General features: G+C 37.8%; 3 protein-coding genes across 12 annotated transcripts; all 3 read left to right on the forward strand.

The window, feature by feature from the left end:
- The first annotated feature begins 10,008 nt into the window (after positions 1–10,008).
- Positions 10,009–16,400, forward strand: LOC104238399 (uncharacterized). 4 transcript variants are annotated; one of them, XM_009792741.2, is made up of 11 exons: positions 10,012–10,352; positions 10,722–10,800; positions 11,046–11,128; positions 11,222–11,451; positions 12,027–12,144; positions 12,443–12,520; positions 12,643–12,731; positions 12,855–13,359; positions 13,520–13,647; positions 14,776–14,861; positions 15,988–16,400. In XM_009792741.2, the coding sequence occupies exons 3-10, from the start codon at positions 11,108–11,110 to the stop codon at positions 14,843–14,845; spliced, it is 1,239 nt and encodes a 412-aa protein (XP_009791043.1). In that variant the 5' UTR covers positions 10,012–10,352; positions 10,722–10,800; positions 11,046–11,107; the 3' UTR covers positions 14,846–14,861; positions 15,988–16,400. The 4 variants fall into 4 exon arrangements, with proteins under 4 accessions (XP_070024209.1, XP_009791043.1, XP_009791042.1 ...); XM_070168108.1 differs by having other exon boundaries at positions 10,009–10,800; positions 12,443–12,508; XM_009792740.2 differs by having other exon boundaries at positions 10,012–10,800.
- A 291-nt stretch (positions 16,401–16,691) lies between these two features.
- LOC104238401 (probable starch synthase 4, chloroplastic/amyloplastic) lies at positions 16,692–50,015 on the forward strand. Of its 6 annotated transcripts, XR_011405411.1 has the most exons (23): positions 16,692–16,892; positions 18,571–18,618; positions 18,729–18,753; positions 18,842–18,920; positions 19,008–19,136; positions 20,189–20,393; positions 20,821–20,955; positions 21,435–21,539; positions 21,747–21,845; positions 23,637–23,766; positions 24,190–24,240; positions 24,340–24,450; positions 24,784–24,893; positions 25,082–25,247; positions 25,851–25,937; positions 26,550–26,621; positions 28,269–28,382; positions 44,337–44,398; positions 44,517–44,613; positions 44,802–44,917; positions 45,596–45,662; positions 48,607–48,667; positions 49,158–49,209. XR_011405411.1 is itself a non-coding variant. In XM_009792746.2 (20 exons), the coding sequence occupies exons 1-20, from the start codon at positions 16,777–16,779 to the stop codon at positions 44,916–44,918; spliced, it is 2,058 nt and encodes a 685-aa protein (XP_009791048.1). In that variant the 5' UTR covers positions 16,692–16,776; the 3' UTR covers positions 44,919–45,168. The 6 variants fall into 6 exon arrangements, 2 of the variants coding, with proteins under 2 accessions (XP_009791048.1, XP_009791049.1); XR_011405413.1 differs by lacking the exons at positions 48,607–48,667; positions 49,158–49,209 and adding an exon at positions 49,918–50,015; XR_011405414.1 differs by lacking the exon at positions 48,607–48,667 and having other exon boundaries at positions 49,158–49,175.
- A 10,022-nt stretch (positions 50,016–60,037) lies between these two features.
- LOC104238402 (kinesin-like protein KIN-8B) lies at positions 60,038–67,773 on the forward strand. Of its 2 annotated transcripts, XM_009792748.2 has the most exons (16): positions 60,038–60,566; positions 60,673–60,744; positions 60,928–61,044; positions 61,173–61,261; positions 61,922–62,066; positions 62,153–62,248; positions 62,689–62,780; positions 63,129–63,230; positions 63,316–63,462; positions 63,537–63,687; positions 64,864–64,926; positions 65,006–65,242; positions 65,679–65,783; positions 65,864–65,977; positions 66,232–66,831; positions 67,276–67,773. In XM_009792748.2, the coding sequence occupies exons 1-16, from the start codon at positions 60,519–60,521 to the stop codon at positions 67,567–67,569; spliced, it is 2,472 nt and encodes an 823-aa protein (XP_009791050.1). In that variant the 5' UTR covers positions 60,038–60,518; the 3' UTR covers positions 67,570–67,773. The 2 variants fall into 2 exon arrangements, with proteins under 2 accessions (XP_009791050.1, XP_009791051.1); XM_009792749.2 differs by lacking the exons at positions 60,038–60,566; positions 60,673–60,744; positions 60,928–61,044 and having other exon boundaries at positions 61,172–61,257.
- The last annotated feature ends 4,034 nt before the right edge of the window (positions 67,774–71,807 follow it).

Genomic DNA, 71,807 nt, shown 5'->3' on the forward strand with positions numbered 1-71,807 from the left:
TTCGCTTGGAAACTAGGGTCAGGTTTAGTTTTCTTAAGTCGTTAATCTCTAGTTTTTCTTGAGTTCAGGGGTCCCGCCTGAAAAATAGGGTCAGTTTTAGTTTCCTTAAGTCGTTAATTTCTAGTTTTTCTTGAGTTCAGGAGTCCTGCCTCGAGAATAAGGTCAGTTTTTAGTTTTCTTAAGTTGTTAATCTTTTATTTTCCTTGAGTTCAGGGGTCTCGCCTGGAGAATATGGTCAATTCTTAATTTAGGTAAGCTCAATTTATTGTTTTCTTTAAGCTCAATCTCACAGGAGACGCACATCCTAGTCGAGTCTTTAATTTTACTCTAATCATTGTATCTTTCATCAATAGCATAGTTGATTTATAGTACTGCTAACAACTCACAAATCTTCCTAGTGCAAACTGGGGCAGAAAATTTTATTTGTTTTGATGTTTTGATTGCAGGCACCCACCTGGAGAATGATGGGCAATGTTTCAGAAATTGGTTTTAGGTTCAAATAAGAGAAATACCAGGAGACCGCCTGAGAAACGGGGTCAACTTTCAATTTTGTTCCAAATCAAGCAGGAGGATCCTACCTGAAGAATAGGGTCAACTTTCACTTTTCAAGTTCAAGTCAGAGGCAACAGGAGCCCGCCTGAAGAATAGGTTCAACTTTCTGTTTTCAAGTTCAAGTCGGAGAGGCATTAGGAGCCCGCCTGGAGAACAGAGTCAACTTTCAATTTCAAGTTAGAGAAGCTTCAAGAGAATCCCACCTAAAGAATAGGGTCAACTTTCAGTTCACAATTTCAAGTTAGAGAGGCATCAGGAGTCCGCTTGAAGAACAGAGTCAATTTTCAATTTTCGAGTTCAAGAAGCATCAGGAGAATCCCGCCTGAAGAACATGGTCAACTTTCGGTTTACAAGTTCAAGTCAGAGAGGCATCAGGAGCCCACCTGAAGAATAGAGTCAATGTTCAGGTTTCAATTTCAAGTTCAAGAGGCATCAGGAGAACCCCACCTGAAGAACAGGGTCAACTTTCAGTTTATAATTTCAAGTCAGAGAGGCACCAGGAGCCCGCCTGAAGAACAGGGTCAACTTTCAATTTCCAAGTTTAAGAGGCATCAGGACAATCCCACCTAAAGAACAGGGTCAATTTTTAGTTTCAAGTTTAAGTCAGAAGCAACAAGAACCTCCCTGAAGAATAGGGTCAACCTCCAGTCTTTAAGTCAAATCGAAAGTAGCACGAGCCGCCTGAAGGACAAGGTTTGCAAGCTCAAGTCTACTCCAAGTGTTTATTTCAAGTGCAAGCAACAGGGTGCCCGCCTGAAGAACAGGGTCAACTTCCAGTTTTCTTCAAATTCAAGTCAGTAGGATGCTCGCTTGAAGAACAGGGTGAATTTTCAGTTTCATGTTAAGGGATCAAGTGGAGATTCAAGGAAGATTTAAGACAAGAAGTAGATAGGATCTTGTATTTTAATTTTATACTTACTGTAATTTTCCCTTTTATTTTGATCTAATGGTAGGAACTGCGGACCGAAACCTCGACGGCACTTCAATCGGCTCTCCACCTCGGTACTCCATCGCTCTTCTCACTTCTGAACTATACGTGGCCTAATCCCTTTATAGCCAAGGGTCGGGTCAAAAAACTTGTCTCGTCGTTCTTTTTCTGAAAACTCTTCGTGTTTTCAGTCAAAGAGGGGTAGCTGTAGACATGTAATTTTTGACCCTCCCCAAGATTTTACATATTTTAGTGTTAAATATTTAGTTTAGGCCTAATATCGCTACTTTAACTAATTTTTATTTTTTTAACTTTATTTTGTCACAAAAATGAAAATTACAAAAAAATACTTACTTTTATTTAGGTAATTGATATTTTATCTTGTTACGTTTAGTTTATCTACCTTTCATAAAATTCAAAAATACAAAAAAAATAGTTCCACTTTATTTTCAGGAATATTAGTAGTTTGGTAGGAATATTATTTTAATTTTGCAATTATTTTAATCTAATTCCATTTTTATCTTTTATTATGATATTTAAAAAATACCAGAAATAGGTTTGTTTTATTTTAATTGTTATTTTACTTAAGTAGGATTAATTAGTAAATGGGCTGGGGTAGTATTTTTAGTCTTGTTCGATGAGAAAGAAGAAAATTTGGGCTCAAACAACCCATTTTTTAGGCCCAATTCGGACCTAGCCCATAATTCCTAAGCCCATACCCCCTAACCTAAAGACCCCTTCATCTCCACATTAAGAAAAAAATCCTAGAACCCCAAAAAATGAACCATCAGCCGAACCCAAAAAAATACCCCCCTTAACTTCATCTTCTTCACAACCTAACGTAAGCCATCAGCACACAGCAAACCTAAGATCCCATCAGTCGCAAACTCAAAAACTCTCTCTCTCATTTTCCTCTCAACAGTGAGAGACGATAGTATCTCCTTCCCCTTTAGCCTCGTCGCTCGAACTGGTTCCTCGCCGGAATTGATCACCGGCGAGTAGCAACACCACTAGCAGCAGCGAGTCCATAGAGTAGCGTCGCCGTTTGGATTTGTGCGTAAAAATAAGGTCAAAATCTGTCCAGGTCTGGATCTGACCGAAAAAGAGAAACCGGCAACCTCCATTAACGCTGACGAAATCGTGTTTTGTTTCTCGCCGCCGTAATCACCGTTTCCGACACCCTTACACAGTCCAAATGATTCTCCAAATAGCTGCTTCTGCTATTCTTTTTTATCAATTGGAGTCCGGTATTTTCCGCCCTTTTGTTTTGATTTCGAGATCTCGCTAGAGATGTCAGCGTTTGAGTTTGTTGCTTGAGGTCCTGTCTGAAGCCCTGTCTGGTAGTTCCGTCGAGGTTCGAGTGTCGTCCGACAAGATTTCGCTTCTTCGAGGTCCTGTATTGGTTTCTTGTTTGCCTTTGGATTCACCTACTGTAAAGCTCAAAAGTAAAATTCTTCCTAAGGTCCATCTCTATTCTTATTATAGTTACAAGTCATATTTTTGGTTGGTTGCTATAAATGATTATTTTGTATTGTCTGTTGGTTTGAAATGAAGTAATACAATGTTAATTATCCTATTGATTTGTGAATTCCTTGAATTTGATTCCAAGTCTTTTGCATAATGTGGCATTTTGAGGACTCAATAGCTTATGTAGTCAATCTTTTGGAGTATGTACTTGTAATCTAATTTATGCATGATTTTGGAATAGAATTTACTAGTTCTATTGCCTATAGGTTGGACTCGTCTTGAACCTCAAGTCTATAACATCTGAAAATGCTGTAGTGAATGGCCTAAAGATGAGCAAAATGGTATGTTGGGCTTAGTCACTGTTTTGGTAGGTGAATGATTAGATGATGTCCGACTTAAAGTTGCAGCTTTGTTTTTGTTATCTTTGTCCGTCTTTATGTCATTAAAATTACTAGCGAGACTTTTGGATCCATTTGCCTTTAGTATTAAAAAGGTATTATTCTGCTAAAGTTTGCTGGATTTAGATTATAGCTTAACTTTTAATCTTCATGATTTAATTATTATTCTAATTCTATAATGCATGCCTTACAATAGTCTCAAAGTTTAGGAAGAATGATGAACACCTAGTATACCTTTAAGCGCGCTTTTAATTTAGTATCGTGATTATGTATACGTTCGCATAATATAATTATGATTTTTCTAAACTTAAAACTAAGGTACACGTTCGCGTGACTTTGGCCAAATAATCTTAATAATAATAAAGTGTGATTAATTGTGGACATGTACGTGTGACATGATTCTTGACGCGCCAAACGAATTGAGTACACGTATGCGTGACTCGTTTCAGGTTAATTTCTTAATTGAAAGTGGTAAAGTGAAAATGCACATAGGTTCTATAATAAGTAATTAGACAATTTAATTGATCCAAGTATAGAGAGTCCGTGCTAGAACTACGGAACTCGGGAATAGAGTCACTTTCCTCGATTTGGGATTTAAAATAAACTGGTGACCTGGGACACTATAAATTATCCCAAGTGGCGACTCTGAATTTAATAAATAATCCCATTTCGATTATGTCACTTTAATTGGAAAAACTCCCTTATATCCCCATCCTCGGGAAAAAGGAGGTGTGACAGCTCTGGCGACTCTACTGGGGAAAAGAACCCAAAACTTCTGGTTCAGGGTTCAGAATTCGAGCTTGTTAATATGATCTATGCTTGGCTTTATTGTCTGTTGATATTATTGTATTTGTGGACCTAATGTGCTAAATGCCGCTTATTTTACTACTTTGATATTATTTGAAATGTATTAAACTGGCTTCTTATACCTCCCTTTTAAGTCTTCTAAAAATATGGTGCACACGTATGCGTGGCCCTTTTTTTGTTAGAAGTCATACCAAATAGAACGAGGCTTGAGTCAGCAACAAGTCCGGGTAGACTTTCGTGTTCCCGGTACGTTGCCCCCACCTCGGCTCGAGCTATCCGCTCGGGTAAGCCATGTCTAGAACACCCCCCCAGATTTCAACCTAGAATGACATAACCTCATGCCAAATTCCCAGTAGGAACGTTGTTTTCTTCATGTGCATTTAACTTTGGGGACTCAACACAAGGGTTGGGTCCGTCTAGGACATGTGTACCCAAAAATAAAAGACCATCCTGATGTATCTTATGTGCTACATGTTCCATTCTTCAAGGGTAAAAAGGATAATTTTGCAGACCAATGATGGTTGAGAGTAAATGAGAGAGAAAAGAGGATGAAGTGTGAAAATAAAGCAAGTAGGGCCCAGTTATGTTTTTCTTTCATATTTATTTTACGAAAAAGACAAAAAAATGAAAAATCCCAAAAAAGTTTTTGCACTTTCCCATCATTTTCCGGAAAAAAAAATCAAAAAAAAAGTGGAAAAGAAAATCCAAAAATAGTTTACATGTTTCATCATTTTTCAAAAAAAAAGACAAAAAATATGTTTTCTCCAAATCAGTTATTTTTTTATTCTCGCTCGTATCCAAACTTCCCGAACTACGCATACCTGATTCTCGTCTTTCGGGGCGTGATACGTAGTCAACCCACATAGGGTCCAGTCTTCTTAGTGAGTCTTAGGTTCTTGGCTTCGAGAGTCGTAGCCAAATCTTGCATCTTTAGCCACTTTTGGCCACATTGGCCTTTTTGCAAAATAGGGCTATTTTCGCAAAGTGGCTTGTTTAATATTGTTTGGAGAGACTTTAATCCAAAATTAGCTATCTCCTTATTTTAAGGTCCGTCCTTCTTGAATTTGCATATCTTGCCACTTTTAGGCTGCGTCGGCCGTTCTTGCAAAGTGGGGCCATTTTTGCAAAAGCGGTTGTTAACCCATGTCTTAGAGTCCTAAGTCCACAACAAAGTGTCCTCTCTGTTTAAGGTCCATTCTATTGAACTTGCACGCTTAGCCATTTTTTTGGCCACATAGGCCATTTCTACAAAATGGGTCATTTCTGCAAAGTAATTTTTTCATGTCTTAGAGGTCACTTTTGTTGAGTTTGCACTTCTAACCACCTTTTGGACGCATAAGCCATTTTGCAAAATAGCCTCAATCATATCTTGCATGTGTCCAATAGGAAGTCTTATTGTCTCACATAGTGTTCTAAGTCTTTAACTCTATTTGGTCTTATTTTTCTCATACAAATGTGGATCTACTTACCAGAGATTGAGTATGACAGACGCTCAAGGACCCTCTTTGTCAGAACCGTTGCATGCAGGATTTGCTTAAGGAGATTATATTTATTTATTTATTGAGTCTGTTTTTTGTTGTCTTGTACTTTATAGTCATGTTTAGTAGCATTGATTCTTTTAGTTGGTGTCAGAGTTTGTCGTAGTATAGTTGAGTTTTTCAAGTCTCTCCTTATCGTAAGACTTCCCCAGGGTTTATTGGTGGTACACCGACCCCTATGTTATTTTCTCCAAGACCTTCGTTATCATGAACATGTGCGTGTTGTGAGCTAGACATGTTTCGGCTTGAGAATAAAAAATTCTTGACAAGAAAAAGTGTAAAAACAACGTGTGTATTGAGAATCAGTAATGAAATAATCACTATTATCTTTAGCTCCAAGGTGGGCGCCAAATTGTGTACCTCGAAAATACGAGTAACAATTTAATTTGATTTGTGGTTTTAAAGATATGTGATTTAGTACTAATTAATAATCAAGAAATATAAAGTAGAAATGAAAGGAATAAGTGAACCAAACAAATGTTACTCAGCAGCGGTGACCTCGAGCTTAGTGACCTCGAGATGAACTAAGAGCAATAAAATAAGAACAATAAATGTAAAGGACAATGCTTATGAACAGTAAGAGAGAAAAGCAGGATAGTATATTCTTTGCCAATGATTAGATGGTCTTTACAAAATGATTGGGTCCCCTTTATATAGGAGGGGAGCCTTAAATAAGGTACATTTCTATTTACAGTAAGGAATCTTATTTGGATAGCTGTATAACCGCCTGGTACGGATTCGTACAAATCTATCCTAGAATTTATGCCGTGATTTTAGGGACGTGGTGAGAATCTTGTCCTTCTGTAACAAACTCATAACGGCTCTATCTCGAACTTGGCCATACTTGGATCCAATACCCTCGAACATTTAGGTCTTCGAGCCACTCATTCTGTCTTCGGTCTTTACCGAATTCAACCCTCGGTGCGGAGTCTCGAGCCTGCTAAATCGGGGGCACCTGATTTTGACCATATACAACATCCTACCCGTCCCTTAGCCCACATTACAACCATAAAAAAGTACTAATTGATTTTAGATCGAATGAGCCTACATTAGTAGAGATTTACATTATGGGCAAGCCTATGGTACCAATTGCATGCATGCGACTTCTTTGTGAGAGTGAGAGATTTTCTTTGATATATATGAGTCCTTAAATTATATTTGATCATGAGATTCGAATGTGTGGATTCAACTTACTCTCTTGTTCTTAGTTTGAGGGCACATGGTTTCATGAGGGATAGGTAACATTATTAGACTTCTCTCTATGATATTGGATGTTCAAGCTGAGTGCATTATGTTCTTAGTTTGAGGGCACATGGTTTCATGAGGGATAGGTAACATTATTAGACTTCTCTCTATGATATTGGGTGTTCAAGCCATGAGTGCATTATGACATTGAGTTGGTTTTTGAGGCTAGGATTGTTATGAACATGTTGTCTTTGTTTGAATATTTTTGAAGTCGGCATAAGAAAAAGGGAAGTGTATGTGATTGCATATGCTAAGGTTTAATTGTTGCTATCAACCATGGTCATTGGTGTAGTGTGCCTCAATTATGTAAAAAAAAAAGTGCTCAAGGATAGTATGATTTGTTAGTTGACTCGAAGACGGACAACGTTTAAGCGTGGGGTAGTGATGTTTGGCTATAATTACATATTTTCAGTGCATTACTTATCTTACATTTTGGTAATTTAATGCTAAATTATACTATATTTGTGCTTAATTGAGTTTATTTTATGTGTAGTTATATTGAAGACAAAATTTGAAGCAAAGTAAATATTTAATGTGTATTTTATGCACTATAACAAGGGGCCTTTGATTATTTGATGACAAAAAAAGAACAAATGAGGAAGAAAGAAGACAAATGAAACAAAATGCAAATAAGTGACAAAGAAGAAATAAAGAATTGAAAAGAAAGAATGCAAGATTTGAAAGTGGAACGAAGCTGTGAAATCGGAAAGAAGAAAGACAGAGCAACAGAATAAAAAATGTAAGAAAAAGTCAGGCGCAACAAGCAAACTAGAAGCGACAGAGTTGTGCGACGCGAGCAAGAAATAGAGCATGCGGCGCGAGCAGTTTAGCTCGCGATGGAGCTTGCGAGACACGGTCTATAGCGAGGGTGTTCCGGAATGTTAAAGCCTATTTTGTCTCCTATTTGATTTGGGACTTGGTTATTTCGTTTGGATCTTTACCCTATACATATAAATAGTCATTAAACACTATTTTAAGGGTGGGGACCAAATTTTAGACGGAGCGAGAGCACGGAGCTGCCGTGGAGGTCAAAATTCATCACATTCCATCTTTTCTTCCGCTAAACTTAGTAATTTTTATGTTTTTTTTGTATGATTTGTTGTTTTGCTACCATGCCTATGTGAAGCTAAACTTCACATTCTAGGGTTGTGGTTCTTTCATGACTATTGTTATTCAGATATTGATTTCGCCTTCTTGATTTATCATATTGGTTTATTTATTCAATCTTGCGCTTAATTATTTAATTGCTTGATCACCAATTGAATACTATCTACGAATCTAGAATTGAACTCGAAAGTGGGAATTCTAGATTGCATATAGGATTGAGTTGAGCAAGTTCTTGAACCTGGGCATCAGGGAATGAATTCGTGGTTAGGATATACCTAATTGCCTTGCTTGGTTGATTTACAGAAATTATAAATGCGTTCTTGTTGATTCTAACTCCATAGACATATAGGCGTTAGGTTAGCTTGAATAGGCGACTAAGAACTCGACAGATTCTTATGAGCAATATTAACCATGTTAACCCATAAACTAAATAAATTAGTTGGTCAATTTAATTGAAGAATATAATAGGAATGTTAGATAGCCTATAACCCTAGATCGTTTTCATCACATTGATAACATAAAAATCCGTTTTTCCCTTGTCCAGAGTTCACTATTTATTTTCCTTTATTTTGATTAGTTTAGAATCGAATATTTCTAGGTTTAATTCTTGTTTAGATAATTAGGATAGTCAAATTTAGTTAATAGTTAATCACAAGTTCTCGTGGGTTCGACATCCGAGTTTTAGTCACTTTATTACTTGACGACCGCGTATACTTGCGTGTGCGTTTGGCTGCAACAATCATCAGGAATCACCTCTTAAACATGTCACGAATATCGCCCACCGTGAACCAGCGTGGCCTCGCCCCCTCGTTGCGGGTATCGTCGATTGAATCCTCGTGCTGAGACTGATTTCCTTGGGCCTCAACATTGTGTGTGATGTTGACACTGTTATCTGCCATTTTTATGATTATTGCTACGAACAAATAATCAAATGAGTTAGTAATAGATGCAAGGATCAACTCAATTACACAACTGTCTAAGCCCCATGGTGGGCGTCAAACTATTTACCCGTAAAACGGTATAGTTGAATATATACGTGGTTTATAGGTAATTGAATTAATTTGATCCCAAGATGATGAATAAATTAGACAAAAATATAAGACTTAGCCTTGATGAAGTTGAGATAAAACAACAGAAAACGTGATTCCGAGAGCAGGGCTTCTGGGGACAATAATAACAATATAAATGAGCAAGAAGATAGAATTGTATTGAGCCTTGAACAGAGTATAGTATATGTTTGGCAGAAAATTCATGTCCTTTACAATTATAATAGAGCTCACTATTTATAGTTTCACCTAGGGAACACGGCCCTAGGTTCAAGTCCCTCTTTAATGATAATTATGAGGGCCATTGACGAATGTGTAACGGCAAGCAGTGAATGACACATTCTCTGTAACGGACCATATATTTAATGCCGTAGAATATTCTCCATTAAATGCTACCGGGTGGTAGGCATTAATCTCGCCTTTATGAATATCATTCTCTCCGATAACAAACGAGATCGTTGCCTTCAGACTTGACTGTCTTGTGTCTTCGTCTTCACGTGTCACTTTCTCATGCGATCATTTAATATGAACATATTTTACCCTATACACTTTTATCTTCATGTACATAACATTTTCAAGCATGATCTACTTGTCATTTTCAAATTTTGTTGGTGTACAAAATCATTATATTAAATATCTAATCTCTCGTAAAATTAATTGATATAAAATATGATTGTAAAAGCTGTTCTTTGTTGTCATGAAACCTTCAATAACAAAAATTGTCATACAACATGCTAAGTATCTCTACTCTTGTCAAATGTTAAGAGAGTAAACTTAGAATCTTATTTTCGATAATTTGCATGTAGGTTTGATGGAAGTGGTTTGCTCTCATTTCCTTTCTTTTAGGTCAAATTGACTTGGTCAAAAACTCTTTACAAGCGATTGGTAACGCAAAAATGAAAAAGAAAGCCAACGAATAAAGAATAAGTACATCCAAGCAACCCTTATTGCGAATCCCCTTATTGCATGCATTTTTCTCCTACCGTCCTGCGGAAAACCAACAAGTATGTTGAAACTGAACTCGGGTTCGGGCTATATACGCCCAGCGCATGATAGCATTTGGCCCCGTATGTTCTGGGTCCTTCCTCCAGCTCTCGTCTTTCTATATCATTCAGCGTCGCCCATTCACGACGAAGCCGGGTCGTTACCCTCAATCCCGTCGTGGCCGTTTTATCAGATCCAGAATCGTTTCGCTTTTGCTTCGCATTCACGCCCCTTTCGATAATTTTTCGTCGGATTTGACTCGATCTGCTTGGGTTTTCAGGTATAGCGGATCTATTTAGACAATACAATACTAAAATTTTACGATTTTTTTTGAGTTTTCAGTGAATAACTGCTTTGTTTCGGTATTCCAGATCGATTCAGGTACTATATTTTCAATGTTTGTGAACTTTGTAGGTTTTTTGGATATTAATTAGTGGCAATTAGGGTTTCCTATTCTAGATTAAAAATTAGTTTTTCTTTTAATTATCATTTAAGGTCCTTCAGGCTCCAGTGGATCAAGAGTCAAGAAATTGGAAGCATTTACGTGTTCGATTTCCAATAATCTTAATTAGTAGTAAATAGAACTGTTGTGGTTCGGTTGCAATCAAGTTTTATTTTTCTAAAAGTAATTTGTTGAGTGTGGACTCAGAAACTCTAAAAATTTGGGTGCCACGAATAATTCACTTACTCTATTGCGGAGAAGGAGAAGAAGAAGAGAAACAGTGAAGGTTTGAAACGTTCAAATTCTCTATCAGTTCAATTTTTATATATAATAAGGTCTGATTTGTTTCAATATCTGATCTTTGACAGATGTTGATTGTTTTTGTCTTCGCTGATTAACTTAATTTGGTGTGCACCAGTTTGGTGGAATTTTTCTTTTTAATGTGTTATGGTGGAAAATGTTATAGGTTTTCCATTGTGTGCTTATCAGTATATCACTGGTGGTCATAACTTCACCTCCTTCTCTGATCAGGGATCTGCTTTTTGGTCTTCTGGTGAGTTATTGAGAATTTGTTTGGCTGATCCAGAACAACTATGCACGGATATGAAAGAGACGTAAGCTATTACTATATCTTTTTTAAATCCTTGCTTTTGCTTTGAAATTTTCATCTTCTGCTTTGATATGACATCTTTATTGTGTTCATTCAGGAGTATGAGGAGTTGGATGAATATGAGGAGGAAGGTGAAGAGCAAGAAGAGGACGAGGAGGGCGAAGAGGAATATGAGGAGGAAGAGCCTCAGCAGCCTCCACAAGAGTTGTTGGAGTACCTGGAGCTGAGACAACGACTGAAAGAAGATATCAGGAAACAGAGGAAGAAGGAATTAGGTTCTGTCAATGGCCGTTCAACTGAAATTAAGAAGGCTTTGCCGAGGGACAAGTGAGTGCCACTAGTGTGTTTCAGATTTTGGACATCCTTGTTTGTTTGTGGATATGTTACTTTGTGCTGGATTTTGAATTTATTCATTCTGTGTAATGAATATATGCTCATTTAGTCTGTTGCATATTTCTAAATATTAGCTGTGTTCTGTCTCATGCATGGAATTGTGCTTTTCAAAACCACATATATCAAATACATTTAAAAAAAACCCACATATGTCAAATACATTTTCAAAAAACCCGCATATGTCAAATGGATCTTTTGGGTGTCTATTTATGCATCTTCTTTGGAATATATGTCTTGTCCTCCCGCCACTCTAGTTTCAGTTGAAATTGTTCACTACTGGAGATTGATAAATATGATTTTCTTCCAAAATTCTGATTTCTGCATTCTAAAAATTACTATAATTATAATATTTTCTGTGTTTTCAATCTTCAAGGCGTAGTTGCACGAAATGTATGTCTTACCCTTTATAAAGATTTATTGGTGTATGCATCTAGAATAAAGTTAATTGATTTCAGTTTTGAAGCTTATGCTGTTGGTCTTATTTCCTGTTTCTTTCTCGGCACTTTCAGTTATGGTTCCTTCTTTGGACCTTCTCAGCCTGTAATCCCTCAAAGAGTAATCCAAGAAAGCAAGTTGCTATTGGAGAATCCAAATTTGGCAGCAAAAGTCCTGAAATCAAACCATGCTGTATGTATCAATTTTAATTCATATGAAGTTGTCTGTGCCTCAGTATATTTTTGTAGTTCTATGATTAATGAAGGTTTGCAAATCATCATCACCTTATAAGTCTTCTCTAGTAGTGTACACAATAAGACAACAGCTTTAGCTTCCCTTTCCACATTATGAAAAATTAGTAATATCAATATTGCATGGTTAATTATTGTCATCTTCACTGGAGCCAATAGACATTGAATGGCATATATACCTTTCCATTGATGTCAGGGCCTACGTTATATCTGTTACAGAGCGTTTTCTGTTCTTGCAGAACGATAGGAGCTCTGCATCAGAACGCGCAGGATCAAAATCTGGTACTAGCAGCCATGCACCAAAGGTCACTAATGGGGTACTGAATTAATTAGTGGAAATTAATGTACTCCTCTTAATTGTGTTTTACTACTGATTATGTACTCTCTGTATTTTCTGATGCTTCTTTTAAACAATTTTTTGCCATATCAATTTCTGCAGTTGAAAACAAAGGTCCAGATGTTAAAAAGTACAAGAGATTACTCATTTCTATTATCTGATGATGCTGAACTTCCTGCCTCCATCAAAAGGTTCTGTACCTCATAAAGACTCTGCCCCTTATTATGGTGTGCTTCCTATCATAGCTAATCTGGTTGTTTATTTAGTGGTTAAGGGCGTACGCCATACTGTATTTATTGAGAAAACTTATCCAGGTTTTTTGGTGATGTTGAAGATGCACGATTATCTTTACCACCAAGCAGCAAGCAATCTCTAAGCAATACGCGGAGAAAGCTGCTCAATGATCGTGAAGTACGTAAACCTATACCAGGAAGCAGCCAAATGCAACCAAAACTGTTGACTCAGAAATCAGTTTCTGTTAGTAAACAATCTCAACTAGCATTGGATTTGAGGAAACAGCTTAGTAGCAGTAAAGGGAGTGGGCCTGATCGGCCTTTGCGGCCAAAAGTGGTGCCTCCCAAAGTTATAGGGGTTCCAAATGGCAAGAGGGTTTCGACACCAGGCGTCAAGAGCACTGTGCCTGCTTTGCATAAGCCAACCCCTTCAAAGTTGCAACCTTCCATTCCAAGGCAGTCCTTAGCACAGAAAAAGGAACTGCTACAATCTGGAAAGTCAAAGGGGATATCAAATCAAGCTGTGCCTTCATCCAAATCTAAGCGGATGATGCAGAAACAGGCAATGCCGTCATCCAAATCTCAGGTCTTACCTATGTTTTCTTTTTTATGTTATCCATTTTATCTTTTCCTTGGGTTACAGAGAATGAAGGCCTACTTTCCCTCCGTTTTGGTTTTGGGTTGGGGGGTTTTCCAGTAGTAGTGATGATGGAGGACCTGCTGATCCAAATTTGTGATTTTAACAGATAAAGCAACTGCCTCCTAAAAGTGCAATTCGTTCTTTGGAAGATAGGTGCCCAGCAAGAAAACCAATGAGACATGATGAAGAAGGTGATGGAGCAGAAGCTATTAGTATGATTAGGAGGATGTTTGGGTACTTATCATTCCTTCCTTATAAGTTTCTTTTAGTTGATTTTTTATCCTTTTGGGAAGGTTTGTTTGCAATATTTTTTTTGAAGCTCCAGCTTTAGAATTTCTGACATTGCTGGTTGCTTTAGAGTTGAGGGTTCGTGAGACCAGAAACTTTATAGTCTTGAAGGACTTTTTTTTTGTACAAGTGGATAAACTTCCTAGTGGAAACTGATCAGGTGAAATATTCACGTTCTCTAATCAGATTCTCTTGCGGTTGAGGAAACATACAAAAAAAAGTTGATTCAGATAAAACTTGTTCGATTGGTTCTTTATTTGATGTAGTTAAATTATATAAAATTGCACGGGAACCCTATTTGGTCGCCCCCATTTAACCTATACCTATTTTTTTAAAAACTTTTAACTTGTACTCACTTGTTGAAAAACTTCAGCTCCCCTTCTCCTCCTTCATTTTCTTTTTTCTTCTTCTACAATCTGATTCCATCGAATCCATACCTGCAACGGTTTTTACTTCTTAAACTCATCAAAGCCTTTGTTATTTTATGACCACTTGAATTTACGTGTTGTTTCAACTGCACATCTATTTAAATTATCAATGGATTGACTTAAGCACGGAAATATAATACATTTTCATACATTAATATAAAGAGTACGTAGCTTATTTTGTCGAAATATGAACTGGGGAGGAACTTTACAGTGTTTGCGTACTAGACTAGATATTGCAGGGCATACGTAAAGGTGAGGGAAAAAGAAAAACCAAAAAAAGGAAGGCAAATCCCTATGTGCAAAAACTTCAGCTCTAGAGCTGAAGTTTTTGTGTTGTAACTGGAAATTTCAGCTCTAGAGCTGAGCTGAACTTCAGGGCCGGCTACTAGAATGCTGAAGTTTTGCGTGATTGCTTTTGCTACTTCAGCCCCGTGTGCTGAAGTTATGTAAAAAAGCGGGTACGCTTGCAATTTTTTTTGCAAAGCGGGCACAAGTTAAAATGTGACACAAAAAGCGGGTATAGATGCAAATGCCCCGTTAAATTAAGATCTGTGATAAACGGCAAGATGTTGCTAGCTTTGATAATGCCTAATGTTGAATTTCATCTCGTTCTGTTGGCTTGAGAAAGTTTCTGTCTTTTTTGCAGGTATAATCCCAACAGGTATCAAGATGATGATGATACACTGATATGGAGGCTAATTTTGATGACATACTGAGGGAAGAAAAGCGAAGGTTGGTGAAATTGTCTCATATTTCTATACTTGGCATCTATACCTACTTCCAACATTTGTTAGTGCATGCTGAGCGCCTAATTCACTTGATCTGCTAGTGTAAGCAATCCACTTGATCTGTTAGTGCATGCTGAGCGCCTAATTCACTTGATCTGCTAGTGTAAGCAATCCCACTCCCTCTGCTACTCCCATCTTCCCTTCAAGGGAATAAGCATGCACTTAATTCATTTGGCTAGAAGTTCAAATTCAAGGCTTCTCCTAGTTAGGCATTTCTTTTTTGTCTTTCTTTTTTTTTTTCCTCTTATTTTGCATTTCATATAGAGGGTCTAACATGCAGGGCAATGGGCATGACCTCATCACCTAGTTTTGACTACATGGGTGAAGTTGAGTGGAATACTGTTCTTTTTGCATATCCATTTGTTTTACTGTGATGTGAAGACAGTAAAAGACTGGAGACAGAAAAAGATGTGGAATACTGTTCTGGCTTTAAAATGAGATTTTTTTTTTGAATTTTTCTATACAAACTTTTCAAAACTTAACCAATGCTTATGGCTAGGAGTGGCAAAATGGGCGGGTCAGGCCGGATATGGTTCGGGTCGAAGGCGAGTAATGAAAAACGGATAAATTATCCGACCCGATCCATATTTAATACGGATAAAAAGCGGGTTAACCGGCCATATTATCCATGACTTCTTGCATATGATCACTTTTAGGAGACTTCTTAGTCTCCCTAACTTGATGAACCCCCAATATAAGGTTTTACAAATGTAAAAGTTAGACCCATTGGTTATCCATTTTCTAAATGGGTAATATGGTTCTTATCCATATTTGACCCGTTTTTAAAAAGTTTATTATCCAACCCATTTTTAGTGGATAATATGGGTGGTTAACTGTTTTTTTAACCATTTTGCCACCCCTACTTATTACTGGTGCTATGATGGGAAGCAGCAATTTTCGAGACTAGATATTTAGGTTAATCAATGTCTGTTCGCAATTTTGTGTTCCTGTTAGTACTTAATTTTGTGTTCCACTTAATTTTTCTTGTCAAGATGAGTGCTTCAACGGTGTCTCCCCGCACAAGCAAGAGAAGGTGCTGAATGCTAACCTACTTTTAATTTGTTTTCCAGTGCAAAAATAGCAAGGAAAGAGGATGAGGAAGAACTTCGGAAGATAGAAGAAGAAGAAAGGAGGGAGCAGTTGAGAAAACAGGCAAAGAAGCGCAAGTTAAGTCATCATTGAAGGGAAAGATGGTTTTCCGTTGCTTGATAGATAGAAGAATTACAGAGGTTTTCATTTTTTGCTAGTTAGCCACAAAGTGAGGGGGCTTGTGGGGAATTTGTACATGAATATTGAGTCTCCGCTTAATTTACCAATTGATTTGTATCTATTGGTTGTATTGAGATTTGAGCGTTGCCGCTCATTGCCCAAGCAGTTGTAACATAATCTTTTTATCATTCTGCAGCTGCCATAATTTAATGCCCCTATTTGCTAAGCTAAATTTGAGAAAATTCTTGGGGTACATGGTAAACCTTTTGAATTAGTTGCTGTACATTATATTTTGCCGTAACTTCACTTGTGCTGATTTGGATTATTTGTTGTCAAATTGTCAAAATTTGAACGGTGATACAATGAATTTGTATGGACTAATGCTAATCCACTTGGACACCCAGTAATTTAATTTAGGAATTAGGACTTAGGAGTTGCCATCAAAATTTCGCAAGTGACAGTTATGGCGGGCGGTTTAAGCAGTTAAGAGAAGGACTTTTTGGTCATTTTAAACGTCATCTGCTATGTTGGAGCAAAATCACGTGACACTTCCACTCTACAAACTAGCAAAATCCCCGCTCCATTCCTTTTTATCCTAGCTATTCACGTCTCTCTCTGTCACAGTCGTACACAATCTTCGCTACTGGACAATGATCACGGAGATGCTTTCCAGTTTATCGATCGCTAAAACTCCTCCTCCTCCTCTTCTCATGTTCTCCCCGGCTAACGGCAAACCTTTCCGAGCTTCGGTTATCTGTTGCGTCGGGTAATATTCTTTACTAGTATAACTCATTTGGCTACCTTCTGATTCTATTTCTTCCTCTTAATTGTTGCCTCTTTAAGCCATCCATTTGCTTGCTTGTCTTCAAATTGCAAAATTTGCTATTCCTGATAGTTTATAACAGAGACTCTCTCTCTCTATATATATATATTTCCGCACTAGCTGGGAGGAGCACTTCATGGTAAGCCCTTTCCGGATATTGTCAAAGCAAATTGGATTTCAAAGAACTGCGAAGCATGTGGTTGAAACGGTCCAGAGTAGTATTCAGGATTTTAATACCATGGGTGCACAATTAACTTTAACATAGATGTTTGGTTCTATTATATAAAATTTTATGGTGACGGCAAGTTGACGAGCAAATTATATTAATACTATATTCGCAAAAAATATTATTCACTTTACAATTGTCCTCAACGAGTTTTTATACTTTGAAAAAGGTCAACAATAACATCATTACTTATAGTTTCAGATATCTCACGTGCTATATAACAAACTAAACAATCATTCAAAGAAGTTTTTAAAAGCAACACTTAATGTGATTTTGCTGCTTTGAATCCACAGATAGCCTTAGAGATGAGAGAGACGAGTCACGAGTACTTTGTTTTTAGGGATTTCAAAGTTTTTGTACTCAAAAGAATGATTAAGAGAAGAAAAATAAAAAGATGTAGGCAAAAGGGAATTTTAAAAAGAAGAAGTAGAAAAACGTATTTGCTTGTTAATTGGAAAGAAGGAAAAGGAGGGATCTGTTGTTAATTGAAAAGGGCATGGTGAATTTATTTATTAATTAATTATAAAAGGTATTAATCAAAAAGAATTGTAGACCTTGGGAACAAAAATGAGTTAAGAGGGGCACTTAGTCACCAATGCACTAAACGAATCAGTTGAGCATGAGTGACCACAAATATATTTACACACATAATTAAAAAAATTAGTACTTTATACATGACCTAGGGAGGGGAGCATGGGTTCATGTACCCACCCCCTCCACATAAATCCGCCCCTGTTGACTACAGATATATGATTGTAGGTAAATTGGGTCATGTTATTGGTAAAGGATTGGTGGGGAGCCATTTATTTGTCATGCAGGTAAACTGCTCTTGACAACTGTGCTTTGCTGGCCTAGTTATCCATGTTCAATGATAGATTGACTGAATATTAATTACTATGCTTTTTTAGTTCCACCACCTACTCCAAGCAAAGCCATCCCTTATGTTTATTTTGTTGTCAAAACATATGGTAGAGGGGTGTCAGAGATACATGGGTGGAGCGATTCAAGAGCTTCACGTTTGAGTGAATCCCATAAGCCAGTGATCATAAACTCAATTGTTGCAAACTGCTGGAGATCTTAAACATTCTAGAAATTGTGTTCTAATTAAATGCTGTGTAGGTGTTGCATGCCCTCATCTTTGTTCATCTTGCGCATAATGGGCAAAAGATAAGACGTGCCAATTACCCGATGTAATAACTCAACCTTTGTAGGTGGGAGGCCCTATATGGTGGCTTGCTCCCTGAGACTTTTTGAGTTGCCTTGGCGTTACGGAGTACCTCATTTAAATATTAAATCAAAAGGCGGGCAAAAGGACAGACTGTTCTTCCACTTCAAGACACCAACGTTTCTTCATTTAATGGGCTGAATTTTTTTTTTTTGTTTGACTTATTTCAGGAAAAATGCAGAGAGAAATGGCTCAACTAGTGGACCTTTCCAGCTGGAGTGAGCACTAATCCATCCTTCTCCCCTCGCATCTAAGTTAGCATTTCTGTGTGACGAAAGTTTTTCCCTTTAATGTAATTAACTAAATTACTACATTGTTTTCAACCTAGGTTGGGGAACCACAGTAGTGATGAGGTACTGCAGCGTTCTTACTTCCATTGCTTCAATCTTGCTTTACTACGTGTTTCCATCCATTGCAATATATTCATGTACTTTTTTATAGAATATTCCACAAATGAAGAGTGCTGAATTAGAAGAGAAAGGTAGTGACATTTGGCAACTTTTTAGAGAAGCTCAACAGAGTAAGTTATTGTTGATGTACTTTGTTTGTCCTAGTTTACTTAGACCTGTGTTAACACACCTTTTTTTACTGAATGGCTTCCATCTAGATATCTTGTACTTGAACAAACAACGCATCATGGCTATGGAAGAGCTTGATAGAGTAAAAAGAGAGAAAAGTTCATTGCTTGATCAGATCGAGCAACTAGAGAGAACAAAGCTGATTAATACAAGAAAAGGTAGTGGTACAATTCTTGCAATCTTCTTGTATCTTTTGCAGGACCAATCAGAGAGTTTCCTTCAATGTAAAATCCAAAGATATCCTACACGTGAACAGCCAAGAAACCCACAAAGGACGCCAAGGACATACCTAAAAATAAGATGAGCAATCTCAGTCAATGAGACCATACTATTAAAAAAGCACAATAATGCTACCAACTTAACCAATGACACATGCTGACACACAAAGTACTCAAAATAACCCCACCTAAGCGGCCAAAGAGACTATTTAGCGCATCAAAGGGATTACCACAAAACAAAAGGGCAAATTCAGTCAATCAACTACCCAAAATGTCAGCTCCGGTAGAACCATCAATTGACCAATGAGCTTATCTCCACAATTTTATGTTCAAGATTTAGCCTCAGATAGATGAACCAAAAAGAGCTTTTGAGCTCACACTTCTATATGGTAGTAAAATGGAAGACAAAACTCCCTCAACTTAACACCAAATGAGACTAAATATTCTAGTTTCCCACTCTTTAGGAAAAAGAAATTATACTTTTCCACTTCAGAAAATGTGTTGTTTAAGTATCAATATTGAGAATTTTAAGGTTAAGGTGAGCCAAGGATATAGAGGAAGAATATTTAGGTTAATCATGTTGAAAATGTATGAATTGTTGAAATACATTTTGGTCTCTTTTGATACTTCACAAGCGCTAGATTTAGGTTGGTCTAGGATATGTAATCTTATGTCATATCTCCCTAACTTTGAAAAGTTTGTGGCTTGTTATCCATTTCTCTTTTCAATACGAGACTAGTGTCTATAATAGTTTAAAAAAGAGGAATGTCCAAATGCCATTTAGGACATAGAAAGTGATTCCTGTTACATGCTCTAGATTGTAGAGATAATGGTCAGTCTCCGACTTATATGCATTTACTTAGCCGGTTTCTTGTTCTTTTGGTATCTTCTCGTTCTGTTCTATCCTAATATATTTTGACGATTCTTGTTACATGTTCTGGAGAGTGTGTATGTAATAAAACTAAGAGCTCATTGTTGGTTCCATGAAACAGATAAGTTCTCAATCTCTGCTGAGTTACTTCTAAGGATAGACTCTATGGTTCTTAGCAGTTTGATTGATAGCAAGGAGGCATCAGACTTTAGAAGGCTGGTCATGGATTCAAAAGTCAGTATAGTTGATTATTTCTCTGATATAATGCATAAACAGGATACCAGGCTTCTGGTAGAGCTGCGTCACTTCTCCGGGAAAAGTAGAACGTAAGTTTTCAATGATGTGTTTCTCCAATGTGGTGACTATTTTCTGAAGATATGACTTTAGAAGCAAAACATTGAGAAGTTTAATGGGTTCAGAAGTTTCTATTTTACAATTTTCACCAAAATACTTCATTGCTTGATTTCCTTTTTGGATTAGTTTAGTTCATGTAATCCATTTATTGTTAAAATTGTCTTAATCATAAAGGTGATACTGACCTGAAATTTTGGGTGATATGGATATAACGAAGATGTTGCAGGTGTGAATGAATTGGAACTTTTCTTCTGGTATATGGTTTGAATCAGCTTGTTCCCACCCCAATGCTGTCAGTTAGAGGTTTTACTATATACTGTAGGCTCCCAAGTAGTGTGCAGTAGTGCTATAATAACTGAGTTTTCTGGGCTTCATCTGTTCTTTTTATACTGATTTCAGGTCAGGCTACCACATAATCCACATTTGTACTGAAATGGCACCAGTGGTCTCAGTTGGATCTTTGGCACAATATGTAACCGGCTTATCTTGTGCCTTGCAAAGAAACGGAAATCTGGTTGAGATTATCTTACCCAAGTAATCAAGAATATTTATTTTCCACTCTCATTTTTGGTTGGCTTACGATGAAAGGTTGCACCTGGGACATCTTTATTTATGCTTTCTTGAACTATCATCTCAAGAGGGGCAATAAGAAACTATATAAATTCAGATATAGATAAAAAGAGATGGTATAAATACTCTATTTAAAGGAAATAATGATCTACTTTGGTTATCTTATTTTTTAGAAGGCAATTCTAACTAGTTCCACAAGTTACTTAAAGTTGCTCTCTGCTAAGTTCTAGGGGAAGTAACACTCTGTGTTCATATTGGATCTCTTTACACCAATTTGCAAGACATATATTAGTTTAGTGTACGTCAGCTTCTATGCAATGTGTGTCTATACATAGTTGGAGTCCTCATTCATATATTATCTTGTGCCTACTGCCTCTTCGTGTTTACTCTGTTTTAATCATGAGTGAAATTAATTAAAAATCTGCTGAATAAATTTTGTACAGGTATGCTAGCCTAAACTTAAATGAAGTTCATGGGTTACGAGAAGTAGAAGCGGAGTTTTTTTCATACTTTAATGGTCAAATGCATAGTAACAGAATCTGGACTGGGTGAGTTTCTGCTTACTGTGTTATAAAGTCAAAACAAATATTTGGTCTATTTTCCTTTCTGGGGCTAGGCTGGTTGTCAGGGAACTGGAAGAACATGGATATTTAAAGTTGGGGAGTGAGCAGTTGTTCTCTACACTATATCACACTGTTTATATCAATCTTGATCCTGATGCTGACAGCAGTTACCTTGTGTTCTTTGTTATACAGGGTTGTCTATGGCATTGGAGTGACTTTTATAGAACCTCTCTACTATTCATCATTTTTCAGCCGCGAGAAAGTATATGGTTACTCAAATGATTTTGAACGGTTTGTAAATTCTTTGAAGATTACCTTGCAATTGAATGAAGTAGGATCAGAATTTCATACTTCTTATTGTCTCCCCTTCTTAAACATTTGCCATCTTAAAGCCTTTTCCTCTAATTATGTACTTTCCCCATTCTTCTTATAGCTTATCCCAACTGGTTTTGGTTTGATGCATATTTGATTGATTGATTAATGAGTACTTCCCCATCTCTGCAAGAGGGCCATTTGATGCTCAACTATTGCCTTTTGTTTCTGTTTTTTTTTTTTAAATTTATAAATATTGAAAGGATCTTATTTATGCATGCCTTCAACTTAGTATGTTCTTATACATTATCTTTATATCTGTCTTATGAAGTATATGTCTGATTTGGAATACTCTCTTTATATCAAATGTAATTAGAACTTGAAAGCGTCTCAGACAGGCCTTTCAGTTGGATTGCTTCATGATATTGTTGGTCAACTCTTATTATGAGTTCTTATTTTTGGTTAACAGTGCTTGACTCTAACTGGAAAGAACTTTAAATAACCAACATACTCCAGACACCAGTTGTTTGTTTAATATCTTATATTAATTTAAACACAATACTTCCAGCATTTTATAGTTTTGCTGACTCCTAAAATGTTGTATGAATCTCAATTGGCTGCCTTTGCAACTTCTCCTGCTTCCCGCTTGTCTAAACGACACAGATTTAGACAAGTAGGGCAAATCCATATTGAACTTATGTTGAAAAGATGGTTACACTACTCTTTGTAAACCAAAATCTTGGCAGTGTATTGACGAGAAGACGGTTGGAACAGTTGATCATGCTAAAGAAGAGATTTATTTTCTGTATAACTGCTTAGCTGGCATTTATGAAATCTTTCTAAGATCTTCTAAGAATAGTAACATCCAGGATGATGGAATACGCAGTGAAATGTGGTCAAGGTCCAATCAGATTTTCCGCGCCTCTACCCTTCTATTCTTTGCATCAAGATCCAATCTGGTGTGTTAATGCTAAGTAATGGGGATATCAATTTAGCTCTTTTTAAGTTCCTGGTATATTTGTTTGTTGTTTAGAGCTGAACTCAGGTAGAAAATGACTTGTCTCTGTACAGTTGTTTAATTTTGCTGAACTTCTTTGTACTTTTTATCCAAAAACAAGCTTCGAACTGCTTGAGGCTAGCTTTTGAATACTTTTCATTTTCACTAGACTGGATATGTTGAGACCCTATCATGATAAACTTAGACTAGATTCTACTGTCTCTACTGAATTGCTCTTTATTCAACAAGATATAATTCCTGGACCGTTGCTTAAATTGTTCTTTGGATAATTCTCATGGGGATAGGAGTAAATGAGACCAAAGCTGCAAATAAGGTACCACGACTTTGTGAGATACCACGTTCATCACAGCATTGTCCACATTGTATGACAATCAAAGACTTGAGGACCATATTGGGAATAAATTACCGTTTGGATGGTTGTTTGTTCAAGCATAGGTGTATATATGTATATCTCATAGTCTAATTAGAAACAACCACCTTGCGGGGCATTGCATTTGTGTACACCTCTACCCCTCCCCTCCCCCCCCCCCAAATCCCCACCCCCAGTCTCTTTGCACTGCAGCTGGCCAGCTGGTTGAAGAAGTTACTAAGTCACTTGTATTTGAGTGTTGGTGGTGTTTGTATAGTTTTGTGAATTGTGATCTGTTCTGCCTGCATGCGCTTAAAACTTTTGGTGGTGTTTCTTTAGTTCGTCTGTTGTCGAGTAGTGACATGTATTTTCATGATTTCCTCTAAAATCTACTTGATGGCAGATTCACCTACTTCTCTCGCGCTTCATTGGATTATATAGTTAAAGCAGGAAAGCAGCCCGATGTGCTTCATATACACAACTGGGAAACATCTATTGTTGGTCCACTGTTTTGGGACGTTTTTGTAGATCAGGTTCACTTCCTAGCATTTGCATTCATCAATGATAAACTTCTCACTTCATGTTTTCTAAGATAGATCTGGCATCACTCTGTTTCTCTTCAACGTGGATATTTTTGATTGCATTATTCCTTTCTGAATGTTCCCCTGGCCTTATTGTTCAAAAGGGCAATTGACACGAAGAAACTACAAATTTTTTGGTGGTAATTTTGATGGGTCTGGTTATCTCTTTCTTCGGTAAATATCAACTAAAATGGGTTACTCCACGTACATGCAACTGAATTTTATTCTTATATGGTTCAATTGACTAGTTCTCCTCTGAATGATGTACTTACCTGTTTTATATCTAAGGCACAAACTATGGCGATTGATCCTTCTGTTAAAATTTTCTTCCTCTCTGCATTGTGGCTAATGCTTTCTTCCTTCTTGAATGTACAGGGACTTGGAGATACCAGGATAATGTTGACATGTCAAAGCTTCGAGTCTCAGGCAAGAGCCCCCATTATGTGTTCGTTGACTATTCTACTCTTATAATTTCTTTGAAGTGTACCAAGTCTCTTGACAATCTCAGAAGGTCATATGTGACAGTGTGTAGAGCAACCTGAGAAGTTAGCCCTATGTGGACTTGATCCTCACAGATTACATCGTTCTGATCGTCTGCAAGATAACAACAAGTCCCATCTTGTCAATGTTTTGAAGGTATTTGATGCTTTCTGACTTCTTGACTGTTTGTCACCATTGGATGCTTTAATGCAGTTACCGGACGTCATTTGGTCAATTAGCGGAATGTCTGTGTTTGCATTAGAAGGGCTTCCTGACTCATATTTAAATGCACATGATTTTCAGATAGACTTTTGAACCTGAAAGTAGGCACCATGAACTCTCCATCCACACTTTTCATTTATATTTGCCTTTGAAGACTAGAAGTCATGTTTTTTGCCTTTTCCTCGTTCAATACATTATATCCAGATAAACTTGAGCTTGTCTAGCCTGCATCATATAACATTTTGCTCCTTTTTTGTCTTCGTCCAGGCTGGGGTTGTTTACTCCAATAAAGTTATTATAATGGCATCCATGCAAACAAAAGGGCAGATAATTCATGCTATGAGTCATGGTCTGGAACCCACCTTAACCATACACAAGTACGTGTTCCTCTCAACGTTTTACAGTTAGGACCACTACGATTTCGGATTCTTTTGCAAGTCTTTATTCTCTGCTAGAGACTCCGGAGATGTTTTTACTTGCTGCAACATATTAGTAGTCTCTCAGGTTTATTTTTCCTCTGATGTTTATGGTACTGCATTTCATTTGCTAATTCATTTGATTGTAGGGACAAGCTACTAGTTGCTCCTGGATTTGATAGTTCAGCTTGGGATCCTTCAGCGGATAAGTTTCTTCCTCAAAACTATAGTGCAGATAATATGAAGGGGAAATCTGTCTGCAAAGTCTCGTTGCAGCAGCACCTGGGGTTGCAGGATCAGGCATCCATTATTCTTGTAAGTGTTACTCTTATTGAAGATTTACCAGCAAAAGTCTGTAACCAAACACTAGAGATAGGGATTTCTCTCTTCTCTTAGCTTCTGTTTCATGAGATTGTCTAGGACAATGTAGCTGCGGGGGGGGGGGGGGGAGTTTCTGGAAATTTGAACAGACATTTTCTTCACTTTATACTGATGATTTTAGTTTCATGTAGTACATGAATGACATTGAGCTGTGCTTTACATAAGGAATATAGAGGTGTCCTTAATAGAATTTGATGAAAATGTCTGCTTTGCTGCTTGATATTATCCCTTACTCTATTGAATGTCTATTAGGAACTTCTAAAGCTGAATTTTCTTTTTGAAAGTTATGGTTCCTCTTGGTAGGTTTCCCTAGGTATTATTCCGTGGAAGATCGATGACACGCAATTTGATGTGCCCCTCTTTTGCTCTCTCTGAAATCCCTTATAGATTCTTGATTATAACTTGTTTTGTTTTTGCAGAAGGCTTCCATCTACTGTAGTGTGTCCAGATGAGGACACTATTGTTGTTGTTCAATTTTAATATTGTGCTCCAAAAATGTATCAGCATATGTTTAGCTTACTAATGATGTATCTTCAGGTAGGATGCATCTTCTCAGACATCTCTGATGTTGAACTAGAAAACCTCAAGACGCTTATTTGGATGGCTTCAAGGAGGGGTGTTCAGGTCGTTTCTTCTGAATATGCTTTGTGTGCTTTTCTCAAATAAACTAAATTCTTGTACTTTTTTTCCTAGTACTTCTTATTTTTATTTATATTTCCTACAATATTGGCCTGAGGTGAATTTAAATGGAGAAAATGGTCATTGAGGATTCATATAGCCGATCCCAAGTTGGGACCGACGCGTAGTTGTTGTTGCTTTTCTCAAATAAATCATGGTTCTATGTATGTCTGTCTGCTGATATCATAGCTAAACAACAACAACAACAACAACGAATCCAGTGTAATCCCATAAATGGGGTCTGGGGAGGGTAGTGTGCACAGACTTTACCCCTACCTTATAAAGATAGAGAAGTTGTTTCCGATGAACCCTCAGTTCAAGGAACAATGGAGATAAGGCAACAAGTAGCAAACAATAGTAACAACAATATATTAAGGTAACGGGCACGAATGACACAACATGTAATAGTAAAGAATCATGAATCTTGTAGTAGCTGCTGATATCGTAGCTAGCTGATGATTTTTTCGGGGAGTTTTATGTCACAAATTTTTATATCTGTTATTTTGCTCTTCCTTCGGAGTTTGTTAAAACCAATGAGAATTTCAATTGGATGTGCAGTTTGTCTTCATGGGCTCGGGTCAAACTCCTGGTTTAAATAAGGCATTGGAATATTTTGAGGAGGAACTCAAGGTAATTGCATCCTTCTTTTGTCAGAGTATATTTGTGCCTCACCCTGCCTGTAATACGTATATCATTATCAGTATCTGTGATTGGAAAACTGAAAAGAACTTAGCTAGCTACTTTTAGTAGAATGAGACAATTAGGTCGTCTGGTAGCAGAAGTGTCAACCATGAACTCCTAACCGACCACCCAAGCTTTATCCTAATGGAACTTTGTCATTGTCCTTCTACGAAGTTTGTGGCTAATCTCTTTGTGAGTTCTTCTCGTACAAGATTAAAGAAAGTCTGGAGCCAAAAGCTTCTGGGTTCTGCTAAAAAGTATGTACAAAGATTACAGTCCGTTTAGCTCATGCCACGGGTCCAAATGCTGGGATTGGGTTTGTTTAGAGTGTTGTAACTACAAGGAGACATCTGTTGCTGCTGGAAGCTCCATTTGCCTCTCTCTTTTTGTGCTCTCCTGAACCTGTCTGACAAATAAAACTGGATTTATATTGCTGGAATAGTTATGTGATAGCATTTCTTACATGTCAATCTTTTCTCCTAGCCATGTTAAGTCCCATACAAGGTGCCTACTTCCTCATGTTTGGGAGTTTTTTTACATGTTCTTTAAGCCTTTACAGTATTTCCCCTCTTGAGCAGCAAAATGTTTACTACCTTTTCCCTAAATCTTAGTCTGTTTTTGCTTTTCAAGGGTCAATTCAACCTTTTTGTGGTCTTGAATTGGACATAGATTAATTTACTCTTTGGAAAATGAAATATAGATAATAGAAACTAGATGAAATGTACTACAGGCTGCAACTTTTTCCACTAAGAAATGACTACATAATTATTTTGAGAACTATAGCCAAAGATCTATTTCTTTCACTCTTGGGAAGAGAAACTGGACTAAGACCCTGGGACAAATGAAGTACTTTGTTAAATTCACCTGATGTATTTTCAGCCGCTACTGGTTAGAAACCAGTTTGTCTGTTGGCTTCTAATTGAGAACCACAGATGTGATGAAACTGTTGTTTGGAATAACTAAATTGTGAAGTACGAAGTCCATAATTGGAAACAAGTTGCATCAGAATTCTTATCCCTTAATAGTGATTCTTCTTCCTAATGCCTGAATGAGATAGCTTCTATTTTCTTGGTACTTTTATGTGCAATATTTTAGTGTTGAAGATATCTTATAGCCTGTTTGGCCAAGCTTATTTTTGGCCAAAAGTGCTTTTTTTTTTGGCCAAAAGCACTTTTGGCCAAAAATTGAGGTGTTTGCCAAGCTTCTGGAAGGAAAAAAAAGTGCTTTTGAGGAGAAGCAGAAAAAAGTAGCTTCTCTCCAAAAGCACTTTTTTGAGAAGCACTTTTGAGAAAAATACACTTAGAAGTAGTTTTTTAAAGCTTGGCCAAACACTAATTGCTGCTCAGAAGTGCTTTTCAAACTAATTAGCCAAACACAAACTGCTTCTCACCAAAAGTACTTTTGAGAAAAGCACTTTCGAAAAAAAGCACTTCTCAAAATAAACTGATTTTTGCAGCTTGGCCAAACGGGCTATTAATATGGACATTCCTAGACTAGACTAAAGATGCAGTGCATATGATTACCTTCATTGTAGACTATAATTAGCTTACAAGATTTATTGGAACTAAATTATTGTTGAATTTTTCCATACCACAGGATGAGAACATGAGATTCCTTAGCAAAAATGACGAAGCTTTAGCACATTTGGTACTTGCAGGATCTGACATCATGCTATGCCCTTCTTTTGATGATACAGTACTCCAAGTACCGGTAAGTGGTTTCCGCAAAACTCTATCCTTCGCAATCATTGTGTCAACTAACGTGGAAATAGAAATGAAATGCTATTTTAATTGAAAGAGAAAAAAGAGACCACCACGTACCATGGGGTTATGACTTATGCCCCCACCCCCCACCTTCCTACTGCTAACTCAAAAGGAGTAAATAGGAGTTGTTTGGAAGCCTGAAGCCTTGTCTTCAGGTTACAAGGAGAGACCAACAGCTAAAAGCATAAGCCTAACCCAATCATTACTGAATGGGACGTGACGCCCTTAAATACTCGGAAGGCTTATTACCAACTTCCAGTTTATCTTAATGATCCTTTGTTCCAGAAAAAGATCACAATGGGACGAATTTTGCAATACGCCTCTTGGAACTGGCCTGAATTTCATTAAATAATCCACATGCTTATCATGTTCTTGCAAGCATGTTGGATCGCTGATTTAGATGTCTCTCAACACTCTAGCGTATATATCTGCCTTGAGAAATACTGAAACCTTTTATTATGAAAAGGAGAAATAAGTGTTGCTTCTGACGGTTTCTTTCTTGATTTGCATTAACCTCCAGCTGTGTCAGCATCCGTCACATTGCCCACCGAAGAACTAAAACATTTGATTTCAGCCCTTTCATAAGCCTTATCTAAGAGACCGCAAGACGAGAATTACAATTTGTTGGGAAGCGTGTCAAGCTAATAGAAGGGAAAAAATATTTAAAAGAGAAAAGCAATAAATTGCACGAGACAAGACAAGATAAGATTTACGTGGTTCGACAATTTTTGCCTACTCCACGACCACACAAAGAATAACTCTATTAATTGAAGAGAAAGAAGAGGTTGAGAGATGATTTACTATTAAAGAAGGGGATCCCTATTTATAGGCAGAACGTTTTTTTCAGCGAATGTGAATACGATGAGGACGGCACCGCAAGTTGCGCGCCGAATTCTTCTTTCACATTTGCAGCCAGCCTTTCATGACTCTTATTTCTTTCTATCTCTTTCTATCTTTCCTTTCTTTCTTTGTCTTTGACTTTTTTATTTTGCTCATATGGGTTTGTCCCATCAATCTCCCCCTCAAACCCATATACATCAAAATAGAAATTTTTTAAAAAAAGATTTACTATTCTCTAATGGCACCTTCACATTATCAATCTTGAATGCTAACTGAGGCAGTGCACAGCCTTAGTTTGTCAACACCGACAACTTTGGTCAACATGTCTGACGGGTTCTTTGATCCTGGTATCTTCCATAGGAAAAGAGTTTCTTCACTTATCAACTCTCGCATATGATGATATCTCAGCTGGATATGCTTCGATCTTACATGAAACACTGGATTCTTGGCAAGATGAATTGCACTTTGGCTATCGCTGAAAAGTTCACAATTGTCCTGCTTTTTACCTAGCTCTTTAAGAATTCTTGAGCCAAATCATCTCTTTTCTAGCTTCTCAGATTGCCATGTACTCTGCTAGTGGTGGGCATAAAAACCGATAAACCGGAAAACTGAACCGTACCGAACTAATTTGGTTCTTCAGTTTCGGTTCTTCGGTATTCGGTACGTTATTCGGTGTTAGTATATTAATATTTCGGTACTTTGGTTCGGTCCTCGGTGTTCGAGTATCGATATTGCGGTTTTTTGGTAATACTGAAATACCGAACTTTTTAAGTTAATACCTAAATTCTTCTGAGTGCTCAAGCTTGCAGCTTCCCTTGATGTTGGATTCCACATCATTAGTCCCATAAATAATTGACTCATCATGAGGAGGTTTTAGATGACTCTTGATATCTTTGTATTTATTTTCTTATAATATTCAAAATGGCTCTTTTCAATTCTATGTGAGTCCTCTTATTATTTTTGTTTTTCTTATGAGTTTGTCTTCTGCTTGTGGCCTCTATACTTGGCTTGTACTCTCTCTTAGTCTCTTATTGTCAACGATTATGTTTCTCCTTTTTTCTTCCTTTCCTGTTCTATTTTGTTATGGTAGTCGTTACGGTAACGCTAACAACTACTAGAACTTCCTAAAAGAGAGTCCCAAGAGCAGAAAATGGAGGTTGCCAAAAGGTTTCAAATATCAATACCATGGAAGTACAAAACAGTAGTATTTAAAAAGATCCATTAATGTATTAAACCGAAATCGTATCAAACCAAATAAGAAATACCGGACCGGACCGGACTATTTTGGTACGGTATTTTGGTATGCAAAGTTGATAAACCGAATACCAAAGTATCGAACCGAAGTCCTTAAATACCGTACCAAAGTACCGAATGCTCACCCCTATACTCTGCTTCAGTGGTAGATAGAGCCATTTTTCTGAAGTCTGGACATCCAGCTAACAACAGTACCACCCAAAGTGAACACGTAGCCTGTGGTACTTTCGACTATCCGGATCGCCGCTTGAATTTGCATCAGCAAAACCTTGTAAGATAATATTGCTCGTTTTAAAACAAAGTGCCATACTTGAGGTGCCTTTAAGATATTGCAATATCCATTTTACACCTTCCCATTGCTCCTTTCCTGGATCTGACATGTATCTACTAACAACTCCAACTGCATGGGCTATGTCAGGTCTAGTACAAACCATAGCTTGCATCAAACTTCATACTGCTGAGGCATATGGAACTTTGGACATGTACTTCCTTTCTTCATCTGTCTTTGGTGATTGGTCCTTTGACAGATTAAGATGGCTTCCGAGTGGAATGCTTCTGGTTTTTGCATCATGAAGACTGAACCTGCTTAGTACCTTTTGTATGTACTTTTCTTGAGATAACTTTAAGGTTCTTCCGACCTGTTTCTGCTTATCCTCATTCCAAGCATTTGCTTAGCTGGTCCTAATTCTTTCATTTCAAACTCCCCCGCTAGTTGTTATTTAACCATGTTGATCTCATTTATGGTATATCACGCAATTAGCATATTATCAACATACAACAGTAAAATAATATAGGATTCATCAAGATTTTTGATAAAACATCAATGGTCCATCTCACTTCGTGTGAAACTATTATTATGCATGAACCCATCAAATTTCTTGTACCATTGTGGGGGAGCTTGTTTCAAACCATACAAATTCTTCTTCAACTTACACACAAGGTTTTCTTTACCAGAAACTTGAAAACCTTCAGGTTGCTTCATGTAGATGTCTTCTTCAAGGTCACCAAGCAAGAAAGCAGTTTTAACATCTAGCTGCTCCAAATGCAAATTTTCTGCAGCTACGATACTTAGCACCAACCTGATAGTAATTAATTTGACTACAGGAGAGAAGATCTCGGTGTAGTCAATTCCTTCCTTCTGTTGAAAGCCTTTTACTACTAATCGTGCTTTGTATTTCTTCTTACCATCACACTCTTCCTTGACCCTGTACACCCACTTATTTTGCAATGCCTTATTTCCTTTTGGTAACTGTGTAAGTATCCATGTTTTATTCTTTTGAAGAGAATTACCTCTTCTTTCATGGCTAGCTTCCAATTATCAGAGTTTATCACCTGCATTGCTTCAACAAATTATTTTGGTTCTCCAGCATCAGTTAGAAGTAAATAGTGGAGAGAGAGAGTTAACCTATCTGGAGCATTCGTGACTCTTTTAGATCTCCTTAATGTAGGTTCAGGAGTAACTGATCCCGAATTTGATTCAAGTCCTGACTCCAGATTTGGTTCTGCATCTGATTCTATCTCTGGTTTTGGTTCTGGTTCTGATCCAGATCCAGCTTTTGGTTCTTCATCTTCAAATTCAGAATCAGTTGCAATCCCTCTGGCCCCTTCATTTTATGATATTTCATCTAACTCAACTGTTTCAGATGTCTGTTTGCTAGTGCTGGTTGGTTCTACTTCAAGCTTGTCCTTGTACATCACATTTTCATTGAATGTGACATTCCTGTGTCTTAAGATCTTTCTATTTTCATCATCCTAAAATCGATAACCAAAATTATCATCACCATAGCCAATAAAGAAACATTTCTTGGCTTTAGGATCAAGCTTGTATTTATCATTGGAGTTTACATGTACATAAGCAACACAACCAAAGATTTTTAGATGTGCGAGAGTTACCTCCTTTCCTGTCCAGGAATTTCAAAATTCAGTGGTACAGAGGGTCCCCTGTTTATGAGGTAAGTTGTCGTGTTAACATCCTCGGCCCAAAAATACTTCGGCAATCCAGAATGTATTCTCATACTTCTTGCTCGTTCATTCAGGGTTCTGTCCATTCTCTCTACAATACCATTTTGTTACGGTGTTCTAGGAACTGTCTTGATCATTTTGATCCCATTCTTGGAGCAAAATGCTTTGAACTCTTGACTATCATACTCTCCTTCATTGTCAGATTTCAGACGTTTTAACTTTAGGCTTGTCTGATTTTCAACTTCAGCTTTCCATATTTTAAAGGTAACAATCACATTAGATTTATTTTTCAGAAAATAAACTCATATCTTTCTCGTGGAATCATCAATGAAGGTGACATAATAGCGTGAGCCTCCCAGAAAAGTTACATGTGCTGGTCCCCACACATCCGTATGCACTAGTTCCAACTTTTCTTTCTTTAGCGTCCTCCCCGCCTTTGAGAAACTAACTCTTTTTTGTTTCCCGTAATTGCAATCTTCGCACAAACCTAATTCTAACATGTTTGAGGTTTGACAACTTTTCTTTGGATGTCAACAAATTCATTCCCTTTTCACTCATAAGCCCAAGCCTCCGGTGCCACAATGTTGTGTCACGACCATGATCAACTGTTGCAATAGTATCTCTCTATATTGCAGTTGCATACAGTGTTCCCTTCCTGAAGCCTCGTGCCACAACCAAATTTCCTTTGGTTATCTTCCACGATCCGTTATCGAATGTTGTTGTATATCCTTCACTATCACGACCCAAATCCACGTGACCGACACCCCGCACACTACCCGACCCGAGCGAACCAACCTATATGTCAAACCAAATATAATTATGGAAGCCAATTGAAAATCTTGTACATTTTTAAATCAAGTCATAGAATTTTTTTTTATTTCCAAAGTCTTACACGATTTTTTTTTATAAAAAGGATATAATCAATTTAAATAATTATTCCTTTATCCACAGCCCTATTTTTACATCTAACACAACTATCTATAGAGCCTCTATACCAAAGGATACAACTACCACGTGGAATAATTCCAACAACAACAACACCAAACCCATTAGTTTCCCACAAGTGGGGTCTGGGGAAAGTAAGATGTACGCAGCCTTGCCCCTACCTCTGACTTGGAGTAATTTCAATAAAAGAAAATAAGAAATAACATGATAGCTACCATGAGATAAAAGTGGTCTTCATCATACCTCGGAAGAGAGTCATCCTAGTCCTGTCCACACATCACATGTCGCACCTCATCCTGAAACACATAAAGAAAATGGGACCCTGAAGAGGGGCCCGTAAGGGCTGACTACACCATGATGATACTCAATAAGTGTCATAGACTCTTTCTAACTTTAAGTTCTTGGGACAAACTTTATAAAAATAATGCACCAATATTTGATATAAAACGATAAGAAATTTTATCAATTCCTGATCTTTATCATTTTAAATAGGTCAAATACATACACGACCCCTTAAAATTGACACCAAATTTCATTTAGACACCTCAACTAACCTTTGTACCTATGGAACACCTGGGTCTCAATCTCTCTTAAGAATAAAACGCATGATTTGCAAGTGCGCTGAAATGGAAAATAGACCAATTATTGGGTAACATGTGTCAAATAACAAAAGGAAAAAAAAGGTTTTTTCTTCTCTTCATGTTCTTCAACTGCAACCACCAAATGCAGAAAAACTTGGTGACACCTTTTCCGAAACGCCATTAGAACGACCCTCAGCAATATTCAGAATGAAACGGCTTAGTCAACCCAAAAGAGATAACACAGGTCGAGATCCGGCGAGTTAGTCCGTTTCATCTGTGTTATTCAATTCCAACCACACAAAACAGAGATAACTACATGCCAAAGATTTAAGTTGCTTCTCTAATGCCCTATGTCCCCATTATGCACTATTATACATTTAGTCAAAGAGTTTTAAGTAGATGACGATTCGTAAGAATGTCACTCCATCTCCTAGACTGTTTATTTTATTTGGAAAACTATGTCCTAATTCCTAATTTAGTCCTTTATTCACAGAGAAGTTTTTTGTTCCCTAGTTATTAAACGAAAATTCAGCTTTTCCTATAACACTCAATTAAATTGAATTAAACTTTTGTCACAAGATTTTTTTATTATTCTATGGTGGTGAGGTGTTGTGGCATCAAGCATGTATGGCCAGTGATCTTAGTAATAGTTTTTTTTCATAATGAAGCCCGCGGAACAAATGATGGTGGACGTTTGATTCGATGGATGAGTTGGGTTTTAGATGTTTTTTTTGTGAGAATAGAGGAAGAAGATGGAGGAACAGTTTTTGAGAGAGAAGAGGAGATTTTGGTGCCATGTAAGCATAATTCACGGGCCCATATATGAGTGAGAATCATTCTTTTTATATGTTAGTGATTGGTGTTTAATAGGTACATTAAAATGGTTGTTAAAATGTCTAATAGGTACAAGGGTTAGTTGAGGTGCCCAAATGGAAAATAGTGCCAACTTTAAGGGCTTGTGTATGTATTTGGCCTTTTAAATAAAAGACAAGTGAAATATAACCCACAATATAAACTTCTAAAATATTTATATTGTGGAAAGAATAAGAAACTTGAATAATTTCATTCATGTCTTTGAATGTCATATACATGGCTTTATATACAAGAAGATGTTAGAAACAGAATCATCTAAATCCCATAAAATCTGGGATTATACAGAATAAAATAAAAAAGAATCAAAATTTGATATTCTAGATTACAACAATTATCTCTAAAATCTTAGAGGATCAGATCTTGATACGGAGAACATCTTCCTGGAAATTCTCTATCATTCAACACTCCCCTCAAGCTGATGAATGGATATCTTCCATTCCTAGCTTGCTTATCAGGTCTTGAAACACATTGTTTGGCAGTCCTTTTGTTAAAACATCGGCCAACTGATCTTTTGTAGATATAAATGGCGTACAGATAGTCCATTATCTAATTTCTCCTTAATGAAGTGTCTATCTACCTCAATATGCTTAGTGCGATCATGCTGTACAAGATTATGAGCTATGCTTATTGCTGATTTATTGTCACAATATAGTCTCATAGGTCTTTCCCATCTTATCTTCAAATCATCAAGGATTATTTTTAACCATAACAACTCACAAACTCCCATCGCCATAGATTTGAACTCGGATTCTGCACTTGATCTAGCCACAACATTTTGTTTTTTTCTTCTCCAAGTCACAAGATTTCCTCCTAAAAAAGTACAGTATCCTGAAGTTGACCTTTGATCCACTAATGAACCAGCATAATCCGCATCAGTATAAGCCTCTAAAACCATGTCTCCTCCTCTTCGGAATAGTATTCTTTTTCCGGAACTTCCTTTACGATATTGTAGAATCCTGTTGGCCGCTCGGAGATGCATTTCTCTAGGGTCATGCATAAATTGGCTAACGACACTTACATCAAAGGCAATATCTGGCCTTGTATGGGACAAGTAGATCAATTTCCCTACAAGCCTTTGATACGAGCCTCTATCTGCCACAAAATCTTCTGGAGAATTACACAACCCATGATTATATTCAAATTGTGTGGCCACTGGTTTACACCCTAGTTTCCCTATTTCTTTCAGTAAATCAAGCACATATTTTTGTTGGGAAATAAAGATTCCTTGTTTAGAATGTGCTACTTCAATTCCCAAAAAATACTTTAATTTTCCAAGATCTTTGATATCAAATTCCTTGAGTAAACAATTCTTCAAATTGTGTGTGTCCTCTGAATCATCACCTGTTATTATGATATCATCTACATAGACTAGTAGAGCAGTTACCTTTCCTGTTTTTGAGTGCCTTATGAACAAGGCGTGGTCTCCTTGACTCTGCCGATAGCCTAGCTTGATCATAACCTTTGTAAATCTTCCAAACCATGCACGGGGTGATTGCTTTAGTCCGTAGAGTGCATTTTTCAGTTTACATACCATTCCTTTCTTGCTTTCAAAACCAAGTGGTACCTCCATATAGATCACTTCATCTAAATCTCCATGTAGAAAAGCATTTTTAACATCAAATTGTTGTAGATTCCAATTAAAAATCGCAGCCAATGACAATAAGATCCTCACCGTATTCATTTTTGCCACTGGGGCAAAAGTCTCCAAATAATTAATTCCATAGGTCTGTGTGTAACCCTTTGCTACCAAACATGCTTTAAATCTTTCTATAGACCCATCTGACTTGTATTTCACGGTAAACACCCATCTACACCCTACCGGCTTTTTTCCTTTTGGTAATTCCACCATTTCCCAAGTTTTATTCTTCTGCAATGCTTCCATTTCCACCTTCATAGCTTCTTCCCACTCTTTGTTACCTAATGCTTCAGACAAATTTTTTGGAACAGGAATTGTGTGCAGGTTACTAAGAAAAGCTTTATGGCTTGGGGATAGGTTTTGATATGTCAAGGAAAGGCACAAAGGGTGTTGTGTGCAGGTTCTGGTTCCTTTTCTAAGTGCAATGGGAAGGTCAAGGTCATTTGGTTGGTTATGTTCTTCTTCATGATCAGTTTGGTTTGGTGTTTCTGATGGTTCAACAAGTTCAGGATAGGTATTAGGAGCAGTAACATGAGGAGATAATTGTGGTTGAGTAGTTTGATCAGTTAGCCTCTTTCTTCTGGAATAAACCTGCAATGGTGGATTACTTTCTTGAATTGCTTTATCTATATCAAGATTAGAAGACTAATAGGTTCATTAGGATTTAGAGACTCAGATGAGTGAAGAGATGGTGACCCAGGCAAGGACACAGATAAGGATTTGTCATGGCTAGGAATAGACAAATCAAGTAATGATAAGTCTAGAGATCCTTTTCCATCCAATGACTCCCCCTGAATGTAAGAATTTTTAAAAAATGACTCACTTTCATCAAATGTGACATCAGCTGAAATAAAAAACTTCTTGGTTAATGGTTGGTAACACTTATATCCTTTTTGAGTAGGAGAATATCCAATGAAAACACACTTAAGAGCACGTGGATCTAATTTGCCTCTATTTTGAGAATGAATGTGAACATAGGCAATACTCCCAAAGATTCTAGGAATCAATTTACTGGAGTTTTCGAAATTCGGGAAGAAACTCCTAAGAGTATCAAGTGGGCTCTTAAAATTCAGAATTCTTGATGGTATTCTGTTACTAAGATATGCTGCAGTTAGGACAGCTTCCCCCAATACTGATTTGGAACCCTTTTGTGAAACAATAGTGATCTAGTAATGTTAAGTAACAAACCGTTTCTTCTCTCCGCTATCCCATTTTATTAAGGAGTATTGATACATGACGATTCGTGAATAATTCCCTCCTTTTTGAAGAAAACATAGAGGTTTTGATTGAAGTAGTCCTTGGCATTATCAGAAAGGAATCTTTTAATTGTCACATTAAATTGGGTTTTAACCAGATTAAAAAAGGTAGGAAGAACGTGGTTGACATCTGATTTTTGCTTTAACAAATAGATCCACGTTACTCTTGTACAATCATCAATGAATGACACAAACCATCTAGCACTGAAAATATTAGGAATGGAAAAAGGTCCCCAAACATCACTATGAATAAGAGAAAATGGAGTCTGACATCTTTTGTTGCTTATTGGAAAGGAAACACATTTATATTTTACAATTTCACAATCTTCACAATGAAAAGACTCAACAACCAAATCTTTGAATAAAGATGGAAACATTAGCTTGATTACATAAAAAGATGGATGACCTAAGCGACGATGATAGAGCCAAACTCTATCTTTATTGGACATAACAGATTCAGACAAGAATGAACTAGATAAGGAATTCTTAATTGTATCTCCACCATTGTGAAAATCTAGAAAATAAAGACCACCTTTCTCACTAGCATGCCCAATCATCTCCTTTGTGTCCTGTTTCTGAAATGCACAATGTGAAGAGAAAAAGGTTACCTTGCATTTGGAATCTTTGGTGACTTTGTGGACAGAGATGAGATTTGCTAATAACTTTGGGACGTGAAGAACATTCTTAAGTAAAAGACTTTCCCAGTTGTATGTCTCCTTGGCCAGCTACAGTAATAACTGAATCATCGGCTATAGTTATTTTTTTATAGCTAGGGCAAAGTGAATATGATATAAAGAGATGGGAGGAACAAGTCATATGATCAGTTGCCCCGGAATCAACCACCCACATTGGAGAAAATTTGTCTCTAACATTAGCAACAAAAGTGGAAGAAATACCTGCCAAGGCCATTGAACAACTACCTGCCGAAGATGATATCTCTAGAGATTCCAGCAATGTCTTCAATTTCTCAATATCTTCTTTGTTGAATTTTGGGACTAATGGACTTTTTTCATCAATCTGAGGGCTGCTAGCAATGTGTGCTTGCTTTCCATCAAAAGTATTTTTGGTTGGAGGTTTACCATTGAGTTTCCAACATATCTCTCTCGTGTGCCGGTACTTTTTGCAGTAAGTGCAGTAAAGATGTCCCCGTTGACAAGCGGTTTGAATGAACTTGCGGGCTTGACGGTGCTCTCCAATTGTGAAACTCCAGACTCTTTTTTATTTGTCCCTTTTGTCATAAGAGTTGATCCTTCATTTATTTGAGTTTCAAGCATAACACTCCTCCGTCCTTCCTCTGTCCGTATAATGGCCATTGTCTCATTCAATGATGGCAGATCTTCTTTTCCTAAAATTTGCACTCGTACAGCATCAAACTCTGCATTTAGCCCTGCAAGAAAATCATAAATCCTTTCTTTTTCAATAAATCTTTTCAAAATTACAGCATCGTCTGCGCAATGCATTTGAATGCATTAATAGAATCCATCTCTTGTCATAACCCCTGCAAAAGGTTAGAATATTCAGTGACATATCGAGCTCCCTGTTTTTTTTGCAGATAATTTTGTTTTTATTTCATAGATCCTGGCAGCATCATGAACTTTAGAGTATGCCTTCTTCACTACATCCCAAATTTCCTTAGCAGTATTCAGAAACATAACGGTTTCACTAATTTCTGGAAGCATGGAGTTCCATAACCATGGCATCACCATTGAATCATGTTCATCCCATGCATCAAACTTGGGGTCTTCTTTGGATGGTCCTGTACCGAGGAGATGTCCTAATTTCCCTTTACCTTTTAGAAAGGTACGAACAAGCTGAGACCATTTTAGATAATTTTTCCTATTCAACCGATAAGAGGCTTGAATATTTTGTAAATCTCCAGTTGAAACTGTAGAGCTATGGCAGAAACATTTTCAGAGACTGGAGTATTCGCAATAGTAGTCTTTTCGGACATGGTTTTCAAATGGTTTTAACCCTTGGGCGGATAAAGAGGACAAATGTGATGAAAAGATGGATGAATGAAAAAAAAATCAGTCAGTAATAAGCCTAACACTCTGATACCATATGGAAAGAGTAAGAAACTTGAATAATTTCATTCATGTCTTTGAATGTCATATACATGGCTTTATATACAAGAAGAGGTTAGAAATAGAATCATCTAAATCCCATAAAATCTGGGATTATACAGAATAAAATAAAAAAAAAGAATCAGAATTTGATATTCTAGATTACAACAATTATTTCCAAAATCTTAGAGGATCAGATCTTGATATGGAGAATATCTTCCTTGAAATCCTCTATCATTCAACATATATCAATCCAAGATTTTGAATAAAATCATACAAAATTATTCCATTTACTTTAAGTCATTAAAATCACTTTCGTCTCTGTAGGCCTAAGCATAAGAAAATCATCCTTACCTTTCACTAGGAGTATTATACCATCACCGGCACAAAAAGGTCAACTAGGTTATGTACCTAGCGGCAAGTATCATATACCCTACTTGCTCAGGTCGTCTTATCGTAGTGTCGTACGAATCGACTTAGCCATGCTAATAATAGCACAAAATAGTACCCTCTCGAGGGAGAGCACTCTACCGTAGTGTATACCACAAAGTGGCCATCTACGCCTACACCGGCACGTGTAGTTTCATGACTACGAACACAATATATCCAAAGCCAATCTCGGTGAACACAAGAACTCCCAAAACATTTGATACTCCCAAAATAGATTCATAGCATAATAGCTTCAAAGGATCTATTTTTTTATCAAATCATAGCATTGATAGAAAATCTAAACCATTTGAACAAAAATTAAATACCTTTTTACATGTAAAAGCTTTTAGCAATTTAACATCAATCTTTAAAAAGACACCACAAGTGCTATTCTATTTGTCAATTTTCAAAAGAAATACTTTCCATGAAAACTTATCTTTAGCACTCAAATATATATACTCTTATCAATACGTAAATTTTGATAAAAACTTATAACATTTACCTTAAATTCATTTTGCCAACAAGATTTAAAATAATATTTTATAAAACAACATGACACTACATATGTAACATAATATTGTAGTACAGGGATACATCCATACTTGTTTGTCCCCACAAGCACGAAAGCACATTTGCAAACAACTTAAGCAATAAGCATTAACTTGAAACATGCTTTTAGAGAAAATCTCTCAAGAAGAGTAAGTTTTAATCAACTTACCTCGTTTTCGCTTTATTAACATTCACAAGCTTTTAATCCTCTTCCATCATTCCAATATTGATTAAAATGCTCAAACATCACCAGGAAGTCGATATCTACAATTAGATATCCTAATTACATCAAAATATAACCTAAAATATTGATCAATGTACTATGGCTCATAAGTTGGCTACAAGCCTCCAACAACTCAAATCGCCGAATAGATTTACATGCTAGCCCCTTCAACTTCATTTTTATATTTTAATACCCATTCGAAGTTATTAATATACTACATCAAGCCACCAAGTTAGTATTCATCGTCTTCCATAATCAACACTTGTAAAATATACAATTTGGGTGATTACTTAGTTGATCACTTCCAACTTTTGCTAACAAATAATTCCATAGGTTCATCTTATTCATCAATTTCATCGCCAAGATTACTATTCTTCTTCTCTCTCATTTTCTCAAAAGTACTATTCATGCCATGAACTAGAGTTTTATAATCCAATCTTTCAATCATTAAAACTTGTAACAAATGCTTCAAATACTTCTAACTACTCATAATAAACTAGTTTGAATCATTAGAATTACCTCTAGTAAATCAACCTTGAAAAATCACAACTTTGGTGATTTTTGTGTTCTTGAGGATTTGATGATGAAATCTAGTATTTGGATGTAAGAATGATATTAGAACTCATGTATATTGAGTAAGAATCAACCCAAAATATCATTAACAACTTATCTTAGTTGGCTGGACTTGATTTGAGCTTAAAATCACCTCTTGACCTCAAGAACCCTAACCCCAAAAGCTCAAAATACTCTCTCCCCGACTTTGTACTTGTAGGCCCAAATTTCTGGGTTTCGAACACTGCCCCAGACTCTTCGCATTCCTAGTTCACTCCTCCTCCAAGCTCGGATGCGAACCCGGACGCTATGGTTGTACTTCAGTGCCAGCCTTTGGTAATCTGATCATAACTTCTTGTCGGAATGTCCAATTGACGAACGATTTGAAGCGTTAGAAACTTGACTCGAAGATCTTTTATTTGATAGGTTGTTCACCACATAACTCCTTATATATATGTATATCTAGATATGCTCGTCTAAAGTTAGGTCCTGCGCGTACTCATTTGGAACTTTAGTCTATCATGCAATTTCTAACTTGACTTGTCCCAAGGGCTCTCCTTAGGCCCTATATCATTTCAAGTACACCTCGTACACTTGTTATTATGTTCATGGAATATCTTTCATATTGTTAATTAGCATTCGCATACAAATAAATGTAACTAGCACACGTCGAACCTCTTAATGACCTTATAATATTTCAGAACTTTTTCCAGGGCACTACGTTCACTGTCAACCTGATCCATAGATATCAGATTTTTCTTGAGGCTAGGAACATGTCGGACATTTTGCAATTTCCATAGCGTCCCTTGTGAAATCCTTATATGAACTTCACCTTTCCCGACAATATCCAGAGGTTCGCCGTATGCTACATAAACCTTCCCGAATTTTCCAGCAATATAATTATGCAATAATTCTTTGCATGAGGTAGAGTGAAAAGATGCTCCTGAGTCCAGAATCCAAGATTCGACTGGGCTATCTGCACAACAAATTAGTGCATAACCGACTTGTTTAGCAATCACATTTGCTGAATTATCATCCTTGTATTGGTCGTTCTTCTTCTTCTTTGGCTCTCTACATTGACTACTGTAATGACCCTTTTTATCACAATTCCAACAAGTAATGTCTTTGCGGTTTTTTGATTGCCCTCTTCTCCTTGACTTTGATCTGCCACGACTATGACTTTGTCCTCTTTGGCTGCTTCTCCTCGTGCTTTCAGTATTAAAAGCAGATCCTAGGGAATCACTTGATTCACTTCAGCGAATATCTTCGCTTAGAACCAAGTCTCTAATATCATCCAATTTGAGTTTAGTACTTCCCAATTAACTGCTAACTGCAGTTACTATAGCAGACCAACTCTCCGGTAGAGATGATAATAGAATCAACGCCCTGATTTCGTCATCGAATGTTATATTAACACAACTCAACTGAGTTAATATTACACTAAACTCATTGATATGTTCCGTAACAAATCCACCTTCTGTCATCTTTAAGTTGAACAATCGACGCATCAAATAGACTTTATTTGAAGCAGATGGCTTCTCGTACATATTTGATAACGCCTTCATCAGGCCTGCAGTGGTTTTCTTGTTATTGATGTTAAACGCCACATTTCATGTTAGCGTCAAACGAATCACACCAAGAGCTTGGCGATCTAATAGATCCCAATTCGCTTTGGCCATATTCTCTAGTTTTACCCTGGTCAGAGGTAAGTGTAGTTTTTTCTGGTACAAATAATCCTCTATTTGCATTTTCCAAAATTCAAAATCTTTGCCATTTAACTTGTCCATCTTAACCTTTCCTTCTTCTGATGCCATTTTTCACAATTTTTATATGAATAGTGCCTGCGAATAGTAACATCGGATACTACTCTGTGTAAGAAAAACTGTCCAACCGTATAAGGTAGACAACAATCACTATTGGTGAACAGTACTATCACTATTAATGAATAGTACTTCATTATTGTGAATAATGTTAGTATTGATGATCAATAGTGTCACACTATTCTTGTGAATAGTACCTGCATCAATACCGTACTTTTTTACCAGAATTACATTGTATGTACTTTGATACCAGTTGTTGAGAAGCGTGTCAGGATAATAGACGGGAAAAATATTTAAAAGAGAAAAGCAATAAATTGCACAAGACAAGACAAGATTTACGTGGTTCAGCAATTTTTGTCTACTCCACGACCACAGAAAGAATAGCTCTTTATTAATTGAAGAGAAAGAAGAGGTTGAGAGATGATTTACAACTGAAGAAAGGGTTGCCTATTTATAGGCAGAACGTCTGCTGGAAAAAAAATCAGTAAATGTGAATACGAAGAGGACGACACCACAAACTGCGCGCCGAATTCTTCTTTGACATTTGCAGCCAGCATTTCATGACTCTTATTTCTTTCTGTCTCTTTCTATCTTTCCTTTCTTTCTTTTTCTTTGATTTTTCCATTTTGCTCACATGGGTTTGTCACATCACAATTTACCATGCAAACATTGGCCGCACATTTTGCTTCAGATGAAGAAGGATTCTCAAAATTAGAAAACATACTATCATTAGATGAGTACTCATGATACATGTATCATTCTTTTGCTTTCCACAGTGAATTGATTAACCTTTTTAATTGACACACAAATTGACATCATGTTTGCTTCCCTTTAGAGTCTTTAGATTTTAATCTGCCTGCTTTTTTGTATATATCCTGAAATTTTAATGCTTCTGATGGTTTCTCTGTTTATATGTAGCTCAAGGCCATGAGATATGGAGCTGTGCCTATTCTACTGAATTTTACGGACAGTAACTTCGGGTTAGTTAACAACATATGCAAAATGAGCTGAAAATTTTCATCCTGTGTTATCTATGGTTTGTTATTTCCTTGACTGTTGAGAAAGTTCACGTCTTTCTTTAAATTACTGGACAAACAGGCACTTTATGGACCATGATCTTGAGGGCACCAAATTCTCTCGTTATATCAAAGATACCTTCGCCAATATGTCCCTGAACCAAGCAATTGAAGGACTTGTATGTACTTGAGTCTTTCCAAAGTCTTTCTCACCTCCTTCCCCCGTTCCCCTCCCATGGGCCCGAAAGAACTTAACAAATGAATATGAAAAAACTTTACTCTTATTCAGCTGTCTGCTCCTGGTAAGTACTTTACTACCCAGAAAAGAGCAGGCTTTTTAATCGTGCTTTATGTCATGTTATTACAGAAGAACAACCCTTCAAAATGGGACAAGAAGATTGTCGATGCCATGACAAAGGATTTTTCGTGGGAGGCAGAGTGCTGTGACATTCATATCTCTGCATATACAGCAATAAAGAACTAGTAAAATAGATTTTCTGTACATATTCATGTATTTATATCTCTGACCACGCCTTTACATATAGTCTAGCGGAGGGTCTTTTGTTATCTTAAGAAAGAAAAAAAAGATTAGAATGTCTATCCTTTTATAGTCAATTGTTTTAGTCAGTAGTACGGACATAAGTGCGGGCATTGCCCATTCTAACAAATAATTGAATGTCCTCTCTAATGAATAATCGATATGAAGGAGTACATCTGAAAAACATTGGTTGTTCTGTCTTTCCCCTCTTCTATGACACCCCAACCCCTGTCCCCACTCTCTCCATCTAAATGACAACACCATCTAAATGACAACAACAACAACAACGACCCAGTGAAATCCCACTGGGGTAGGGGGAGGGTAGTGTGTACGCAGAACTTACCTAGGAGTAGAGAGGCTGTTTCCGATAGACCCGAGGGACTTTCTCCACCTAAATGAGAAAGTCCGAAAACATAAATGTTTAAAAGAATGAAAAGAGAAGGAAAACCTTGATCAGCTTTTCCTTTACTTCGCCTTTTCCACCCTGCTTTATGCGTATAGGACAACTTATGTCATCATTCTTTGGGATGAATAGAAACCTAAGGTAAACTAGTATTTTTTTTCTGCTGGTTAATTAAGTTGATATTTGAAGTCACTTTGCTAATGTTGTCGCATCTTATCAGAGGTTACAATTTGCCTTTTTCAAATGTAAGTGGGCTGCCAGAGATATGGACCACAGCTGATTTTCGTGTAAGCTTCTTCTCAAATTTTAAGCCTATAGTATTTACTAAGTTGATGATTAATCTTTTTTGAAGCTTGTTATCTTTAGAACGAGAAGCTCCTTTGTGAATTCTTACTTGTTTGAAGTTGGTTTTTGAGGGAACAATAACCATTAAGTATCCGCTAGACTGCTACATGTTATATGGTGGATTTGCTAAGAGTATCCGCTAGTAGACAACTAATATCCATTTTTATGATTCTTGATTCAATTGATACCATGCAATGCTGTTATGGTTTAGTGTGTCACCAAGATTGAAGGATAACAATATCATATTAGAAAACGTTGTACATTCCAAAGTTAGAGTTTTTGAAATTTGAGGTCGCGAACTCTATAGATCTCATTTCAAATTTGTCCATATTTAGGAGCTCTGCTGGTTTCCCGGTACACAGTAAATTCTTGTTGGTGCTTTAAAATCATTTTGCGTTTGTATTTCTGCAAATCTATCTGTATACTGTAGCTAGCCATTTCAAGTTTCAGCACTGATACTGAGGTTGGTAGACTGAAATAAATTTTTCTAGGCCCTAACATCGAAAGCGACAGTAGAGCAGCAGTACTTTGTGTCGTCAACATTGAATTCATTATCTGCTAACAAACGACCCACCAAACAAATATGCCCTTTTCTCCATTTTGAACATCTAGGAAAAAAGGATCAGGCCCAGCAAATTCACTTCCGTGGTTCAGAGTTTGTTGGGTTGGCCCAGGCGCTAACCTTATCATGTGCTACAGATATGACTGACCGGAAGCACAGAAATAGTTGTATAATTTCAGCAGAAGTGTGAGTCTTGGTCATAGTATTTGGTCAGAGAGGCAGATTTAAGATTTGAAAGTTGTGGATGTCCCACCCTACATTTATAATACAACTCTAGACCCACCACTGTTAATAGACCTAAAATTTTATGCAGTAATATCCTTTCTGGAGATCAAACAGGTGGATTGTCGCTTTTGATGGGTCACAAGTAGGGGTTTTCATGGTTCGGTTTGGATCGATTTTTCCTAAAAAGAAATCAAACTAAGCAAGTCGGTTTTTCAAATATTGAAACCAAACCAAACCAATTAAGTCAGTTTTTTATCGCTTTGGTTTATGTCGAATTTTGCCAGTTTTTCGATTTTTTCTGTTATTTATCGGGTTTTTTCTAAAATATGAGACATACACTATCAAACACATATTCCGGCGACTACATTTTGAATGTAACACGATCAAACTAATTGCATTTTGAGAAATTCATTATTTACCAAGATATATTGAAGATCATTGAATCAAATAGTGAAGAATAATTTAAGGACTCAATTAAAATTAAAAATAGATTATTTTTAATATGAAATGGATTCTTGTACTTAGCAAAAGAAAACTACCAATCAAACTAGAATGTAAAGGCAAAGAACTAGATTATTATAATAGCAAAGAACTAGACTATAAGTGGAACGATTAACATGTACCATAAAATTTTAAAAACTTGTATAAATATATATATATATATATATATATATATATGTGTGTGTGTGTGTGTGTGTGTGTGTGTGTGTGTGTGTGCAATAATAATTTTAAATAGCTATTTAATGTCTATAGTCAATTTGGTTCGGTCTTTTCGGTTTTTTTTTTTATTAAAATAGAATCCAAACCAAATTTGATCTGTTTTTAAAATTCAAAACTAAAACCAAACCAAACCAAAAAAGTATCGGTTTTTTTGGTCGGTTTAGTTAGTGTTTCGGGTTTTTATAAACACCCCTAGACACAAGTACGTAATATACTGTCTAGGAAGATGTACTTAGGACAATGTAGTGGTGTCTAACGGGCCGGGTCACCCCGTTTCCGGACCGACCTAGACCGGTTGAAATCAGAATCGGCCCAGACCGGTACAAGGGGGTCGGGTGGGGCTGGGTTAAAAGGGTAGGGGGTTTGGTCCATTCACCTATTTTCAACCGGTTAACCAGACCGGTCAAACCTGGTCAACAAAAATACTGTAGAATCGGTTAAACCGGCCCGGACCAGTTAACGACTAGTTTTTTTTGTTACAACCCATATCCACATGTGTTAGTTCATGCCATATATTAGTTAACATAAATCCAAGAAAGGAATTATCTTTGAGATGATAAGAAGTCAATCATATTGGTCTTAAGTGATACAAGAGTGTATAAGGGTGATTAACAAGTATTAGAAGTTAAATGAATCAAGGATGTTGTAACTCGTATTTTCAAGTAATCTAGCGGTGCTTAATACACTCAAGAGTTCATTTATTAAGGTATTTTAATCATATAATATCCGTATCATAAGTCTTGAAGTCAAACGAGTTATGAAACAAAAGTCGACAAAAGTTGTCGCAACTTAGGTTCATAATTTTACTTAAACATTAGGTCAAATGTTTCTAATCTTTTCTCCTAATTTACAAGGAATTACGGGGTGATCTACCAACCAAATTAAAGATCTATGGGTCTAGTTTCCAACGCATTAAACCGTTCATCGATACGATCTCGGAGTAGAGAGATATTCGCGTTTTCGCGAGACTGCGCCAAGCACCTCTCTATGGGGCCCACTAAGGCGGTTTAAGATATTTGGACCTATATAGGATGCCTCCAACCCGTTTTAAGTCATTTCTTCTCACTATTTTCAGACCTTAGAACCCTAGGAACATCCTCTCAAGGTTCTCTCAAGATTCAAGACCCAAAAAAGGGGCAAACAACACAAATCAAGTGTCGGGAATTCCGTGGCGCTAGTAAGTCTCTTGTTCTTCTTGTTGTTGCTCATTTTTGTGTCGTTCCAGCTCGTGTGGGAGGTTGTTTTAAAGGGTTTATGTTCTGTAAATACTCCCTCATGTTCTTAATATCAATCCTAGGTGATTTCAAGCCTTCTAAAGTGATTCTAGTGCCGAAAAACACTAATTGATCGCTAGTTTCGCTTTTTTGTTGTTGTGGCAGCATTGGAGGGATATTTCATGGAAATTTAAGGTCAAATTGGAGTTGTTATTTCTGTATAAAGGTAAGGAACCTCTTACTCTATATGTATTTAAGATTATCCAAGTTGCGGCTAAGCCATTGAAGCTAGAACTTGTGAAATATATATCGAAAGGCTTGGTAGTAATGTTATTGTTTTGTGGACTGTTTTGCGTTGCTGTTGGGCTGCGTATTTTACTACTGTTTTGTGGAGTTTTGGAGGAGGAAGGGTGTGGAGAAACACCATATATATGTAGGGTTATGGGCTGATAGTTATTCGTAACATTTCCAGGTTGTTTGACACGACTACGGTGGTCGTCGTATGTATGGAGTGATTAGGCTGTGTGTGGACTATTTTGGGAGGCTCAATATGTTTATTATTGATGTTGTTTGGGCTGTTTGGTGACTGTTTTGAATGGTGTGAGGTCATATATATAGGGGAGGTGCTGTCCGTTTCATCGTAAAATAGGTTGTGGTCGATACATAATAGTTATGACGCTTAAATGATAACGATAGTATCGTTTCTCTTATTGTAGACTAAGGAGTTTTGACAATTGCATAGCTTGAGATTGGGGCAGTATATACAAGGTATGTGAGGCTATACCTTTCCTTCTTTTGCACGACTCCGCTTGTACATAATGTAATGAACGAGCTTCCACGATACTCTACTCTTAGAAGCTAGTAGTACTTACATTGTTTTCCCTCTTATGGAACGATTGATGTTAATGTTGCTTCTCTTATTCTTATGTTATCAATGTTGTTGGTACTTCCTGATTCTTATAAGGTTCATAGTGAAGAGTTAGTCCTAATAACGTGTACAGAGGATACTGACCTTACGTCACTCCGAAAGGTTTAGAATGTGATTCCATGAGTCGAACATGCATTATATATATGTATCTATTTTACTCTACCGAGCCACGCTATAGTTGTCCGGGTACGGCACCTATTGTGCAACCACTGATCAGTTGGGTTTTACCGAGCTCCACGTGGCCGGGTACGACTCTACCGAGCCTTATGATAGCCGGGTACGTTTTTTTTACCGAGCCTATTATGGCCGGGTACGATATGATGATGATGATGCCCACAGAGGCGAATGTTTTAAGGGTTTATGTATTTATACATATGTATCATGCATTTCATGTAAGTAGCCCTCAGAGGTACTAAGATGTTACAGGTTGTATATTCTCTATCCTTGCTTACATTACTGATCGTATTTATGGTTCCCTGCCTTACATACTCAGTACTTTATTCGTACTGACGTCCTTTTATTTGTGGACGCTGCATGTCGTGCTGCAGGTCCTGATAGACAGGCAGGTGCAGCTCCCCCACCACAGTAGGCTGTCCAGTTCAGCGGTGATTGGCGAGATCCCTTCTCCGGACTTGCCTTGGTCTTGGTATGCATTTTTGTTATAGACATTATGGGTATGTTGGGGCCCTGTTCCGGCTATGTTGCAACACTTATGTTCCTTTAGAGGCTCATAGACAGGTGTCGACTCATGTATAGTTTGGTATGCCTTGTCGGCTAGTTTTTGTTGTATAGTCTTTCATAGTAGCGTGGTAGCTCATACCTTATATGTAGTTTCTTGATTGTCTGGTCATCCCCTGCTATGTATGTTCATGCCGTCATATTTTATTGCTGGTTGTCCATGATCCAGGTCTACCATTTATATTGATCTCGTCAGCCCTAAAAGATAATAATGAAGGTTAGATGAAATGTACGTTGGTGCTCGGCAAGTGTGGTCGGGTGCTAGTCATGGCCCTCCAGTTTGGGTCGTGACAAACTTGGTATCAGAGCAAGTCTGTCCTAGGGGTTGTCTATGAGCCGTGTCTAGTAGATTCTTGATTATGGATGTGTAGCGCGCCACATTTATAATCAGGAGGCTACATGACATCTAGGGTTGTTACCTTCTTCCTGAATCTAGATCGTGCGTAGAGTTGAGTCGTAAGTGTTCGTCTCTAATATTCACCTTGTTTTTTTCAGTGATGCCTTCGACTAGGAAGCAAACGATTAGTAGACGGCTTGATACAGCAGCGGGAGAGGGTACCAGTCAGGTGCCCCAAGTCAGAGCAGGACAAAGTGAGGCTCAGAGTGAGATGCCCTCTCATACCTCATCTACTCCATCTCTTCCAGAGGATATTAGAAGGCACCCAGCGCCTCCAATTCCTCCGTCTGGTACTCCAGACCAGGATATGCGGAGTGCTTTGCAGTTATTGACTAGCTTGGTAGTTGCTCAGGCTCAGAGGCAGAATACAGGTGCTGCTGAGAAACCAGTTAGTACAAGAGTTCGTGATTTTATTAATTTAGACCCTCCAGTGTTTACCGGATCAGACCCCAAGGAGGACCCACAGACTTTTATTGACCAGGTTCATCGTACACTTCGGGTTATGCATGTTAGTGATACAGAGGCAGTAGAGTTGGCTTCTTATCGGCTACGGGATTTAGCGGTTCTCTGGTATGATAGTTGGGAGAGATCCAGGGGTCCGAACCCTCCTCCAGCTGTGTGGAAGGAATTTTCTGAGGCCTTTCTTCGTCACTACTTGCCAGTTGAGATACGACGAGCTAGAGCTGATAAGTTCTTGAACCTTAGACAAGGTAATATGAGTGTGCGAGAGTACAATATGCAGTTTGATTCTTTGGCAAGGTATGCTCCCCATATGGTGGCCGAGATGAGTGATAGGGTGCATATGTTCGTGAATGGGTTGGGACCACATCTGATAAATGAGTGTACGACAGCCTCCTTGGTGGAGGGCATGGATATTTCCCGTATTCAAGCTTATGCCCAGACCCTAGAGGATCGTAAGCGCCAGCAGAGGGCAGTTAGGGAGCAGGATAGGGGCCAGCATAAGAGGGCGAGATTTGCAGGGTATTCTGATGACTTCAGAGGCCGCATCAGGCCACAGTTTTCGAGGAGTTCGGCGCCACCTGTAGCTAGTGCTCCTCCACAGTTTCAGAGGCCTCGATATGATCGATCCTATTCTGGTCCAGGTCAGAGTTCGCGGGCATCTGGCTCGCAACATCACAGGGATACTAGTCAGATGAGACCCCCAACACCACATTGTGATCAGTGCGGCAAGGCCCACTTTGGACTGTGTCGTCGAGGTTCTGATGCATGCTATTCGTGCGGGCAGCCTGGCCATATGATGCGGGATTGTCCTAATAGAGGAGGTGATGGTATGGCTCAGCCGACTGGATCTGTGTCTGGTTCTTCCTCATCAGTTCGACCTCCAGCACGGGGTTTTCAGCAGTCGACAGGTCGTGGTAGGGGTAGAGGTGCAGTGCCGAGTTCGAGTGGTGCTCAAAATCAAACCTACGCTCTAGTAGGTCGACAGGATCTCGAGTCGTCTCCAGATGTTATTACAGGTATTATATCTGTGTTTTCTTATGATGTATATGCGCTGATTGATCCGGGATCTACATTATCATATGTTACACCCTTTGTGGCTAATAAGTTTGGCATTGAACCTGAATTGATAAGTAAACCCCTTGCGGTATCTACTCCGATAGGAGATTCTGTGATTGCTAGAAGGGTATATAGAGGTTGCACTGTGATGATTTGTAGTCGTCAAACCTCGGCAAATTTATTTGAGTTAGAAATGGTTGATTTTGATGTGATAATGGGAATGGACTGGTTGGCCTCATGCTATGCAAATGTTGACTGTCGTACGAAGATGGTTAGGTTCCAATTTCCGGGTGAACCCGTCATTGAATGGAAAGGGAACATTGCTACACCGAAAGGTAGGTTTATTTCCTATCTTAAGGCAAGGAAAATGATCTCAAAAGGTTACATTTATCATCTCGTTCGTGTTAGGGATGCGGAGGCGAAACCGCCTACTTTACAATCAATCCCTGTGGTCAACGAATTCCCAGATGTTTTCCCAGATGAACTCCCAAGCCTTCCTCCTGAAAGGGAGATTGAGTTTAGCATTGATGTGTTGCCTGACACTCAACCGATCTCTATTCCTCCATACAGAATGGCCCCGGCAGAGTTGCGAGAGTTGAAGGTGCAGTTGAAGGACTTGCTGGATAAGGGCTTTATTAGGCCTAGCACTTCACCTTGGGGTGCACCAGTCCTATTCGTGCGGAAGAAAGACGGGTCGTTACGGATGTGTATCGACTATCGACAGTTGAATAAGTCTACTATAAAGAACAAGTATCCACTTCCAAGAATTGATGACCTGTTTGACCAACTCCAGGGTGCCAAGTATTTCTCCAAGATTGATTTACGTTCAGGGTATCATCAGGTGAGGGTTAGGGAGAAGGATATTCCAAAGACGGCCTTCCGGACAAGATATGGGCACTTTGAGTTCTTGGTGATGTCGTTCGGGCTAACAAATGCCCCAACAGCTTTTATGGATCTCATGAATACTATATTCAGACCCTATCTTGATGTGTTCGTGATTGTATTCATTGATGACATTCTAGTGTATTCTCGTTTGGAGGCGGAACATGCGGGCCACTTGCAGATAGTATTACAGACGCTTCAGGATCGTAAGTTATATGCTAAGCTCTCCAAATGTGAATTCTGGCTGAACTCAGTAGCATTCCTTGGCCATGTGATATCTGATGAGGGTATTAGTGTCGACACTCAGAAGATCGATGTAGTAAAGAATTGGCCGAGACCTACAACACCATCAGAAGTCCGCAGCTTCCTAGGGCTAGCAGGATATTATAGGCGGTTTGTAGAAGGATTTTCCTCTATATCATCACCATTGACTAAGTTAACACAGAAAGCTACCAAATTCCAGTGGTCTGACACTTGTGAACGTAGTTTTCAGGAGTTGAAGAATCGATTGACATCTGCACCAGTGCTCACTCTTCCTGAAGGAACAGAAGGTTATGTGGTATATTGTGATGCCTCAGGTATAGGTTTGGGGTGCGTATTGATGCAGCGTGGGAATGTGATTGCTTATGCATCAAGACAATTGAAGAAGCATGAAAAGAATTATCCAACCCATGATTTGGAATTGGCTGCAGTAATATATGCTTTGAAGATATGGCGGCACTACTTATACGGCGTCCATGTTGACATCTACACAGATCACAAGAGTTTACAATACATCTTCAAGCAGAAAGAGTTGAATTTGAGGCAGCGTAGGTGGCTTGAATTATTGAAAGACTACGACGTCGAGATATTGTATCATCCCGGTAAAGCCAATGTTGTGGCAGACGCTCTCAGCCGTAAATCAATGGGAAGCTTAGTACATATTGAGGCAGGTAGATGGGGGTTGATTAAAGAGCTTCATCAGCTAGCCAATATGAGAATCAGATTGTTAGACTCTGATGACGGAGGTGTTACTGTACAGAATACATCAGAATCATCTTTGGTAGCCGAGGTAAAAGCACGACAATATGAAGATCCTATCTTAGTACGATTAAGAGAAAGCATTCAACAGTGTAAAAGTATGGCTTTTGGGATCGGAAAAGACGGGGCACTGAGATACCAGAGCCGATTGTGTGTGCCTAATGTGGCAGGGTTGCGAGAGAAGATTATGAATGAGATTCATCAATCCCGATATTCCATCCATCCCGGCTCGACAAAGATGTATCATGATGTCAAGGAGCAGTATTGGTGGGATAATATGAAGAAGTCTATTGCAGAATTTGTAGCCCAGTGTCCCAATTGTCAACAAGTAAAGATAGAACATCAGAAACCCGGTGGATTGCTTCAAAATATAGAGATTCCGACCTGGAAGTGGGAGGTGATTAATATGGACTTCATTATTGGATTACCTCGCTCTTATCATAAGTTTGACTCCATCTGGGTGATAATTGATCGACTTACAAAATGTGCCCATTTTCTGCCAGTGAAGACAACTTACACGGCTGAAGATTATGCGAAGTTGTATATCAAGGAGATTGTTAGGCTTCATGGTGTGCCCGTATCTATTATATCAGACCGAGGAGCTCAATTTACGGCTAACTTTTGGAGGTCTTTCCAGAAGGGTTTAGGCACACAAGTAAATCTCAGCACTGCATTTCATCCGCAGACTGACGGACAGGCTGAACGTACCATTCAGACACTAGAAGATATGCTACGAGCATGTGTTCTAGATTTTAAGGGGAATTGGGATGATCATCTTCCACTCATAGAATTCGCCTACAATAATAGCTACCATTCCAGTATTAAAATGGCCCCATAAGAGGCACTATACGGGAGGAGATGTAGATCACCAGTTGGATGGTTCGAAGTCGGTGAAACAGAATTATATGGGCCATATTTGATTCACCAAGCTATTGAGAAGGTGAAAGTGATACATGAGCGATTGAGGACGGCACAAAGCAGGCAAAAATCTTATTCTGATGTCCAACGTCGTGATCTAGAGTTTGAGGTTGGTGATTGGGTTTTCCTGAGGATCTCACCAATGAAGGGTATTATGCGTTTTGGGAAGAAAGGTAAGCTGAGTCCAAGGTATATCGGGCCGTATAAAATTCTTCGACGAATTGGACAGGTTGCTTATGAGTTAGAATTGCCATCCGAATTGGAATTTGTCCACCCGGTATTCCATGTATCTATGTTGAGAAAATGTATTGGAGACCCTTCTCGAGTCGTCCCTATCAAAGATGTACAAGTTACAGAGGACCTATCATATGAAGAAGTGCCAGTGGCGATATTAGATCGGCAAGTCCGCAAGCTGAGAACAAAAGATGTAGCTTCCGTCAAAGTATTGTGGAGGAACAAAAATATGGAAGAAATGACATGGGAAGCAGAAGAGGAGATGAAGTCTAAATACCCTTACTTATTCCAGAATGAAGATAACAAGGATGCTGGTGGAAGACAGGATACATTGGAAGGTGAAACGGCTCTATGAGGTAAGCAATAATTTGAGAATACTCCTCCTTAATACAAAATGGTGATATGTAGATAATGTAAATACGCATAATGCTTTGTGTAGCCTTGTGAAGCCATATGTTGGGCTTAATTACTTGCAAGTTTTGCTAGTGACCATTTTATAGGGGAAAATTGATCGGAAATTTCCATTGGAATCCACGATGATTTAAACTCCCCATAAACCCTTACATTCGAGGACGAATGTTCCTAAGGGGGGAGGGTGTTACAACCCATATCCACATGTGTTAGTTCATGCCATATATTAGTTAACATAAATCCAAGAAGGAATTATCTTTGAGATGATAAGAAGTCAATCCTATTGGTCTTAAGTGATACAAGAGTGTATAAGGGTGATTAACAAGTATTAGAAGTTAAATGAATCAAGGATGTTGTAACTCGTATTTTCAAGTAATCTAGCGGTGCTTAATACACTCAAGAGTTCATTTATTAAGGTATTTTAATCATATAATATCCGTATCATAAGTCTTGAAGTCAAACGAGTTATGAAACAAAAGTCGACAAAAGTTGTCGCAACTTAGGTTCATAATTTTACTTAAACATTAGGTCAAATGTTTCTAATCTTTTATCCTAATTTACAAGGAATTACGGGGTGATCTACCAACAAAATTAAAGATCTATGGGTCTAGTTTCCAACGCATTAAACCGTTCATCGATACGATCTTGGAGTAGAGAGATATTCGCGTTTTCGCGAGACTGCGCCAATCACCTCTCTATGGGGCCCGCTAAGGCGGTTTAAGATATTTGGACCTATATAGGATGCCTCCAACCCGTTTTAAGTCATTTCTTCTCACTATTTTCAGACCTTAGAACCCTAGGAACATCCTCTCAAGGTTCTCTCAAGATTCAAGACCCAAAAAAGGGCAAACAACACAAATCAAGTGTCGGGAATTCCGTGGCGCTAGTAAGTCTCTTGTTCTTCTTGTTGTTGCTCATTTTTGTGTCGTTCCAGCTCGTGTGGGAGGTTGTTTTAAAGGGTTTTATGTTCTGTAAATACTCCCTCATGTTCTTAATATCAATCCTAGGTGATTTCAAGCCTTCTAAAGTGATTCTAGTGCCGAAAAACACTAATTGATCGCTAGTTTCGCTTTTTTGTTGTTGTGGCAGCATTGGAGGGATATTTCATGGAAATTTAAGGTCAAATTGGAGTTTTTATTTCTGTATAAAGGTAAGGAACCTCTTACTCTATATGTATTTAAGATTATCCAAGTTGCGGCTAAGCCATTGAAGCTAGAACTTGTGAAATATATATCGAAAGGCTTGGTAGTAATGTTATTGTTTTGTGGACTGTTTTGCGTTGTTGTTGGGCTGCGTATTTTACTACTATCTTGTGGAGTTTTGGAGGAGGAAGGGTGTGGAGAAACACCATATATATGTAGGGTTATGGGCTGATAGTTATTCGTAACATTTCCAGGTTGTTTGACACGACTACGGTGGTCGTCGTATGTATGGAGTGATTAGGCTGTGTGTGGACTATTTTGGGAGGCTCAATATGTTTATTATTGATGTTGTTTGGGCTGTTTGGTGACTGTTTTGAATGGTGTGAGGTCATATATATAGGGGAGGTGCTGTCCGTTTCATCGTAAAATAGGTTGTGGTCGATACATAATAGTTATGACGCTTAAATGATAACGATAGTATCGTTTCTCTTATTGTAGACTAAGGAGTTTTGACAATTGCATAGCTTGAGATTGGGGCAGTATATACAAGGTATGTGAGGCTATCCCTTTCCTTCTTTTGCACGACTCCGATTGTACATAATGTAATGAACGAGCTTCCACGATACTCTACTCTTAGAAGCTAGCAGTACTTACATTGTTTTCCCTCTTATGGAACGATTGATGTTAATGTTGCTTCTCTTATTCTTATGTTATCAATGTTGTTGGTACTTCCTGATTCTTATAAGGTTAATAGTGAAGAGTTAGTCCTAATAACGTGTACAGAGGATACCGACCTTACGTCACTCCGAAAGGTTTAGAATGTGATTCCATGAGTCGAGCATGCATTATATATATGCATCTAATTTACTCTACCGAGCCACGCTATAGTTGGCCGGGTACGACACCTATTGTGCAACCACTGATCAGTTGGGTTTTACCGAGCTCCACGTGGCCGGGTACGACTCTACCGAGCCTTATGATGGTCGGGTACATTTTTTTTACCGAGCCTATTATGGCTGGTACGATATGATGATGATGATGCCAACATAGGCGAATGTTTTAAGGGTTTATGTATTTATACATATGTATCATGCATTTCATGTAAGTAGCCCTCAGAGGTACTAAGATGTTACAGGTTGTATATTCTCTATCCTTGCTTACATTACTGATCATATTTATGGTTCCCTGCCTTACATACTCAGTACTTTATTCGTACTGACGTCCTTTTATTTGTGGACGCTGCATGTCGTGCTGCAGGTCCTGATAGACAGGCAGGTGCAGCTCCCCCACCACAGTAGGCTGTCCAGTTCAGCGGTGATTGGCGAGATCCCTTCTCCGGACTTGCCTTGGTCTTGGTATGCATTTTTGTTATAGACATTATGGGTATGTCGGGGCCCTGTTCCGTCTATGTTGCAGCACTTATGTTCCTTTAGAGGCTCATAGACAGGTGTCGACTCATGTATAGTTTGGTATGCCTTGTCGGCTAGTTTTTGTTGTATAGTCTTTCATAGTAGCGTGGTAGCTCATACCTTATATGTAGTTTCTTGATTGTCTGGTCATCCCCTGCTATGTATGTTCATGCCGTCATATTTTATTGCTGGTTGTCCATGATCCAGGTCTACCATTTATATTGATCTCGTCAGCCCTAAAAGATAATAATGAAGGTTAGATGAAATGTACGTTGGTGCTCGGCAAGTGTGGTCGGGTGCTAGTCATGGCCCTCCAGTTTGGGTCGTGACAAACTTGGTATCAGAGCAAGTCTGTCCTAGGGGTTGTCTATGAGCCGTGTCTAGTAGATTCTTGATTATGGATGTGTAGCGCGCCACATTTATAATCAGGAGGCTACATGACATCTAGGGTTGTTACCTTCTTCCTGAATCTAGATCGTGCGTCCCCCTCTTCTTCATTTCTTCACTCATATCTTATTTCTCAAACTCAAATTCTCAATTCAAGTTAAATCATGTCTCGTACTTCTAGAGTGCGCTCATATGTTTTGGAACACTTTGAGGTGGTAGAAGAAAATGAAGAAGTTCAGAAAGTAAAGTGCAAGAACTGTGGTCGAGTGTTAAATCTTCGTCCAAAGTGTGGCACATGCAGTTTAAGGAGGCATATGAAGAGTTGTCTTGAGCGTCCTCCGGAAATTCGTATTTAAGTTGATTTGAGACAATTTGTGTTATTTTAAAATTATTAGACGTATTTATGCTTAATGTTTTAGTTTGTTAGATTAATTTGAAGTATTATTATGCATGAAAAATTAGTTTTACTCTTTTTTTTGTTAATTTACTTGTTAAATGAAAACTTCAATTTTGTAATTTTGAAATAAACGTAGCACTTGCAATTTATAAGTGCAATTTTTTCCCATCGTCATTGTATTCATATTTTTTACTTTATATTAATATAACTTACAATAGTTATATAAAATACAAAAACAAAAAAAAAAAAATTACAGTAACCCGGCCCAGCTCGGCCCCTTGTACCCGTAATCCTTACTGTTTATTTTTTACCCGGATGAACCCGAACCCATTAAACCCGATAAGTCCCAACCCGTAACCGGCCCGGACCCCAACCCATACGGTTCCTAAATTTTCCTACCCAGTCTGGCCCGGTCCACCCGCTAGACACACATAGGACAATGTATTAGTGACGAGTAGAGTACTTTTTGCGGAGTAAAAAAACAGGTATGTGTATCGCAATCTAAATGAGATTCCTCGGACTTAAAAATAAACACTACTCCTCTACTTAGTAATTATATTTCGAGTCACAAAAGTCACGATTTGGATCTAACAGTTATGATTTTACTAGTCTTTGATCTCTTTTGCAGTTGTGGCTCGCACACCTTCCTTTTTCTTAAAAAATAAAAGAAAATCTATCTGACTTCAGTGAATCAGCGTGTATTCAAAACTTGAAGCTAAAAGCTGGTGGGTCTAAATTCAAATATTCTTAAGCTTCAAAAAGGTTCTCATCATCATTTTATAATCAGAAACTTTTCTTGCTAAACTCAAAAAGGTCTATGTCCACACATAATTCCAAAAAGTAAATACTTCACTGTAAAAGAAGCATCGTAGAACTTTGTTGTATTATCTTTCCAGCCCACAAAATTCCACAAATACCCTGTCTGTCTCAACCAAACACAACAAGATGTAACGATCAAGGGTCACTATCGTTAACTAAATTGGAGGATAGAATTTTTCCTCCCCCATCCACCCTGAAGGTAAATCCCATCACCATATTTAATGATATCAGCAACATTTAAAGAGCTATAAAAATAAGGATTTATATAGCACGAAAGTATTTTTAGATTTGTAATTGAATAGTACGTTTTTTAATAAAAGTATAAACTGTTAATAAATAATTTATTGACACATTAGTATTTTGAATTTAAAATTCTAATTTCATATTTGGCGTGGGGGTCACTTTCTGTTTCCTAAAAATTAAATTTACTGTTTCAAATGAAATATGTAACGAATTTCGGGAGAGTAACAAACATTGATATCTCAATGCAAATGGCGGTGTACCTGAATTTTCATTTCTTTAATCTCGAGGAAACCCCCTCCTATTTTCCCTTCTGATCTTCCTTCCCAATCATCCATCTATACTCAGACATATATTACACACTTTTCCCGTTCGGTTCTCGAGAGATTTTCATTTCCCTAAATCTGGCTGTTCGCCGGTCGTCTTTTATGTTTGAATGAGCAGCGGTTGCCGATTTTGCTGCTATTTGTATTTGACTGTCTTTGATTGTTAGTAGTAGTAATATCTGTGTACTAGAAGTAGTGGTTCATCGTCCGAATTCAAATTAGAAATAGGTTTGAAAATTGAAAAGGCGTCTTGTTCGGCTTGTGTAATACTCAAAGCTTTGGTGAAGCTTTGAGGCAAATGTTCGCTAAATATGCCAATCATTAGAGCTCCAGCTACAAGGAAAGCCACTACCCTTACGGTAACGTTTTTATTTTCAAAACTGCTTTACTATTACAGGCTTTGAATCGTTAGCTAGAACTGTTGATGTGTATTTTGCTTAGTCTGTATCATTCTGGTGGATGTAGGTAGCGGTGAAATGTAGGCCACTGACGGATAGAGAAGGAGGTCGTGATATAGTTAGAGTAAACAATGATAAGGTAGTTTTGTGTATTCAGTTATTCTCGAATCATTTTCTACTGTTCTATTTAAAAGTCACTGTGCTTTTCTTTGAAACATGATTATTGCAGAAACTTCTACGTTATATATTTATTCATTGTGGATTTGATTGATTTACCTGAGCGTTATTTTTGGTAATAAGTGATAACAATGATGAATTGTAGGAGGTTGTTATATTGGATCCTGACCTGTCAAAGGATTACTTAGATCGCATACAGAATCGTAGCAAAGAACGAAGATATGCTTTTGATTATGCATTTGGACCTAAATCCACAAATTTGGCAAGTGTTTCGTTTTATCCGTGTCATTTCTCTTTTGTAGATTTGGCTACTTATGAATGATGCCAGTTTACATGCCTTTGCCTTTGCATTTGATGTCGCCAATTAAACTCTGATACTGTAAAACGCAGGGCGTCTATGAGAGAAGTATTCAGTCTACAATTGCTGGGGTCATTCAAGGCCTGAATGCAACTGTCTTTGCTTATGGTTCAACAGGCAGGTATATATAACATTGAATGAAGAACATTTGACGTCTCTGTGGTTTTTAAACCTTTCTGATTAATTTTCTGGGGTCCGGATATAGGCCAAAGACCTCCTTGTGGTATGAAATTTTTAAAAACTGATCGCTGGAATTAACTGTCTTAGCATCAAGTACCACCAGTCTGATCTTCTTTCAACGATATGGTGAGTGTGGCTAAAGTTGAGATGCAAAATGCTACAACAGTGATCATTTTGAATCTAGGGGAAATTTGATAGGTTAATAGCATCGGAAGATTGATGTAGAGCAAGGAAACTAAATGAAAAGCAGAGATTGGTTAATAAAGGTTTCTATTGTTCTGAAGTTGAAAGGAAATTATAAATATTGAGTTACTTTTAGCATATCAACGGTCTTAAAAGAGTTATTCCTCTGTCTCCTTGGTGCTTGTCCCTTAATATACTCTTTGCTGATTTTAAGAAAAGACACACCTTTTTGGCTTCTAGGTGGGCTAACAAAAGTATCACTAGTTGGGTTTATTTGAACGTAGGGAAGTTATTAGCTCATCTTTCTTGGCTTATTTTCTTCTTGTACTTTATCTTTTTATTTTTCCTATTCTAGTTGGAGAGGCTTGGAGTGCTTCCATTAGATAATCTTAATATTAAACAAGTGCTTGTTTTTCAGCGGAAAAACATATACAATGGCTGGAACTAAAGATGACCCTGGACTTATGGTTCTGAGTCTTAACACGATATTCGATCTTATCAAGAATGACAAAAGCTCTGACGTGTTTCTAGTTACTTGCTCCTACCTTGAAGTCTACAATGAGGTTTGATGTCTTTTGCATGGTATAAGCAGTTCTCGATTGAAGTGGTCTAGGCAATGCTTTTTGACATCTAAATATGGTGAAAGCAGGTAATATATGACTTACTTGAGAAGTCATCAGGTCACTTGGAGCTCAGAGAGGACCCAGAGCAAGGAATTGTGGTTGCTGGGCTTAGATGTATCAAGGTTCGTCTATATTTTAATACTTTATCTTTTTCCAGAGACTGCCACATTTTAGATCGTCATACGTAGCATTGTCAAGTTTTTTTTTTTCCAATTAAAAGAACCCCCTCTAATTCAGTAGCTTTATGAAGTCCAATGGGTCTAGTTAGTAGTTTCAGATCTTAAAGTGTTACAGCGTATTCATGATTTTTCTTGGTGCCTTAGAGATGCTGTGCACCAAGTCCTTTAATACCCTAGTTTTCCAGTCATTTTTAAGTCCGACATGAAAAGATGTAGTTCCTCCAGTTGTAATGCTCTCTGCATATGTTGATTTGGTTATTTTGTCTTATCACATGCTCTTTGGCCTCACCCTTTCTTTAGAAAATGACTTACTTTTTAATTACTTTTGTTCTAGTGATACAAGATCCTTGCCCGTTGTTCTTGACCCTGATACTTGTATTTAGGTTAATTCAGCTGATAAAATCCTTGAGCTCTTAACTTTGGGGAACAGCAGGCGAAAAACAGATAGCACAGAGGTTAATGAAACTTCATCACGGTGAGTAACATTGACTTCCTGTTAATGTTGTATCCTAGTTTCCCTCAAATCCTCGTTAGCTTTCTACAGCAAACTGAAATATATTATTTTCCTTCTCCTTTTTTCGTGATTCCTTGGTGAAGAAAACTTAAACACAGACTTCTTACATTGCTATAGCTCATAAAAAGTGAAGCTTACCATTGTTTATCAGACTTGAAACACTGAGAATACATACAGCTAAAAGAAAGGGTGGTGGTTCTTGATAGTTCTGCTTTTTGTTGTAAAGATCAAGAGGAATCTACTGCTAGCTCAATTTCTTTGTCATATCACCTTGCTAATGATACGGAACTACTTATATTTCCTGAGCAGCTCTCATGCAGTGTTGGAGATTACTGTGACTAGGAAACAGCGAGACAAATACTCTAATCAGGTTATAAGAGGAAAACTGGCACTTGTGGATCTTGCTGGAAGGTCTGTCCAATATTTCCTTCTTTTTTCTTCTTTTCATGCATGAGCAAAAGATAGGCGATAGTTATGTGCAAACCTTTTGATACAGTGAACGAGCTTCTGAAACAAATAGTGGAGGTCAAAAGTTGAGAGATGGCGCTAACATTAATCGATCTCTTCTTGCTTTAGCAAACTGCATAAATGCTCTGGGGAAACAACAGAAGAAGGGTCTAGCTTATGTTCCTTACCGCAATAGGTACTTGAATGGTTGTTATTGTGTTGTGAAATCTTTTACCTAATGTTAACTAATCTAGTTGATTCTTCTTGCAGCAAATTGACACGGATTCTGAAAGATGGTCTGAGTGGTAATTCCCAAACAATAATGATTGCCACCATATCACCAGCTGTCAGTCAGTATCACCATACTGTGAACACCTTAAAGTATGCTGACAGAGCAAAGGAAATTAAGACACACATTCAGGTTAGAGTCCAATATGATGTACTAGTGTAACAAAGGACGGTAGGACACTAGAGTAATACTAGAAGAAGATCAACAGTCAGTACATAGTTAAAGTCGAATACTTTTTCTATTATAGAGATCTTTCCATGGTAGAAACAAAAGTATTCTTCTTTGTTAATTATGTTTTAAGATGCAGAGATTGGCACTTCGCAATAAAGAAGTAATATCTATAGTTACCCTTGGATAGAGAATGGACGGATGGAAGGTGGTGTAATAAGAAAAGTAAAGTTGATAGGTGATTAATCTGATGTTTATCCAATGAAATAAATTCATTAAGATGGCTTGAGTGTATGAAAGAGGCCTTGTATTTTGGTATTGCAGAGGAATGATGCTAATTGCAGTTACTAATGAGAATAGTGCAGGAAGAAGGACAGAGCTTATAAGAAAAGTTTTTAAAAGAATAAGTTAAATTTTAGTCCTTAATGGTTTGCCTGGTACTAGCTAGGTTAACTTTATCACCAGATTCGTATAAGAAAATTTTTTTTAAAAAAGGAATTAAAATTTAGTCCTTTATGGTTGCCTGGTACTAGCAAGGTTTAATGTATCACCAGATTCATGTAGCTATCCTTCTGGTGAAGGGACAACTAAGGTTGTGGTAAGGTATAGCGGTTGCACATGGTTGACTTCCTTTTAAATCTACTATGTTCTTTTGTGATCTTTGAGTAAGCTCATTGCCATTTGCCTACTAATATGGCCCAATCCTCTTTGTGTGACCTATGGTTAAGCATTGATATCCAATTGAAGGTCTTCTATTTCCTTTTTGTCTCAGTAACTACTCTAAGGATAATGACTGAATTGTTTCATTTATGAGCCTATTGCTGATCACCATGCTGAATTGGGCATTATAAAATGCAATTCAGGGTGCATAGTACTTCGTTCAGTCTGGTTTCAACTTGGAATTTGATTGTATAGATCCGCATATTCTGTACCCTAATTTATACTTTTAGCTTTGCTCATAGATTTTCTATGCTATGTGATTTGTGTTGCCCTTCCAAATTATGTCATATCTTCTGCAGCTGTTTTCCTGTTTCGTTCTTGGAAAAATTGATCTGTCATGTTTGAGTTATCTTCACAAGTTAATACAAATTCCAGTAGGTGTTGCTCATCAGTTCTGATCTGCGTTGTTATGCTCTTCAGAAAAATATTGGCACAATCAATACGCATGTTTCAGACTACCAACGGATGATCGATAGCCTTCAAGTAAGCAAGTTGACATTTTTTAACATGTTTCCTGGACGTTAAAATCATGCATGTTTACAAGAGCTGCTTTTCCCTATAGAATGAGGTCAGCCATTTGAGGAAGGAATTAGCTGACAAAGAAACACAACTAAGTGCTAAGCCTACTGAAAAAGCGTCAGATGACGAGCTTTCTTGGTTGGACACATTGAGCCATGAAACCAGTGAAAATGTCCAGGAGAGGATAAATTTACAGAAGGCTTTGTTTGAGATAGAGGAGATGAACATTAGCAACCGTAATGAACTCCAAAATCTTGATGATGCAATTGCGAAACAACAGGTTATGCATCATTCTATGGACCATCTATTTCCCAAACATCTATATGCTTCTGTCTGGCACTTAACATGTGTTAACCAAACATTTACCTATCTTGCACACAAAGATTTGTATCTTTGGTAGATCAGCAACTCCATTTTCTTCGTAAGTCTCTACTACATGTCTAGTGCTCCCTATGGTATGACTGCACACTACTGTTTGGAGGATCACTTCCCTGATGTCAGTTAACTCTGATCTTGAAAGTGGAGTGCTTACTCTTTTGCTTCTATTTCATTCCTTTATTTCTTGTCTAATTCAAAGTGCTTTGGAATTTTGCTCTTCAATCCCTAAAGATTGCTAACAATGTCTTGTCTTTCTCCTTCTGTATGACCTTAACTCTCTTGAAGATATCCTATTAAATTGCTCAAGAGTTTCTTATTGGATATTTCCTTATTTTCAGGCCGTTGAAAAGGATGGGGCAGTTTTCCGGGCTCTTAGATCAAGGCGCCAAGTCATTCTTGATAATATTCGCGACAATGATGAGCTCAGTAACAATTATCTGAAGGTGGCTTAGTACTGCTGATGTAGGTTTTATCCTGATTTCTGTTTTTCTTCTTAACACATCAGTAGTTGTAAATCATGCAGGAAATTGAAGCAAATGAGAAGCGAAGGTGTGAACTCCAAGCTATGATTGATGAAGCCATTAGCAACAACGGAAACAAGACTTACTTGAGAGTTCTGAGTCAATACAGGCTACTGGTAAACACATACTATAATTTTTATTCATTTAGTTTAATCCCACCAAAGAGGATATATCAATTACCCAGTTCTCTTTCCACCACAAGATGCACTTTGTTCTTTGCATTTTCCTGTTCATGCTTTTGCTCATTTTTTTGCTATCTCTGTACCGGCAAGCCCAATTAAAACAAAAAGATTATGCAAAATCGCTTATCGTAATTTTGACTTAAAATTGATGTATTATTTGAATCTCACATTTTTACTAATAAATGTAGGGAATTGCTAATACTGAACTTCAGTTTGAAATTGCAATGAGAGATCAAATAATCCACAATCAAAGGGAAGCACAAAAGAATCTGTGGAATTTGCTCCTAAGTTTAGGCCTTGATGAAAAGCAGATAACGGATCTTGCCCTTAAACAAGGAATAACTATTGAAGACTGGACAATGACTGCCCAAATTCAATTATCTGATAGAAGACAGTCACCAAACACAGGAAATGGAACATATACTACCTTATCTTCTTCTCCCCCAAATTTTCAACTTGGTGCCAGCTTGCCACTTGATCAATACTTCTGTCCTAGGCCAATTTCCCTGGGAAATCAGAGACCACCATATATCCATTGCAGGGACGAAGACCACAGTTCTAATTATTTGTATGAGTACTCTCCATCAGAAAATACGGCTCTGAACAAAGACAAAAGTTTGCTTAGAGATGACACTTCTTCACTTCATGGAGAACCTGATAGGCATCATCTTGAGTTTTGCAGTTCATATCCGCCAACAATAAACCAATTTTCTTCATGCAGTGAAAGTGGCATGTCAATGACACCTTCCCATGTGAACTTCAGGCAGCAGCGGAAGCAGCACCAACAGGTATTATTTCAAACCAATCATTCTGCATTCTGAATACCTCTGTATGCACCCAAGTGTGTGGCCTAGTGATCAGTGAAATGGGTGAAAACCATGAGGTCTCAAGCTCAAATCCAGTGGAGGCAAAAAACACGAGGTGATTTTTTCCCATCTGTCCAAGCTTTAATGGATAGAATTGCCTGACACATTGCTAGTGGGAAGTGGGAAGTGGGAAGTATCCCGTGGAATTAGTCGAGGTGCGTGCAAGCTGGTCCGGATACCATGGTTATTAAAAAAAAAAACCTTGTATTGAGAACTACAGACCATTTTGTTTAGAAGTACAAAACCGTCTGTCTTTGTTTCTTTTCCCTCTGTCTGTATATTTTAGCTAATGTGCCTCTCAATGTTCTTTTCTCCTGTTTCGTTTCTGGCTTATACATTTATTAAGCTCATGTATCTCGCTCATAGGATGTCCGGTCAAGCTCTATGAGCCAGCAAATACACCCAAACCACCATGCTGAAATCAGTAGCAATGATTACCTTCACGATGGACGGATGATGGTTCACAGGGTATCAAGCCAAGGTCGGTTTCATAGTAGCTCCTTAACCCAGAACTTTGCCTCAATCAACTCGAATCCCGTGTTCCCCAAACTTGGGCAATTTAACCTGCGAGATATGCAGATGCTTCCTTCCTATGATACAACCAAGCAAGTTTCATTTAGTTCTAATAGCCTAGAAGCTCAGCCACCAAGATTTATTTAATCCTTCATTCTTTCATTTGATTCCTTTTTCAATTTGTCCCTCCAATTGTACATATTATAGGTAGTATTAAAGGTTTTATAGCCATTTAGTGGATCCAGTAGTTGGCACAAATATTCGATTCATACGACTCTTGTAAGGAAGTAAACAATGTAGTTCCTGTTTCAAAAAGAAAAGAAAAGTAAAGTAAAGAATGTAGTTGTGGTACTGCTAGCATACTGCAGTAGTGTAGAATATTTGGAAGTTGCTAGCAGTTGATGAAGCAGTTGAATGTGAGTCGCTGAGTCCCAATTTTCTGCAAGGCTCCTGGAGAATTCACGATGACTTGCTAAAGAGTTACTGCGTTTGAGTTCTGCTATTGGTCTTATATCATAAAAAGGTACTACGGAAGTGTTGGTTACTCTTTTATCCTTGGTCGTTGATACTTGAAAGATACTGCTCTGCAGATGATAGCCCGAAGAAAAGTTTGAATTAATCACCAAAGTTTAAGATGTCGTCTACTAGTTAAATCGCTTGACTTGTATGTCTGTCATTTAATCTAGTTTGTTAGCTTAGTTGTGGTACTTCCATGATGATAAGTGATCTAATTGTCACGACCCAAACCGATGGGCCGCGACGAGTACCCGGTACCTTATTCAACCGAGTACCAACATAACATATCTTTTCATATCATGCTATCATAGGTAAATGAGGCGGAAGGGTTGCCGTAGGATAGCTAGAACCAAACATGTAATACCAATTTATACATAAGACATACGGGCCTATAAGACCAAAATGATCACTTGTACACTAAACATAGGCCGACAAGACCATACAATCTTTTACGTACATGACATATGCCTACAAGCCTCTAAGAGTACATAAACGTCATAAGGCCGGGACAGGGCCCCGACATACCAAGCAATGCATATCTAAATCATACTAACCAAATAAGCAACTCTGGAGCAAATGGAGCGCACCAACATCTTTCGCTGAGCTGATAGCCTACTTGGAGGACTCTCAACCTGTCTATCGGGACCTGCGGGCATGAAAAGCAGCGTTCTCAGCAAAAAGATGTCAGTACGAATAATGTACTGAGTATGTAAGGCACATAAATAAGTACATAACAGATATGGAAGAAATATAGAGTAAACGACTTAACCTGTAAGTCTGATAACTCTGTAAATCATGAAATAATTATAGTGTCATGCATATGCGTATGAATGTCATGTCGTGCATAGGTACATGTTCCATAACATCATCAGGCTTCTGAGGGTATCCCATCATATCATCTCGGTCTCTGTGGGCAAAATCATCAACGTATACCAGCTGATCAGGTGGTAGTGTGTATATAACGCCGTAACCTTTTCCCACATCCCATATACATATAATATACATATATACGTGTATATAACGTCATCTGGTCATGGGTCATTGTACATGTATATATGAATGCAATACATGAGAAGTGCATCAATAAAATCTTTTGGAATGTTGTAAGACCATTATGCCTTTGATTAATATCATAAAGCAAACTTTATCAACTTACGTTTTTTCTGAGACTCGTGAACAAATGATAAAATAATAGGACGCATGGAGAATCAAGAACATAGGCATCTCTAGCATTTCTACAAATAGAGTCATTTATGGAAGTTGTGTATTTGCTCGTTTCGTTTGTATCGTATGGATCATGCCAAAAGGAAAGAAGGGATAGCCTTAACATACCTGAGCCGATTCTCTTGACAATCCCTCTAACATACGTCACTTGCGATACCACGTAACGACGGATCGAAATAGGAGAAAATCCATATGATATTCTTGAGAAAGATTGCACCGTACTTCCTTAAAATTGCACAATCTCACATGGCTAAGATACAATTTCATATGAATTGTTGAAGTAACTTTCGTTGGCATTCAAATCATGTGATATCTTACTTTGTATTTGAGAAGTCTTGTTGCTGAATTTTGTTTATTATCTTGTAGAGATGAAATGTGAATTATGAGAGGTCTTTATGTCTTTGGTTGTGGGCCCCACTTGTGTGGTAACTTGGCTAAAAAATGCCCAAATTATGCCACCTTGCTTTGTGACTTAATGAGTCAAAATTTGTTGGCTTTCATGGTTGCCACGTTTAGGTTCTTTAGACTTATCCAAATCTTAATTACTTAATTAGCTTAGTTATTTAGTTAATGTCCCACTAAAAATTTATAATTACCCAATTATCCACATATTTAAGAATTATCTCAAATTACTTAAAATACTACTCACTTTTAATACACTTCATACACCTTACTATCATGGTCATGTGGTACCTTGTATGGTACTAGTCCATGAATACGAGATATTTAGCTCGGGCCGTATTTTATCCCCAAATTGTCAAACTTCGACAGAACTCATTTTCTTCGATTTGTTTACCCTCTCACCTTCGCGGATTAACTTATCACTTGTTTGAAATAACATAATACTTATAATCCCAAAATAATCTCATTCCCGAACTTACAAAATTAGCTTACGACGAAACTTTAACGTACGAAAATGCGGATTGTAATATCTCATTTCCGAGCTTATATCAATTTACTTATGGCGTACTTCCACGTACGAAAACATGATATGTAACATCATTCCCCCCTTTGGAACATTCGTCCTCGAATGTTGACTGATGCACTTATCATTTTTATGACTTGTGCCTTCGGAATACTTTAGTACTCTCCTTACCATCTAGGCAACTGTTCTGTGAATAATTCCAAAGGCCAGGGCATTCCCCCATTTAGGCCTCTTTCTCATGACTTATGGTCGGAATCCTTCCAATCTCGTAACTGTTGCTACCTTTTATCACACAGCTTGTACGACTCTGACCTTGTAAGTGCGCCTATAACTCTCCATTTTTTAGCCAATCTCTGTGCCTCACTTTGTAAACATATACAGAGCTTGACAAGACATCCCTTTGGGCATCTATAGGTATACTGAAGTTTTTTGCTCGGTACTTTGTCGAACTTACGATTATTGTTATACCTTATTTCATAGATCCGATTATCTATTCGTATGAGTTTACTGCATCAAGGTAGGTCATACTATATCATAACTCTTACTTCGATTTATCGCTACTGAGGTCTACTACCAAAATCCAAGTTACTCTCGTTGCTGCTTATCATGTATGTATAAATCTAAGTCATTTAATGCTTCTTCATTGATGTTCATCTTAAGACTGATGCCCTAATCTCATCTTATACTTTGCAACTTTTATCCATCATTGTTGATTCACCTCAATGTTGATCTATAATCTACCACTGATAACTTGACCTCTTATGTAATACTACCGTTAGGGCTCACGTCCCATCAGGGAACATCAGAAATGATTAGACCGATCCATCTGGGGGCAATACCATGCTTTCATAACCATATTTCATAGCATCCTAACATGATTCATCCTATGTGGGTTATCTAATCCTGTAAAATTCATGAAATCCCTTTCTTTTCTTTTTCAAATCATTACTCAAACGAAGGCCCACACGTCATCCTTTATCTATCATAATTACACCCTTATTCTACTATCATGGCAGCATCTCATCTCTTCTAAATGCTACTAGTCTTAGACTCCTTTGAGTTTATTCAGGATATACTGAGCTTTAGAGAACCCACCAGCTCTCTTGTTTTCATGGGCTTAATCCCGAGAACTCATCCATTCTCATCATCTTTTCACTCACCCTTTCTTATCCTTAACTCATCTATTCTTGTCATCTTTTCACTCACCCTTTCTTATCCTTACTCCTGTCTTCCTAAAACCTTGTCGCTTTACCATACTTTAGCTTGCGTCCTATATATATCTATTTATATTACTCGCAACCTTCCTTCAACTTGCTTGCATCATAGATTTCCTTATGTCATTCTGGAACATCAAGCGAGACATCACATCGTATCTAATTCTTCTTTACTCTCTTAATTAGCCTCCTCGATATCTAGAAACCATAGGTTGGAAGATATTCCACTGACGACGACGCTATCAATACTGAATCCCAGCGCTTCTAGCCTTCTATCCGAAGTATGGACTATTCACAACCTTCTGCATTTAAGTACCTCGTACGTTATTTACCTTTTAACTTACTTGCCTTAAAACCTCGCATTGTATCTTTTATCTCTTTCATGACCTCCCTTCCACATAGGTATAATTCACGTCCATAACTTGAAGCTCTATTATAATACTTACACCTTTGGTGCATATACAATCCGGTGGGAGATTTATGCTGACTTCTTACGAGGCTGGTAC

The sequence above is a fragment of the Nicotiana sylvestris genome, chromosome 2 (assembly GCF_000393655.2).
Source record: "Nicotiana sylvestris chromosome 2, ASM39365v2, whole genome shotgun sequence".
In the NCBI taxonomy this organism is placed as follows: Eukaryota; Viridiplantae; Streptophyta; class Magnoliopsida; order Solanales; family Solanaceae; genus Nicotiana; species Nicotiana sylvestris.

Bases quoted from the DNA above. Each gene is read 5' to 3' on its own strand.
- LOC104238399 (XM_009792740.2), top strand. From the start codon at position 11,108: ATGCACGGATATGAAAGAGAC. The intron at 11,129-11,221 runs GTAAGCTATTAC...GTGTTCATTCAG, and splicing joins TGCACGGATATGAAAGAGAC to GAGTATGAGGAGTTGGATGA. The intron at 13,648-14,775 runs GTACTTATCATT...TCTTTTTTGCAG, and splicing joins ATGATTAGGAGGATGTTTGG to GTATAATCCCAACAGGTATC.
- LOC104238401 (XM_009792746.2), top strand. From the start codon at position 16,777: ATGATCACGGAGATGCTTTCCAGTTTATCGATCGCTAAAACTCCTCCT. The intron at 28,383-44,336 runs GTAAGTGGTTTC...GTTTATATGTAG, and splicing joins ATACAGTACTCCAAGTACCG to CTCAAGGCCATGAGATATGG. The intron at 44,614-44,801 runs GTATGTACTTGA...ATGTTATTACAG, and splicing joins ACCAAGCAATTGAAGGACTT to AAGAACAACCCTTCAAAATG.
- LOC104238402 (XM_009792748.2), top strand. From the start codon at position 60,519: ATGCCAATCATTAGAGCTCCAGCTACAAGGAAAGCCACTACCCTTACG. The intron at 60,745-60,927 runs GTAGTTTTGTGT...GATGAATTGTAG, and splicing joins TTAGAGTAAACAATGATAAG to GAGGTTGTTATATTGGATCC. The intron at 64,927-65,005 runs GTAAGCAAGTTG...TTTTCCCTATAG, and splicing joins GGATGATCGATAGCCTTCAA to AATGAGGTCAGCCATTTGAG.